Genomic DNA, 72089 nt, shown 5'->3' with positions numbered 1-72089 from the left:
GAAAATATAAAAATATATATTTTAAATATATTTACAGTTTTTACTTTAAGTTTTAGTAGTTTTGTAATGAGAGATGTAGCCTAATTTTGTAATTTTTATTTCGGATTTGGTTTTAGTAATTTTACTACTTAAAACATTTCAAATTCTTTGTTGTAAATAAAAAAAAATAGAACTTTTTCAGTTGGCAATGTAGCATTTCTGATTTTAGTTTAAGTTAACACTATCATGACTGGTGCGTTCACAGGCCTTCACTAGAGATGTGCTGATATCATGTAATGGTTTGCTGGTCACCAGTATCTTATCTGGTGGAAGTGGTTTGTACTGGTTGGTTCCAACACGATCCACACTGGTTATTGGAGGTTGGACAGTAAAGGAAGGGTGTGTGAGCTTTTGACCAATCACAGACGCTCCAGCTGTGTCACCTTATGGACTCTTGGCCTGATTTCGAGGCTCAGTCACACACTGGCACACGCTTTGAGTTTTGGGGAACGTGCTGAAATCATATTTTATGGATTCAATGATAATAAATAAAAATGCTAAATAAAAACAAGATGTTATGCTACATGAACAGGACGTTGGGAGCGACATCAAAGAGCTCTTGTTTATTTAAATATCCAACTGGCTTTTTTAAGGTTCCTGATTTCCAGGCGTACTGTGAGTTTTCAGTCGTGGGTCTTACCTGACAGGAGTTTATGTTTGAGAATGGCTTCTTTGATGAGATCGTAAGACACCAGCTCTGTGCAGTTGACCAGGGCGTTCCTCGTGATGTTCGGCAGAGTTCCTGTATTCACACAAATCACATATAAATAAGCATCAAATCATCAGTGCTGTTTCTTAAGCAAAGCCAGAGCCGGCATGAGAAAAACGCATTAGCCAATATATATGCTGCGCACATCTTGGAAATACATTTTTCAAAATATATTACGTAATGTACTTCAATATGTGAACAAATAGATGACTGATTACTAATGTGTTGAGAAGGAAATCGGATGCGTATCATTATACTGGATCTGTGCATCAGTTCTTAAAGTGACAGCAACCTATAAATACCTCCTACCTTAATGTTAATCAAACAACAAATCACAGCTTTAACAAACATTTATCTATTTTTAATTTATACAAGTATTGTGTTATTTTAGATTTAGGCCTGATTATTAGCCTACATGTCTGTACCTGAATACACTTATTTAGACAAATTTGTTTGTCTGTTTGTTTGTCATATCTGTTCTGTTACAGTTAGTAACTGACGTGTAGATTACATTTGTACAATTATATGAAAAAAGAAGATTGAAATAAATGATAAACTCTAAAAACTCAACTTTTATCTTTTTTTTAGGTTTGATTCTAATCAATCATAATGTAACATTATTGGAAAAATAATTCAGTACAAAAAATGCTAAACTTAGACAAAAAGTCATTTTTATTGTTAGAATTGTTTTTTTCATAATATTTAGATATGAATCCAACTAGAAAAACTTTATCTTTAAAAGATATCTTTTAGTTAGTCAAATACCAAATAGCATATAATGGGTCTCTATAGCCATCTAGTGGCTAAAATGATAATTTTTTACTTTAAAATACATTTTCCAAAATATGGGCAAAAATTTTACACTAAACCATGTCAAATTATTCATGCTATCCATATAAATGCAATTTAAAAAAATTGAGTCTTTTATAAAGTGCATTTTACATAAAACGCTGTTTTGTATAAAAACCTATTTAAAAAAAAACATTTATTAATTTATTTATATAAATTTAAAATATATCATAAATCCTCCAAAAACTGCACACATGTGGAGTAAAAACATTAATAAACAGAGTAAAATTACATTTGTAAAAAAAAAAAAAAAAAACTATTATACTGTTACAAAATTACATGTTATTGTCTGGGGTCTCTGGAGACCCCAAAAAACACGAGTGTGGACATAAATAAAGACCATCAGAGGGTTAAAAGTGTGTTTTAAGTATGGGAGTAACGAGACCCTCATTTCACGATTCGATATATGTCACGATACTGAACTCACGATACGATATTATTGCGATACTACAAGTCATATGGTAAAAGGTTAACAAAAAATGCACTTTTGATTAAAATACTAAATTTGCTGTTACATTGTGGGTGTAAATGAATATCTTGGACTTGGTGCTGGAAACCCAATGCACAGGACAATAGAGACACCAGAGTAAAAATATTCATGATTCTGAAGCTGAAAATATTATTTTAGACGAATACTGCACTCTGTCGTTGACTAGATATATTTAAAATAATGTTGGCCACTTTTACTGGTAACATCAGAGATTTGGCATTATCAGGACACACAAATATTCCCCCATTGCATTACTATACATTATATTCAACATTATATATGGTAGATTAATGTACTGACACTAAAAGTCTGAAAACTTGAAAAAAAATTCTCATACAGAAATGTTTTATTTTTGGGTGAATTATACACATTGACAGATTGTCACTATCCATGATACATATCGCTGCATTTTTTAATTGTGATATATTGTGACACGACATATTGTTACACCCCTAGTTTTGAGTAATAAATGAAAAGTAGCGTTACATAATTTTTTTGCTGATCCGCTCTGTGAATCAAAAACCGTAATATGATCCAAACCGTGAGTTTTGTGATCCATTGAACAACTATTACTATTACTATACACACATATAGTTAATACACACCTTTCCACAGGCCTTTGAGGCCCTCGAGCTGGAAGATCTGCCTGTAGGCCTGCATGGTCCCGTTGTAGCGGCGGCCCACACCCTGCAGGTTCATCTGGGCCTGGAAACGCACCTTCACCACATCTGTGGGCTGAGCCACGGACACGGCCATCGCTCCTGTGGTGCAGCCCGCCAAGATCCTCACGCCCACGTTAGGGTCTGCAAGGCCAAAACCAAACCTTCATCCCAATGCCCTCACTCTCGTCTAGCAGATCTTACTCTAGTCTTCTCTGTGCAGTGGTGTGTGTGGTGTATAGAGAGCTGAACTCACCGTCTTTGCCCCGCGTGTAGAAGCTCTTGACACTGTCGTAGAGGCCGATTCGTATGGATGCGAAGGCCATCTGCCTCTGAAGACCTGCGATTAAGCCGTTGTAGAGCGAGCGCGGGCCCTCGGTTCTCACCATGGTGCTGATGGTCCCGAACACACCTCGGTAACGGATGCCCTTAGCAGCGCCCGTCACCGCCTTCTCTCCCTGGATCTGGGACAATACAGGGACACGGACAGATTGAGTTGCAATTATGTAATAATAAAAGAAATTAAAACTGATGTATCAATGCAACTTTAAAAACAAAAATGTGTTTTTGTTTAATATATATATAGGACTGGTTTCACAGACGGGGTTTAGATTAAGCCAGAATTAGGTCTTAGTTCAATTAAGACGCAATAAAAAAAAATGCAATAAAATTGATCATGCAGGGGGAATATGTTTAACATATAATATTTAAATATTTTTTTTCTTTCAGAAATCCGTTTAAAAAAAGAGTGTATACATTTACAATTTTAAATGTTAATACCTAACAAAATTCCAAAACTACCCAGATTATTTATATCATATTCATAAAAATATTATTAGTGCAAAAACATAATAATATAATATATTGTAATATTTCAAAATATATTAAAATATATAGGCTATTTCAATATAATTTAAATCAATCATATTCAGGAAAATATTATATACAAATTTTAAAAAGATTTACAATTTTAAATTATTATGTATTATACAATAATAAAATTGTATGTATATATGTAGCAGATTATAATAATTTAAAATAGTTTTTTTATATTAATAATATATTCTTCAGAAATCTAAAAAGGAAGGTATATATTTACATTTTGATTTATTTATTCATACAAATATTATTAATACAAATTAGAAAAATTTATATAAATATTAAACAGAAATAAATGAATTAACAAAATTCCTAACTACCCAGCTTATTTATATATAATTTATATAGACGTCTTATTGGTGCAAACACAGTAATGCAACAGCTCAGAGTCCAGAGGCTGTGGTGGGACGTCCCGTCCGTACCTGCAGGCGCACTTTAGCCGTGTCCAGGGGGAAGGTGACCAGATCAGCGATGCAGGCGGCCGTTCCTGCACTGAGGACCTTCACCGCCAGAGGAGGAGGAACATCGGACGGCTTCAGACCCACCATACTGACCGCTGTCAACACACACACACACACACACACACTCATTCTTCATTATGACCATCCTGCACATTTCACATTACTATAGTAAAGTCACACCTTTGAGGTGTGAAAACTGAGATGCATCCTGGGATGCTTTTACATGTTGCACACAATACAGCATACTCTATTTTTCATTCATTAAACATATTTCTTAAAGAAATTCATATTTAGGCACACATTATAATTGTCTGCAACACTAATTCCAAGCATTTCAGCAGAAGCCTTGTGTTAAAAAACTTTGTAAAATCATGAGAAATATAAACTCAAGCGTTTGACCGGCGGTGTAAATATTTACAACACATGCAAATGATCTCCAAGTAAAGATCAAAGTGTGTCAGCTAGCGTGTGTACTCTCATAACACAATATTAATAATAATACAAGTAATACATTACACTACTTTAAAGAATATGATTATATATCAGAAATTTTTATACCGTATTTTATAAAATATTTGATTATTAACTCTTGTTCTGATTTACAGACCACACACACACACACACAGCTGTAAGATGACTGACCTGCGAGTGAATTCCTCTGTCTGATGGAGTGACAGGGCCGTGAGGATAAAAACCAGCGCTTCGGAGGGAAGAGGACAGGTTTGCTCCTTCTTTATATATCATTCTCCAAGACGGGCTTTTCCCTCCTCCGCTCGGGGAGGTGTTCCTCTGGGAACGATTACTGGCCAACACAAAGTCCAGCCTCCAGCACAGAGTCCAAAACATCCCACATCCAGATAAACAAGCCTTTCAGATAACTTGGTGGACACAAAGCTGGCCAAAACTTGAATCACTGCATCAATGAATGACTACAATTACAACGTGTTGGTGTGTAAAAACATTCCCTTCAGCTTTAAGCAGGATAGTGTGATTATATCTGTTCATTGCAACGCTGATTGGAGATGTTTGTCATATAGCTAATAATGAGAGTGCAGATGGCATTGAAGGAGTTCAACAACGCTCTCGGCCAATAGTAGAGCCGGGACCGTCCTGCGGGGTCTCAAAGATGATTGGCTTCATGGCAGGGTGGGAAACCAAACAACAAAACTTTAGGAATGTCTATAAATTTCTGTTTAACAGATGGAAGAAAACAGTTAATCACTGCACCAGTCTAATCAAACACAATAGTACAACCTGTACGTTCCTCAACAAATATGTTCTGCCCATTAAAACTAAACAAAGTGCTCCAATTATAGACTTTTATATCATTAAAAGTCAAAGACCTCTCTGGTTCTTTGAGTAAATATGGTTAAATTGATATTGAACTGATTTCAATATCTAAATTGAATTGAACCATCAATATCATAAAAGGACCGATAAAATGTGATTTCTCTGTCACTGCTTTACCAAAAAAATGTAAATGATAAATTTATATTTCAATTAAACAAAGTATTAATAATTATAATTAAAAATTATTAAAATTGAACTGTGATTTTTGTCACTGCATTACCAAATAAACTATAAATGCAATTTTTTTTATTAAAATTAACAATATAAATTTTATTAATAAATAAAATAATCATACAATAATTATTAATATTTTTAATAATAATCCTACATACAACCATTCAAATGAACAAAATTAAATGGTTAAAATCTAATTAAAATGTGTTTTCTCCTCCACTGCATTACCAAAAAACTATAAATGCTAAATGTTTATTTAAATGAAACATTTAAATATTACTAATACTACTAATAATAATAATAATTTAAATCATTGAAATAGAACTGTGATTTCTCCGCAACTGCATTAGCAAAAACTATAAAGGCTAAATTTATTTTAAATTAAATATATAGATATTATGAATAACTAAGACAATAATAATTATTAACGACATTATTAGTATTAATAATAATAATTCTAAATACAGATATCATCCAACAACTGTTGAAATTTAACTAAAATTTGATTTCTCCGCCACTGCATTCCAAATTTTTTTTTAAATAACCATATAAATATTACAAATATTAATCTCACACAGATCAACTTTTTTTTAAGTAGCTAACTGAATCAAAGCTATTTAAGAGAGAAATATATTTCAGATAATGTCAGATTATATAATAATAATAAAAACAAGTATTTTTATGGCACAAAGACAATTAGAGTGACAGCTTAAACTTTAACCTAGCCAAAATAAATAAATAAATAAATATATCAGACAAAAATGGTGTATAATGATTACCATCATTAAACCAAACATTTTCTACATAAAAGCAGGAGTAAATTCACGTTTGTCATGATTATTCCATTGAGAATGAGTCATACTCATGAACCAGCAAATCAATGCACTGAAATGAACCGATTTCCTAAAACTAATCGTCAGAACCAATTCACTGAAAGAGGGAGGGGGATATTCTAGCTGTGCATGTTTGCTTGAATGCAATGAAAAACATATGAGCTACTCAAAAATCAACATGCTCAACTCTTAACCAATCTAATCTGAGCTTCACTGTACAGTGTGATTCCCACTCGAGAGCGGCCCAGCAGTGGTGTAATGTTTATCTGGGTCTAATGTTTATGTGAAGGTGCGACTGAAGTTCATGAGGACTGATAACAGGCTTTCACCTTATGCAAGAGCCCAGACAAAAGCCACCAGATGCTGCTGGATCATTATCTCCAGCATCTGCTGACTCTCTTATGAACCACAGCTTATCACAGGTACATCAAGACTGAGACTTACTTTACATCCAGTTCTGATGGCTTTTAATCTGGTCCACACTGTCATAATAACAATAATAAATATAGCTGCTAGCAGCCATTATCGGGGCCAAGCACAAACAACACGATAAGCCATGCCAACATGGCTGGGAGTGTCAGACCAACTGCAACTATCAGCAATTAAATACATTTTAAGATGATTTTAGTCAAAATGGCTTAAAAAATGGCTGGATTAACACTTTCGACCGATAGGGGGCGCTGTGACCAAATTGATGTGGTGTGGTCAGAGTGCGGTGATGATAGGTTTCCAGCACCTTGTTTTTATGCGCATTTTTGAAGCATCGCATCAGAAACGAGAGACTGAATCAGCTAATTTCACAAAAAAAAAAAATCCCTTAATTCGCAAAAAAGCTTTTAAACTCACTTAAGGTGGTTTTGACTGAGTTAATGTGAATAATGGGAGATGGTAACACATTTGCAGAATAAATTCTGACGTAGCGCACATTAAACCCACGTGACTTATAGGCTGTTTCCTCATGATGGGAATTCCGGTTCTTTTTAGGGAACAGAACCAGATCATTTGGCTCAGCTCAGTAATAATAGTAAAAAGCATTTTACAATAAAATTCAAAATGGCCGACGTGGGAAAATTTGGGTATCGTTCAACTCGGCATGCTGGACCAAATCTAAAGAGACCAGTTGTGATTTTTGGGCAAACCGTTCATAAGTTATAAGCAAAAAGAGCCATTTTTCATATCTCCTGACCTGACCTGTGGCACTGCGCCAAAACTGTGACACCAAACACACACACCAAATTTGGTCAGAATTCGCTAAAGCGTTGCAGAGATCCTCACTTTCATTTTGGCATGCTCTACATCAAATTCATTCACACGTTATTCTAGAACGGTTTGACGAATCAACTAGAAATCCACAACTTTTTGTCAGCATGGTCTAAAGATGATCTGGTTAAATTTTCGTGAATATTGGAGCAGTGGCCTAAGAGTTCGAAAAAGTCTTTTTTCAGAAAATCGAAACCCAAGGAATCAGAGGAAAAAGGAAATTTGTTTCTAGCCCTTACCGTTCAAACTTTATTAGCACAAACATAAGTGAAATTTGGACAGCTGGTGGCGCTAGAGGGACTGAGTTAGAAAGTCCAAAATTGTTATGGTGACAGTTCAGACTTTCCTCTATCTGTGTGCCAAATTTAATAACTTTCCCAAAAGCAGTTCTATGGGCTGCCATAGACTTCCAGAGCGGATACAATAGGTTACTTTTGCGGATACTTTACGTTTTTAGTTGAAAATGGTGTTGTGTAAATGGACCCTCAATTTATATTTAAATTAAAAGTATAGATACTAATGCTAAAAATAATAATACAAAATAAAATAAAAGTAATAATAATTATTAAGTATTATTATTGTTATGAATAATAGTTATTATATTTGATTACTGTACTAATGATAATGATAATAATAATAATAATACGTTAAAAATAAAACAGCACATATAATATTGACCTCGAAGGCTGAAGGATGAAGGAATAACTGTTTTAAATGCAGTTTAACTTCATTCATCATATCAATTAATAAAATATCTTAAAACTTAAAATAATTTGAAAAAACTTTTTGTGTTTTAAACACACATCAGTGCATTAATGATGCTGACACTTACATTGCATCAGAGAGCTGCTACACAGATTGTCGAGTGTGCAGATAAAAGTAGACTTTGATTTTTTTGGTTAATTCATAAACGACAAAATGTACAGGGATGAATGACTGTTTGTATTGCTTTACAATCTATGGCACAATACTTGGATCGAGAGTACAAAAGATTGAGGTTAAAGATCAAACAATCCTTGATAGGTGAGCGGATAACCGGAGCAGATAAACAGCTGATTCTCAAGAGGTTCATGATGGGAAACTGCTTTAGCGTGTAAGTAAAGAGCTTTCTTTACAGGGGGTTTTGATTCAGAGAAAAGAAGAGGTGCTCATTAAAGCTTAGGGTTTCTGCCAGGTAATGACGCAAGGCCTGTTGACGGAGACAGCATGGTGTCTTTATTTGAGTGCCAAGTATCTCCTGTGCTGGGACAATCAGGGGACACTAGCGTCTGATTGGACGGCTCTGCTCACACCCTCTGAACGTCAGCGGTGGCCCGACAGAGAGAGCAGGGAGTGCATCGGCATTTCATTCAGGACACACCGCTTTGTTACAGCCCTGAACTCTCACAGACAGCAGAGAGTTGAAACACTCAGTCAAATGTGTGCAGATTAAAGCGTCTCTCTACTGGCCTCTAGAGGACAGGACCCTCAGCAGCGTCACACTCACACTCAGCATGACCAAGCAGAAAAACACAACCCTTCTGCTGGAGTCTGTGAGGTACACAAAATGTCCCCTGAGAAATTTTGCGTTCCCTGTCCCCCAAGACACAAAATGTCCCCTGAGAAACTTTGCGTTCCTTGTCGACTAAGACATAAAATGTCCCCCCAGAAACTTTGCGTTCCGTCCACAGAGACATAAAATATCCCCCCAGACATAAAATGTCCCCCCAGAAACTTTGCGTTCCCTGTCCCCCAAGACACAAAATGTCCCGAGAAACTTTGCGTTCCTTGTCGACCAAGACATAAAATGTCCCCCCGAGAAACTTTGCGTTCCCTGTCCCCTGAGACATAAAATGTCCCTCCCGAGAAACTTTGCGTTCCCTGTCCCCGAGACATAAAATGTCCCTCCCGAGAAACTTTGCGTTCCCTGTCCCCGAGACATAAAATGTCCCTCCCGAGAAACTTTGCGTTCCCTGTCCCCGACATAAAATGTCCCTCCCGAGAAACTTTGCGTTCCCTGTCCCCGAGACATAAAATGTCCCTCCCAAGAAAATTTGCATTCCCTGTCCCCGAGACATAAAATGTCCCTCCCGAGAAACTTTGCGTTCCCTGTCCCCGAGAGATAAAATGTCCCCCCAGAAACTTTGCGTTCCCTTTCCCCGAGACATAAAATGTCCCCCCGAGAAACTTTGCGTTCCCTGTCCCCGAGAGATAAAATGTCCCCCCAGAAACTTTGCGTTCCCTTTCCCCGAGACATAAAATGTCCCCCTGAGAAACTTTGCGTTCCGTCCACAGAGACATAAAATGTCCCCCCAGAAACTTTGCGTTCCCTTTCCCCGAGACATAAAATGTCCCTCCCAAGAAACTTTGCATTCCCTGTCCCCGAGACATAAAATGTCCCTCCCGAGAAACTTTGCGTTCCCTGTCCCCGAGAGATAAAATGTCTCCCCAGAAACTTTGCGTTCCCTTTCCCCGAGACATAAAATGTCCCCCCGAGAAACTTTGCGTTCCCTGTCCCCGAGAGATAAAATGTCCCCCCAGAAACTTTGCGTTCCCTTTCCCCGAGACATAAAATGTCCCCCTGAGAAACTTTGCGTTCCGTCCACAGAGACATAAAATGTCCCCCCAGAAACTTTGCGTTCCCTTTCCCCGAGACATAAAATGTCCCTCCCAAGAAACTTTGCATTCCCTGTCCCCGAGACATAAAATGTCCCTCCCAAGAAACTTTGCATTCCCTGTCCCCGAGACATAAAATGTCCCTCCCGAGAAACTTTGCGTTCCCTGTCCCCGAGAGATAAAATGTCCCCCCAGAAACTTTGCGTTCCCTTTCCCCAAGACATAAAATGTCCCCCCGAGAAACTTTGCGTTCCCTGTCCCCGAGAGATAAAATGTCCCCCCAGAAACTTTGCGTTCCCTTTCCCCGAGACATAAAATGTCCCCCTGAGAAACTTTGCGTTCCGTCCACAGAGACATAAAATGTCCCCCCAGAAACTTTGCGTTCCCTTTCCCCGAGACATAAAATGTCCCTCCCGAGAAACTTTGCGTTCCCTTTCCCCGAGAGATAAAATGTCCCCCCGAGAAACTTTGCGTTCCCTTTCCCCGAGACATAAAATGTCCCCCGAGAAACTTTGCGTTCCCTGTCCCCGAGAGATAAAATGTCCCCCCAGAAACTTTGCGTTCCCTTTCCCTGAGACATAAAATGTCCCCCCGAGAAACTTTGCGTTCCGTCCACAGAGAAATAAAATGTCCCTCCCGAGAAACTTTGCATTCCCTGTCCCCGAGACATAAAATGTCCCTCCCGAGAAACTTTGCGTTCCCTGTCCCCGAGACATAAAATGTCCCCCCGAGAAAATTTGCTTTCCTTGTCCCTGAGACATAAAATGTCCCCCCGAGAAACTTTGCGTTCCCTGTCCCCGAGACATAAAATGTCCCCCCAGAAACTTTGCGTTCCCTGTCCTTGAAACATAAAATGTCCCCCCAGAAACGTTGCGTTCCCTGTCCTTGAGACATAAAATGTCCCCCCAGAAACTTTGCGTTCCATGTCCACAGAGACATAAAATGTCCCCCCGAGAAACTTTGCGTTCCCTGTCCCCGAGACATAAAATGTCCCCCCAGAAACTTTGCGTTCCCTGTCCTTGAAACATAAAATGTCCCCCCAGAAACTTTGCGTTCCCTGTCCTTGAAACATAAAATGTCCCCTGAGAAACTTTGCGTTCCCTGTCCACAGAGACATAAAATGTCCCCCCGAGAAAATTTGCTTTCCCTGTCCCTGAGACATAAAATGTCCCCTCAGAAACTTTGCGTTCCCTGTCCCCGAGACATAAAATGTCCCTCCCGAGAAACTTTGCGTTCCCTGTCCCCGAGACATAAAATGTCCCCCCAGAAACTTTGCGTTCCCTGTCCTTGAAACATAAAATGTCCCCCCAGAAACGTTGCGTTCCCTGTCCTTGAGACATAAAATGTCCCCCCAGAAACTTTGCGTTCCCTGTCCACAGAGACATAAAATGTCCCCCCGAGAAACTTTGCGTTCCCTGTCCCCGAGACATAAAATGTCCCCCCAGAAACTTTGCGTTCCCTGTCCTTGAAACATAAAATGTCCCCCCAGAAACTTTGTGTTCCCTGTCCTTGAAACATAAAATGTCCCCTCAGAAACTTTGCGTTCCCTGTCCACAGAGACATAAAATGTCCCCCCGAGAAACTTTGCGTTCCCTGTCCTCGAGACATATAATGTCCCTCCCGAGAAACTTTGCGTTCCCTGTCCCCGAGACATAAAATGTCCCCCCGAGAAAATTTGCTTTCCCTGTCCCTGAGACATAAAATGTCCCTCCCGAGAAACTTTGCGTTCCCTGTCCCCGAGACATAAAGTGTCCCCCCAGAAACTTTGCGTTCCCTGTCTTTGAAACATAAAATGTCCCCCCAGAAACTTTGCGTTCCCTGTCCTTGAGACATAAAATGTCCCCCCAGAAACTTTGCGTTCCCTGTCCTTGAAACATAAAATGTCCCCCCAGAAACTTTGCGTTCCCTGTCCTTGAAACATAAATGTCCCCTCAGAAACTTTGCGTTCCCTGTCCCCGAGACATAAAATGTCCCCCCAGAAACTTTGCGTTCCCTGTCCTCGAGACATATGTCCCTCCCGAGAAACTTTGCGTTCCCTGTCCCCGAGACATAAAATGTCCCCCCGAGAAAATTTGCTTTCCTTGTCCCTGAGACATAAAATGTCCCCCCCAGAAACTTTGCGTTCCCTGTCCCTGAGACATAAAATGTCCCTCCCGAGAAACTTTGCGTTCCCTGTCCCCGAGAGATAAAATGTCCCCCCAGAAACTTTGCGATCCCTGTCCTTGAGACATAAAATGTCCCCCCAGAAACTTTGCGTTCCCTGTCCTTGAAACATAAAATGTCCCCCCAGAAACTTTGCGTTCCCTGTCCTTGAGACATAAAATGTCCCCCAGAAACTTTGCGTTCCCTGTCCTTGAAACATAAAATGTCCCCTGAGAAACTTTGCGTTCCCTGTCCACAGAGACATAAAATGTCCCCCCGAGAAAATTTGCTTTCCCTGTCCCTGAGACATAAAATGTCCCCTCAGAAACTTTGCGTTCCCAGTCCACAGAGACATAAAATGTCCCCCCGAGAAACTTTGCGTTCCCTGTCCTCGAGACATATAATGTCCCTCCCGAGAAACTTTGCGTTCCCTGTCCCCGAGACATAAAATGTCCCCCCGAGAAAATTTGCTTTCCCTGTCCCTGAGACATAAAATGTCCCTCCCGAGAAACTTTGCGTTCCCTTTCCCCGAGACATAAAATGTCCCCCCGAGAAACTTTGCGTTCCCTGTCCCCGAGAGATAAAATGTCCCCCCAGAAACTTTGCGTTCCCTTTCCCCGAGACATAAAATGTCCCCCTGAGAAACTTTGCGTTCCGTCCACAGAGACATAAAATGTCCCCCCAGAAACTTTGCGTTCCCTTTCCCCGAGACATAAAATGTCCCTCCCAAGAAACTTTGCATTCCCTGTCCCCGAGACATAAAATGTCCCTCCCGAGAAACTTTGCGTTCCCTGTCCCCGAGAGATAAAATGTCTCCCCAGAAACTTTGCGTTCCCTTTCCCCGAGACATAAAATGTCCCCCCGAGAAACTTTGCGTTCCCTGTCCCCGAGAGATAAAATGTCCCCCCAGAAACTTTGCGTTCCCTTTCCCCGAGACATAAAATGTCCCCCTGAGAAACTTTGCGTTCCGTCCACAGAGACATAAAATGTCCCCCCAGAAACTTTGCGTTCCCTTTCCCCGAGACATAAAATGTCCCTCCCAAGAAACTTTGCATTCCCTGTCCCCGAGACATAAAATGTCCCTCCCAAGAAACTTTGCATTCCCTGTCCCCGAGACATAAAATGTCCCTCCCGAGAAACTTTGCGTTCCCTGTCCCCGAGAGATAAAATGTCCCCCCAGAAACTTTGCGTTCCCTTTCCCCAAGACATAAAATGTCCCCCCGAGAAACTTTGCGTTCCCTGTCCCCGAGAGATAAAATGTCCCCCCAGAAACTTTGCGTTCCCTTTCCCCGAGACATAAAATGTCCCCCTGAGAAACTTTGCGTTCCGTCCACAGAGACATAAAATGTCCCCCCAGAAACTTTGCGTTCCCTTTCCCCGAGACATAAAATGTCCCTCCCGAGAAACTTTGCGTTCCCTTTCCCCGAGAGATAAAATGTCCCCCCGAGAAACTTTGCGTTCCCTTTCCCCGAGACATAAAATGTCCCCCGAGAAACTTTGCGTTCCCTGTCCCCGAGAGATAAAATGTCCCCCCAGAAACTTTGCGTTCCCTTTCCCTGAGACATAAAATGTCCCCCCGAGAAACTTTGCGTTCCGTCCACAGAGAAATAAAATGTCCCTCCCGAGAAACTTTGCATTCCCTGTCCCCGAGACATAAAATGTCCCTCCCGAGAAACTTTGCGTTCCCTGTCCCCGAGACATAAAATGTCCCTCCCGAGAAACTTTGCGTTCCCTGTCCCCAAGAGATAAAATGTCCCCCCAGAAACTTTGGGTTCCCTGTCCCCGAGACATAAAATGTCCCCCTGAGAAACTTTGCGTTCCCTGTCCCCGAGAGATAAAATGTCCCCCCAGAAACTTTGCGTTCCCTGTCCCAGAGACATAAAATGTCCCCCCAGAAACTTTGCGTTCCCTGTCCCAGAGACATAAAATGTCCCTCCCGAGAAACTTTGTGTTTCCTGTCCCCGAGACATAAAATGTCCCTCCCGAGAAACTTTGTGTTCCCTGTCCCCGAGAGATAAAATGTCCCCCCAGAAACTTTGCGTTCCCTGTCCCCGAGAGATAAAATGTCCCCCCAGAAACTTTGCGTTCCCAGTCCACAGAGACATAAAATGTCCCCCCAGAAACTTTGCGTTCCCTGTCCCAGAGACATAAAATGTCCCTCCCGAGAAACTTTGTGTTTCCTGTCCCCGAGACATAAAATGTCCCTCCCGAGAAACTTTGCGTTCCCTGTCCCCGAGAGATAAAATGTCCCCCCAGAAACTTTGCGTTCCCTGTCCTTGAAACATAAAATGTCCCCTCAGAAACTTTGCGTTCCCAGTCCACAGAGACATAAAATGTCCCCCCGAGAAACTTTGCGTTCCCTGTCCTCGAGACATATAATGTCCCTCCCGAGAAACTTTGCGTTCCCTGTCCCCGAGACATAAAATGTCCCCCCGAGAAAATTTGCTTTCCCTGTCCCTGAGACATAAAATGTCCCCTCAGAAACTTTGCGTTCCCTGTCCCCGAGACATAAAATGTCCCTCCCGAGAAACTTTGCGTTCCCTGTCCCCGAGAGATAAAATGTCCCCCCAGAAACTTTGCGTTCCCTGTCCTTGAAACATAAAATGTCCCCCCAGAAACTTTGCGTTCCCTGTCCTTGAGACATAAAATGTCCCCCCAGAAACTTTGCGTTCCCTGTCCTTGAAACATAAAATGTCCCCCCAGAAACTTTGTGTTCCCTGTCCTTGAAACATAAAATGTCCCCTCAGAAACTTTGCGTTCCCTGTCCCCGAGACAAAAAATGTCCCCTCAGAAACTTTGCGTTCCCTGTCCCTGAGACATAAAATGTCCCCTCAGAAACTTTGCGTTCCCTGTCCCCGAGACATAAAATGTCCCTCCCGAGAAACTTTGCGTTCCCTGTCCCCGAGAGATAAAATGTCCCCCCAGAAACTTTGCGTTCCCTGTCCTTGAAACATAAAATGTCCCCCCAGAAACTTTGCGTTCCCTGTCCTTGAGACATAAAATGTCCCCCCAGAAACTTTGCGTTCCCTGTCCTTGAAACATAAAATGTCCCCCCAGAAACTTTGTGTTCCCTGTCCTTGAAACATAAAATGTCCCCTCAGAAACTTTGCGTTCCCTGTCCCCGAGACAAAAAATGTCCCCTCAGAAACTTTGCGTTCCCTGTCCCCGAGACATAAAATGTCCCCTCAGAAACTTTGCGTTCCCTGCCCCGAGACATAAAATGTCCCCTCCCGAGAAACATTGCGTTCCCTGTCCCCGAGAGATAAAATGTCCCTCCCGAGAAACTTTGCGTTCCCTGTCCCCGAGATAAAATGTCCCCCCAGAAACTTTGCGTTCCCTGTCCCCGAGAGATAAAATGTCCCCCCAGAAACTTTGCGTTCCCTGTCCTTGAGACATAAAATGTCCCCCCAGAAACTTTGCGTTCCCTGTCCCTGAGACATAAAATGTCCCCCCAGAAACTTTGCGTTCCCTGTCCCTGAGACATAAAATGTCCCTCCCGAGAAACTTTGCGTTCCCTGTCCCCGAGAGATAAAATGTCCCCCCAGAAACTTTGCGTTCCCTGTCCTTGAAACATAAAATGTCCCCTCAGAAACTTTGCGTTCCCTGTCCCCGAGACATAAAATGTCCCCTCAGAAACTTTGCGTTCCCTGTCCCCGAGACATAAAATGTCCCCTCAGAAACTTTGCGTTCCCTGTCCCCGAGACATAAAATGTCCCTCCAAAAACTTTGCGTTCCCTGTCCTTGAAACATAAAATGTCCCTCCAGAAACTTTGCGTTCCCTGTCCTTGAAACATAAAATGTCCCTCCAGAAACTTTGCGTTCCCTGTCCTTGAAACATAAAATGTCCCCCCGAGAAACTTTGCGTTCCCTGTCCTTGAAACATAAAATGTCCCCCCAGAAACTTTGCGTTCCCTGTCCTTGAAACATAAAATGTCCCCTCAGAAACTTTGCGTTCCCTGTCCCCGAGACATAAAATGTCCCCTCAGAAACTTTGCGTTCCCTGTCCCCGAGACATAAAATGTCCCTCCAGAAACTTTGCGTTCCCTGTCCTTGAAACATAAAATGTCCCCCCAGAAACTTTGCGTTCCCTGTCCTTGAAACATAAAATGTCCCCCCAGAAACTTTGCGTTCCCTGTCCTTGAAACATAAAATGTCCCCCCAGAAACTTTGCGTTCCCTGTCCTTGAAACATAAAATGTCCCCTGAGAAACTTTGCGTTCCCTGTCCTCGAGACATATAATGTCCCCCCAGAAACTTTGCGTTCCCTGTCCCTGAGACATAAAATGTCCCTCCCGAGAAACTTTGCGTTCCCTGTCCCCGAGAGATAAAATGTCCCCCCAGAAACTTTGCGTTCCCTGTCCTTGAAACATAAAATGTCCCCTCAGAAACTTTGCGTTCCCTGTCCCCGAGACATAAAATGTCCCCTCAGAAACTTTGCGTTCCCTGTCCCCGAGACATAAAATGTCCCTCCCGAGAAACTTTGCGTTCCCTGTCCCCGAGAGATAAAATGTCCCCCCAGAAACTTTGCGTTCCCTGTCCTTGAAACATAAAATGTCCCCCCAGAAACTTTGCGTTCCCTGTCCTTGAGACATAAAATGTCCCTCCAGAAACTTTGCGTTCCCTGTCCTTGAAACATAAAATGTCCCCCCAGAAACTTTGCGTTCCCTGTCCTTGAAACATAAAATGTCCCCCCAGAAACTTTGCGTTCCCTGTCCTTGAAACATAAAATGTCCCCCCAGAAACTTTGCGTTCCCTGTCCTTGAAACATAAAATGTCCCCTGAGAAACTTTGCGTTCCCTGTCCTCGAGACATATAATGTCCCCCCAGAAACTTTGCGTTCCCTGTCCCTGAGACATAAAATGTCCCTCCCGAGAAACTTTGCGTTCCCTGTCCCCGAGAGATAAAATGTCCCCCCAGAAACTTTGCGTTCCCTGTCCTTGAAACATAAAATGTCCCCTCAGAAACTATGCGTTCCCTGTCCCCGAGACATAAAATGTCCCCTCAGAAACTTTGCGTTCCCTGTCCCCGAGACATAAAATGTCCCCCCAGAAACTTTGCGTTCCCTGTCCCCGAGAGATAAAATGTCCCCCCAGAAACTTTGCGTTCCCTGTCCTTGAAACATAAAATGTCCCCTCAGAAACTATGCGTTCCCTGTCCCCGAGACATAAAATGTCCCTCCCGAGAAACTATGCGTTCCCTGTCCCCGAGAGATAAAATGTCCCCCCAGAAACTTTGCGTTCCCTGTCCTTGAAACATAAAATGTCCCCCCAGAAACTTTGCGTTCCCTGTCCTTGAAACATAAAATGTCCCCCCAGAAACTTTGTGTTCCCTGTCCTTGAAACATAAAATGTCCCCTCAGAAACTTTGCGTTCCCTGTCCCCGAGACATAAAATGTCCCCTCAGAAACTTTGCGTTCCCTGCCCCGAGACATAAAATGTCCCTCCCGAGAAACTTTGCGTTCCCTGTCCCCGAGAGATAAAATGTCCCTCCCGAGAAACTTTGCGTTCCCTGTCCCCGAGAGATAAAATGTCCCCCCAGAAACTTTGCGTTCCCTGTCCTTGAGACATAAAATGTCCCCCCAGAAACTTTGCGTTCCCTGTCCCTGAGACATAAAATGTCCCTCCCGAGAAACTTTGCGTTCCCTGTCCCCGAGAGATAAAATGTCCCCCCAGAAACTTTGCGTTCCCTGTCCTTGAAACATAAAATGTCCCCTCAGAAACTTTGCGTTCCCTGTCCCCGAGACATAAAATGTCCCCTCAGAAACTTTGCGTTCCCTGTCCCCGAGACATAAAATGTCCCCTCAGAAACTTTGCGTTCCCTGTCCCCGAGACATAAAATGTCCCTCCAGAAACTTTGCGTTCCCTGTCCTTGAAACATAAAATGTCCCTCCAGAAACTTTGCGTTCCCTGTCCTTGAAACATAAAATGTCCCCCCGAGAAACTTTGCGTTCCCTGTCCTTGAAACATAAAATGTCCCCCCAGAAACTTTGCGTTCCCTGTCCTTGAAACATAAAATGTCCCCCCAGAAACTTTGCGTTCCCTGTCCTTGAAACATAAAATGTCCCCCCAGAAACTTTGCGTTCCCTGTCCTTGAAACATAAAATGTCCCCTGAGAAACTTTGCGTTCCCTGTCCACAGAGACATAAAATGTCCCCCCAGAAACTTTGCGTTCCCTGTCCTTGAAACATAAAATGTCCCCCCAGAAACTTTGCGTTCCCTGTCCTTGAAACATAAAATGTCCCCCCAGAAACTTTGCGTTCCCTGTCCTTGAAACATAAAATGCCCTCTGAGAAACTTTGCGTTCCCTGTCCACAGAGACATAAAATGTCCCCCCAGAAACTTTGCGTTCCCTGTCCCCGAGACATAAAATGTCCCCTCAGAAACTTTGCGTTCCCTGTCCCCGAGACATAAAATGTCCCTCCAGAAACTTTGCGTTCCCTGTCCTTGAAACATAAAATGTCCCCCCAGAAACTTTGCGTTCCCTGTCCTTGAAACATAAAATGTCCCCCCAGAAACTTTGCGTTCCCTGTCCTTGAGACATAAAATGTCCCCCCAGAAACTTTGCATTCCCTGTCCTTGAAACATAAAATGTCCCCCCAGAAACTTTGCGTTCCCTGTCCTTGAAACATAAAATGTCCCCCCAGAAACTTTGCGTTCCCTGTCCTTGAAACATAAAATGCCCTCTGAGAAACTTTGCGTTCCCTGTCCACAGAGACATAAAATGTCCCCCCAGAAACTTTGCGTTCCCTGTCCCCGAGACATAAAATGTCCCCTCAGAAACTTTGCGTTCCCTGTCCCCGAGACATAAAATGTCCCTCCAGAAACTTTGCGTTCCCTGTCCTTGAAACATAAAATGTCCCCCCAGAAACTTTGCGTTCCCTGTCCTTGAAACATAAAATGTCCCCCCAGAAACTTTGCGTTCCCTGTCCTTGAGACATAAAATGTCCCCCCAGAAACTTTGCATTCCCTGTCCTTGAAACATAAAATGTCCCCCCAGAAACTTTGCGTTCCCTTTCCTTGAAACATAAAATGTCCCCTGAGAAACTTTGCGTTCCCTGTCCACAGAGACATAAAATGTCCTCCAAGCAAAAGCAAAATCATTGACATTTTTCCCCCCCTCCCATTTGGAAATTTACGCAAATTATAGTGTTGACAATTAATCATGAAGATTTAAAAAAAATCCTGAAAAAAATATTTCTGAGATGTAAGTTCATCAATAACTACGAACTAAAATTTGAAAGCAAACTAGCTAGTCACTTCTGTGCCAGCTTTATTTAGCATTAATCTGTTCCCTTACCCATTTCACTATATATATATAGTGCGATATATATATATATATATATATATATTTTTTTTTTTTTGCGGTTTAAGATTTACTGATCAAAAACATGACTAAGCATGTCTCATGACTAAGCATGTCAACTTGGGTAAAACTTTTGTTTGACCTGAGATGGAGGAAAACATTTCCTAAAGGTTCTTTCACTGAGACAATTTACTTCATTCTTCATAGTTTCACACCTCTTTCTGTCCCTCATTCATGGAAATGCCAAGCAGCAAAAGAAGCAGAACTGAAGAGTGTCTGATGACAGGACAGGACGTTTCCTTTCATACGTTTAATTCCGGGAAGTGGTCTGAATCATTTACAGGTCAATTTGAACCATTCACAATAAAAACAGAAACTTAAAAACAGCAGCATGAAATAAAGTAGAAACTCGTCTATTTAAAAACAAAACAAAATAAGTTAGAAGACATCATGCCTGGTGAGAATACAGCAAATGAAAAACTGTACAGGATACACTATAATAAACGGTGAACGTCAGATATTATACACAGCTGGACCGCATCGTCTCAGCCCATTCATATCGGAGACTTCAGGTTACGAACATCCTCACTTTTTACAAAGAAGAACAACCCAAAGTGCAGGTGCAAAGGAAGTGAGAGAGGAAGAGAGAAACGAGAAATCTGGGAAATTACAGGTGATTTTGTGGCACATCGTTCCAACAATCCCAGTATTTCACATCCCAGTTTGTCGGGATAAACCTCACGTACGTATTTCCCCATTATTCCAGTGAACGCTCTCACATTAAAGATGCTTTACTATACCGTAAAAACAAAACCATTCTCTTAATCTGTATTTTTGTCTAATTTTTAAAGTCAAAATATCTAGATTGCACAAGGCTATTTCAGAGAATATGATATATATTAAAGTATGCAGTTTAATTGTTTTGTTCTCCCAAATAAACTTGTTTTAAAATGGCATTTTTTTATAGCATAAATCTAAACATTTCTATTGAGGTTCATCCTTTTCCAAAAAAATAAAATAAATAAATAAAAAATGAATAATTTCAATATATTTTCTAAAAAAAGCAATGTGATTGCACGTAGTTTTGTTTCCCAAGTAAGTTTTTTAAGGATGTTTAGATACATTTATTGGAACACAACCTAAAAATACGGATTAAGAAAATGTTTTCCTCAGACCAGTGAGCTATTCTAGTCACGATTACTGTGATAAACAGTCTAACTGTATTAGATACTATTAGTAAACATTTCTGTATATAAAGTACATCAAGCACATTGTAGTATCCAACAGTTCCTCACAGACTATGTACAGGTAAAAAGGTCATTCTGTTGGTCACATGATGAGCCTCTGGGGAAACTCGTTACTGTCGGTCCATAACGAGCTCACGCAGACATGAAGCCTCTGAAGTCTCCATTGGTTTAGAGGAGATGAACCAGGTGGCCAGTTAAAAATGAAAGCTCTCATCTTTTGCTGACCCTCATGTTGTTCCAGATTTGGACTTTTTAATGTAGAACACAAAAGGAGATATTTAGCTGAATGTCCATGCTGCTCATTTCCATACGATGCAAGTTAATGCGGACTGGAGATTTTGATCTTCTAATGACAATAAAAGTGGCCAAAATAATTTGTATTACAAACATCTGAGTCGTTCAATAGGTTTGTGCGAGGAACATACTAGAATTTAAGTCGCTATTTGCTATTGTATGGTTTAAAGGGATAGTTCGCCCCAAAAATGAAAATTATGTCATTAACTACTCACCCTCATGTCGTTCCAAACCCTTAAGACTTTCGTGTGTCTTTAGAACACAAATTTTTAATAATATTTGAATGATTTCTGTCCCTCCATTGACAGCAACGCAACTACCACTTTGACGCTTCAGAAAGTTCATAAAGAGATCGTAAAACTAATCCATATGATATGATCAGTTTAGTCTAAATTTTCTGAAGGGACTCGATCGCTTTATATGATGAACAGATTTAATTTAGAACAGATTTAATTTAGTTTTACGATCTCTTTACGAACTTTCTGATGTGTCAAAGTGGTAGTTGCGTTGCTGTCAATGGAGGGACAGAAATCTCTCAGATTTCATCAAAAATATCTTTATTTTTGTTCCGAAGATGAACGAAAGTCTTACGGGTTTGGAACAACATGAGGGTGAGTAAATAATGACACTAATAAATAAATAAGTAAATAATTCATTTTAAGGTGAACTATCCCTTTAAGAAAACTCAATTAAAAGTGCACAAGCTATTTTGACGGTGCTTTTTGTCCATTTTTAGCTTGACAGAGATGGTCACCATCTACTTTCATTGTGTGGGGAAAAACTAGCATTAACTTTCCACTAAATAACCGTGTTTCACAGAAGAAAAAACATCATGGAACGACATGACAGTGAGTAAACGATGCTGGAATTCTCATTTTTGGATGAACTACAGTCTGTGAATGGCGGGGTAATAGTTTTTTTGTAGCACGTTAGCCTGATAGCGAGATCTCATAGTCACTGACGGACATGTGTTGCTGTCCCACCTTGCGAACGTTCTTGGCGTTGGTAATTCTTGCGGCGATCTCGACGGGCTTCTCGAAGTACTGTACCAGGGCATGTTCGGTGAGCACAGAGGCCAGGAACTGCTCGAACGAGATGGCCCAGTCCTTATCCACGCTGGCGCTGTGAGGAAGACCACCTCTCCCATGATGCACTGCTCCTCTATGAGTCCCGCCGTTGCGTATGAGAACCGTGTCGTCCGTGATGTCCTCGCACTGAAGCTCGTGGGAGCCGGCGCTCAGGACGGAGTACGAGGACATGGACGTGTCGTCTTTGGTCTCGTCGTCTGAGATGAGCATGGCGGAGGACGTGCCCGTGTCTTTGGGTGATGAATCCTCTGGTTTGATGATGTCTAACGGGCCTGTGATGCAGGAGTTGATATCGGGATCACAAGGTTTGTGTCTCGCTCTTTCTCGCTTGCTCATGCGCACTGGGATGCGGTCGTCCTCTTCGTCTTCGTCCTCCTCCTCCTCCTCCTCGTTGTCCTTGTTGTTGGGACAGTTGAAGAGTTTTCCCACCTCTCCCATCTCCAGGAGCAGACTGGTGACCGTGGCGGTGGCGTGATACAGCTCCTGCTCGCTCGGGTCTTCGCTGAACATGTTGTAGAGAGTCTTGCACAGCTCGATGAACTGACTCTGAAGACAGAAGAGAAAAGAAACATATAAATCAGAACAGTCACATTTAACCTGTGAATAAACTAACCTGATGTCCTTGTCTCACTGTAGATTTATTTAAATATGCTTATTAGACATAAGTTGCTGTTAATAACAACTAATTAATTCCTGTGTGTGTCTATATACATACATATATATATATATATATATATATATATATATATATATATATATATATATATATACGTAAATATATACACACACAATATTTTATATTGTATCATGTCATAATATAATATATAAATGCTGAAAAAGTTACATTTAAGAAAAATATATATTTTTTTAAATATATATATATATATATATATATATATATATATATATATATATAATCAGTTTAGTTTCAGCTAAAAATTTCAATAACATTTATTATATATATATATATATATATATATATATATATATATAATATTTTTAGCTTTTATATTTTTAGCTTTTTATAACACGATGTTTTATCTTAAGAAATGTAAATTTATTATATAAACATTTTTATTGGCTTAAAAAAGGCAATTCCCGAAATAAATTCGGAAATATATATAAACAAAAATAATCAGTTTAGTTTGTTTTATTTATATTATCTAATACATAATACATTTAATTATATTTATTAAATTAAAAAACTACATATACATACATTATTTATAATTTTTATTTATTTATATGTTTAGTTTATTCATATGTTAGTAATTTGTGTTTTTGTGTTTGTACATTTAAGAAAAATATTTTTTTTAAATAAAAGATTTAAAATATATTAAATATATATATATATATATATATATATATATATATATATATATATATATATATAATCAGTTTAGTTTTAGTGAAAAATTTCAATAACATTTATATATATATATATATATATATATATATATATATATATAATATTTTTAGCTTTTATATTTTTAGCTTTTTATAACAAAAATAATCAGTTTAGTTTGTTTTATTTATATTATCTAATACATAATACATTTAATTATATTTATTAAATTAAAAAAACTACATATACATACATTATTTATAATTTTTATTTATGTATATGTTTAGTTTATTCATATGTTAGTAATTTGTGTTTTTAGTCTGAAATTACTTTTTTTTTATCAGAGAAATCATGATTTCAACAAACAATCATTGTTGTAAAATCGATCAAATTATTTAAATGTCAATATAAATAAAATTTATATTAAAATAAATAAATGTCAATGTTTTCCACTGACGGTTTATCACATTCAAGTCAGCATGAATTTAAAAGATCCCATGTTAACGTTCTTAATTCACATTCCTGTTTTATCTTCGTGCTCAGCCTCTGAAATGACTTTTCTTTACATCTGATGTGTTGGGAATGGAAAATCATGCATCTTTAAGAGGTCTTGAAGTAGCTTTGTTTGATGTACCTGGTTGAGTTTGGGCAGATCCTTCATGTTCTCCAGCTTAGCTTTGGTCTCCTGGTTCCACAGGCGCAGGTACGTGCGGTAATCTGGAGTGTGTGTTTTCTTAGCTACAGCACAGACAGAAAGAAAGAAGCCTTACTGCATGCTGCACATTTAAACCGGTCAACTCTGATCTGTATAAACGGAGAGGATGTTTCTCCCACCTTTATCGCTCTTAAATGTGACCCTGACGAATCCATCATCCTTCTCGCTTCTGTTCTTGGGGTCGAGGCCTATCCACGAGAGGTCAAAGCATCAGTACCAGTGATCACAGTTTGTGTGGTAGGCAAATCAACATGTTCATATGGTAAATGTGAGTGAGTGTGATATGGTCCGCACCGCTGGAGGTCTCGGGGGTGATGTCCTCGAAGAAATACTGCGTGGCTTCACAGGCCGAGTCCGGCTCCTCTTGCTCATGGTGCAGCTCTGACAACAACAAACAGCATACGGCTCAATACAAATCATTTCTATTTAGAAAACAATATAAAAATGACTAAATATTAGTGCTGGGCAATGATTAATCGCATCCAAAATAAAAGTTTGTGTTTACATAATATATGTGTGTGTACTGTGTATAATTAGTTTGTATATATATAAATACACACACATGAATGTATAATAATATATATATATATATATATATATATATAATATATATAATAAGAAAAATGTGTTATTTATATATAAAATATGTGTATATTATATAAATGATGTATAAATATATATACAGGCAAATATTTCTTAAATATATACATGCATATGTGTGTATTTAAATATACAAAATAATTATACACAGTACACACACATATATTATGTAAACACAAACTTTCATTTTGGATGCGATTAATCGTTGCCCAGCACTACAATATATATTAATATTCAACAATATTATGGATCTGACTACTGACGCTGTCTATGAGAATTGAGCTGGACGATGACAATTTTTTTGCAGAACTGCTTTATAGATGAAATTAACTAATTTAATAATTGATGACCTTTACAACAGAACTGAATCAACACTGAACTGACAGTAGAAATGCATCATTTTCCTGTTATCACTGTTTCACTAAAACAATCTGAACTGAATAAATTGCTATACAAATAAAGGTGAATTGTGTTACATTTAATATTTGTATATATTATATTATATTATTTCCTAAAAAAAAAAAAAAATCTCCTGAACATCTCCTGACTAGTAACTGGATATGATCATTAGGCTCACAGAAACACTTCAGTAACATTTCTATCAAGATGAAGTTTTTCTTTGACAAAAAAGTATTATTTTGTCAAGGATGACATGATAAAGTTAAAAACTTATTTCCATTGTTGTTCTTGATATTATACAAAACGACACTCCTGGCGAAGGATCTCTATTACATTTTCAGTATCTTGAATCCTCTTTAAGGAAAATTAAATTTCTTATTCTTTTGATTTGGGGGTTTAAATATGACACTGATATATTCGTGACAGATTTCATGAGATTCACCACTAACGCAGTGCATAACAACTCAAGCGTGAGACGTGAAGAAAGAGCAAAACATCCGACTTCCCTTTCATTTCTGCTTTTTCATGTTTCCTCTCGCAGTTACCACACATATTATATGCATGTGTGCAAAGGTAAACAAATGCTGAAAATAATTAATGAACCAGTTTGAACTTTAATAATTACCAGCATAATGTTTACACCCACATATTCTCACCTACAGTTCCTGGAATTACGTGAATCTTGTAGAGAAATTTGAGTTTTTCCGTCAGGTCACCGTGACACAGGACACCTGCAACACAAACCAAACCGTCAAGTTCAGCATTTTATATGTGCACAAAAACAACCCGATGCACTTTAGTTTGAATTTAAACGTATTTAAATTCTATCATATATTTTCATTTTTTATTTAACAACCACCACTAAAAATAACCAAAATCATAACATAAATAAAATAAAAAGTAAATAAAAATCATAACATTTATGATCATAATAATTGAAAATGATTTAGCAAGCATCATTAAATATAATCAAAATCATCTCAAAACAAAAAAGGAAAATAAAAAGAATAAAAATCAAAACATTTATGTTAATAATTATCAATTATTTAGCAAGATTAAGCATTATTAAGCATTATCTAGCATTAACAAACAAAAAAAGACAAATAAAATTGCATTTATATTAATAAGAAGAATTTTAATATTAAATGATTAAACAATTAATATTCATTTTCATTAATATTATTATTTTTTACACTGAGGTCCACTTATATATTTTCTGCACATTACATAACACAATTTTCTGACTTGGACGTTTTGACTTCTAAATGTAAGCTTTATAGTACATCAAACTTTTATGGAAAAGGATTTAAAGACACCATGAAATCAAAATATATATTGCAGTATTTATTATAAATGATTTATCCTTGCACATCATTATTTTTTTCATTATTTAAGTTCATGTGCCTCATTATCTTTCATCAAAATAACTTCCCCTTCACAGCATCATCTCTTCTCTTCTCTGATGATGCGTTTACTGGCGTGAGGGCGGGGCAACCTGTCACTCACATGAGATCAGCCAATAGCAAACCACAACCATCCAATCAATTCCCAATGGACAAAATCAAGCCCCGCCCTAGCTTTGTTCTTGTTCAAGAAGCGGTTTCATTCGAATATACGTCACAATAGGGAAGAAAAGACTATCGCAACCTCCGTTTCATGCTGACTTTAAGGAAAATATGAATCCCCTGATAAAAAAAAAACACTCACTCAAGCCGCTGATGAACTCTCTGAAGTTGATGAGCGCGTCTGCGTTGTGGTCTAGCAGACGGAAGAAGCGCAGGGCCAGGTCGTCGGTGTGTGAGCCGCAGGCCCAGGGGAACAGCAGAGCAAACAGGCCCTTGAACTGCTCCAGATCGATGCGGTACTGCTCCAGGTACGGCAGGCTCGGGTCGTGGCGGCTCATGGGGTTGCTGGTGCTGCCCCAGTAACAGCTGGTCAGATGCTCAGCCTAAAGGTGTTAAACACAAACACATGACTTTAAACATTAACACCTGAATGCACCAGCAAAGGTGTTAATGTGCTTCATCATTTGCATAATAAAATTGTCTCCTTAAACTGTAACTATGCACACTGTAACTAAGTTCAACATTTAGGGTTAGGGGTTTATTTAAATTATTTATCAAGCACCACTAAATATGACCATCATAATCCCAATACAACAATAAAAAATAAATAAAAATAAAATAGCATTTATATTAATAATATTAATTGTCATTTAAAATGATTTAGCAAGTACCATTACATTTAACCAAATAAGCACAAAACAAAAAAGTAAAAAATGTAATAAAAATCATAATATTTATGATAAAAAAGTAATTATTTGTCAAGAACCATCAAATGCCAATAAAAAGACAAAAATAAAATGTAGCATACATAGTAAGATTTTTTCAACTTTTATATTTAATTAATAAATAATTAATATAGATTTATTAATTATTATTATTATTATAATAAAGTACATAATGATGATGATCATAATCATTTAAAATGATTTAGCAAGAACCAATAATAATACAAATATAGCATGTTTAATAAAAAATTAATTATATACAATTATTAATTAATTAATATTGATTTAATAATAATTATTATAAAGTAAATAAATAATAATAATAATAATAATATATATATATTTTTTAACTCCAGCTAGGTTGCATCATTTGTTGAAAAATGCTGTTTTATGTGACTTTTCATTATTTCCATATGCAAAGCATCCTCTGATTAATAACCACAATTATTCCTTTAAATGAACAAGGCATTTGGGACATAAATGGCTTTGATCCAGATCTTGAAAACTCTCGGAGCGCCTACTATGCCATTGCGAGCTAATGAATGTCCTGAAGAACAGCTAAAGGGGAAGATACACGACTCTCTAATAAAAAAAGTCATCCATCTGCAACATATTCACACACTCACTCCATCCATCAGCCCAAATAAGGAGGAGTCATTATCTTAAATCACTAAGACAAGTCTTCCCAGCCTTGTTCGGGAAGCAGACACACTCTGTCAGTTTAAATCTCTTCAACCTGGCATACACAGAACACCATCACATTTCTATAATTCACATCAAGGGTTATAAATTAGGTCAACAACACCCTTGTGACATTATAAGAAGAGTGGCATCTACGCTAATATTAGTCTCAGTTTATCCCGAGGTTACCGTAGTCGGCCGGATCCGGTCCGTATCCAGATCCGATGGTGAATCTGCACCTAGACACGACCACAACTCAGACCACAAGAACCAGACAAGTCCACCACACAGACACTATGACCAGCTTGGGCTCCATACCGGCGTGATGAATCCCATCTTCAAGCAAAAGGAACCGGATGAATATTGGAATTCTACCGATCCTGATCTGAATTTTAACTGCCTGAATCATAATCCCACTGTGTTCGTTCGTTGGCCAGAGGAGAACTGGCTCCCCGACTGAGCCTGGTTTCTCCCAAGGTGATGGAGTTTGGGTTCCTTGGCACTCTCGCCTCTGCCTTGCTTAGTCTGGGACACTTCAATTCAACAACATAAAGGTCCTTGCAAACTGAGTCAGAAATTTTCATGCTTTTTTTCCGTATTCGTCATCCTAAAAATTCGTGACGCACAGAAACCTTGCACACTGAGTCCGATGCGTATTCATTTATACGTTGCACAAAAAATTCGCAAAACAATGCAAAATGGAGTCTTTCAAGTAGTGAGGATGATTTTATGGTCCTCTCACTTATTAAAAAGAGAAAAAAAAAATAATTGGGTCCATCCAATCCTGATATTGCGTAGAGAGGAAGGAGAGTTCCACCTCCTTATCATCAAGGAAGGAGCTGCGGGATTATCCTGAGCGATTCAAAGTTTACTTCAGGATGTCATTGGCTCAGTGTGATGCTTTGCCAGCGATACTGGAGCCACATATTAAAAATAAGACCAGCAATTTCTATGAACCGATTGATCCTGAACAGTTCAGGATTTAGGCGTTTGCTTGTACGGTGGCTCTGAACTGTCAAAACACCTCTCAAAACGCAGAAAATTTTACTTTAAATTCAAATGTAAAGTTTCGGAGGCAGTGTGTATACCTGATTGACACAACGTGAAGTCATATTTATTTTTTAACGTGAGAAGATTTCGGACTCAGTGTGCAAGGACCTTTACTGATTTGACTGCACTGACACTATTGGATGAGAACTGAACTGAGTTTTCTACAGAACCGCTTATAGTTGAAATAATTTAATAACTGATGATCTTACCAACGAATCAACACTGAACTGACCAGCTGAACAGAAGCCGCGTTTCCATTACCCTTCAAATTGCGCAAATTGAAATTGCGAATTGAAAATACGCGTAATTTTCGCAAAAACTCTCATTTATCGCAAAAAAGTTGTTCCGCTCACATGAGGTGGTTTTTCAGGCAATTCGAAAAAGAAATATTTCGCAAAACTGCAATGGAAACAGTTTTTGCGCATTTACAGGTCACCTGACGAAGATGACGCGGTGTGTTTGGACAGAATACGAGACAAGAGTTCTTTATTAAATTCATAAAAGACAAAATAATTACCGGAATAATGGATTCTAAACCTCAAATAAATGCCACAATCAAAGACCTCGATGCAGAAATGAGTGAGAAACACCCAGAAACACCTCATATGTGCCGCTACAAGTATAAGGGTCTTTCCTTATCATTAATGATTGGATAACACACATACGTCTCCTTTGATTAATAATAATGGCCAGTGCAGTGGCTGGGATTGTGGGATATAGTACATAAACCTACTAACGTCCGTTGCCATGATTTTTGGAATGACTTTACTTATCGCGAGAGGAAAAAAATGAAGTCGCATAACATCGGTTAATGGCCGTCATTTTGCAATAGTTTTTTGTCGACATAAAAAAAAAAAAAAAAAAAACGCAAACAATTTTGCGCAAATCTGTAATGGAAACGCGCCTAATGACACTTTTCTTATAGAGCTGCCGTACAGCTTAAATGAACTGTTTGCATCACTGAATCATTCTCCTGTTATCCCTGTAAAGCTGCTTTGAAACAATCTGTATTGTATAGAGCGCTATATAAAAAACGCTGACTTGACTTGACACACTCATGTTGCTGGAGTCGGCGCATGACCTCGTCATGTGACTGACCTTAAAGAGTGAGTAGAGCTCCTCCAACTCATCGATGCTGAAGGGCGTCTCCGTCACGATGGTCCGCACCTGGAAAACCAGCGGATTAGGCAAACATGAACATGTGTAGTGCTTCATCAAAACTAGAAGTCACAGATCCGCTGATTGAGTCAGTATGGAGAGTGTCAGATTACCACATTGCGTTTGGTGGTGTCTTCAATGGCCTGGATCACTCTCAGTCTCTGTTTGAAACGCATCTGCTCGATCACATCCGCACGAATGGAGCCGAACTTCTGTGAATATGACACAGACAGAACACATGAACACACTTTAAGCCGGTGAGCCCTGTAATATATACATCACCATGCTATCAGTAAACATTAAAGAAAGAACAAGGAGAAACTTCAGATGAACGAACCTCATACGAGCAGCGCACAAGTTTGAAGATGTCCACCTCAGGATGAGGCTCGCCGTTATCCGTCAGGAGCGAGTGAAGATGAGGGATCGGAGGAAGGGTGCTGTCCTTATTGGTCACGCTGTCTAGATACCTACAACACACACACTCGTTTGTGTCAGCATACTATATAAATGTAGTACAATATGTTTGTAGCACAGCACGCTACATTTAGTCAACTTGTAGCATACTGTACACTCACTATGCAGCATATAATCACTTTGCACCACTACATGCACTCATTATGCAGCATACTACATACAATACTCACTCTGCTGCACACAAACGCTGAATTTGTTTATAGACTATGTATACTGAGTACACAGTACACTATTTATCTGATCTTTCAGTATGTACTGTGTACTCTATGTGGCATGCAGCACATAATCACTTTGTATGAACATAATACAATACATTTGTTTATAGACTCACTACGTAGTACACACTACATACACCAAATGTGCAGTATAGTGAATAATCAGTGTAATATGCAGCATACTGTATAATCATTTGCAGCACAACATAAACTTAGTTTACAAGCAAAATGTACTACTCACTACTATTATAGTAAAATACGAACTATGTACTCTGTAATTTGCAGCATACAGTGTAACGACTCTGCATAAACACAAGCATAAACAAACTTTGCTTACAGTCTATATATACTAACTACATAGTATGCTGAATACAGTAAATCTGCAGTATACTGTATACTCTAGTATGCAGCATATGATCAAATTGCAGCATACAACATACACAAACTGTGCTAATAAACTACATTTTCACACACTCATTACATAGAATATACACTATACTATATTTCTTGTACAATGCAAATTGCGTACTATGTAGTATGCAGCATATCATATTTTTGCAGTATACAAACATAAACTTTGCTTATAGACTATATTTGTACTCCTTATGTACTACGCTACATACACTAAATTTGCATTAGTGTGTATATTCCATATAGTATGCAGCATATATTTTTGCAGTATAAAAATAGTGTATATGCAGCATTTAATAATATTGCAGTATACAAAAACTTTGCTTATAGACTATATTTTACTCACTACATAGCACGCTACTGTTGTATAGTCACATAAATCAAGAGATCACATTCAGGTAACTCACATGTCTCTTTACTAGCATTGCATGTACCAAAAAACAACTTTCTCTTCTCCTCTAACATGCATACCAGTTCCCCACACAATACATCAACTTCCTCTAGTGGGCATTTGCCAATCAACATTATTCAGTGAACACAACAGCTACACACACTAAATTTGCAGTATAGTGTACTATACTCTATGTAGTATGCAGCATATAATCACTTTGCAGTGCAGTACATATGCCGAACTGTACATATACTAACTAGGAAGCACACTAAACACACTCATTATGCTGTATACTACACAAACTCAGTAGTATGCGGTCGTCCTACCTGCCCAGGATGGTCATGGCTTCCCCGTCATCTTTACAGTCCAGCAGCTGATGGATGTTGGCGTCGAGCACGGACAGAGCCAGCTGGAAGATGACCTTGATGCCCTCGTAGAAGAAGCAGTCGACCACCACCACGGCGCTCTCGAAGGGCATGACGGACAGGAAGAGTGTGAGGAACCAGGAGAGGGAGATGGTGGAGATGACGCCCAGCGCCTGCATGCAGTCGTACAGCTGAGGAACGTAGACGTGAGCCAGCTCCTCAAACACACCCTGGTCCACCAAAGCACCTGAGATACACACACACACACTCAGTGCTGTCAGATCTTCTTGAATCCGAGCCGTTTGGTGGCTGATAGGGCTGCACAACTAACAATTTGGCTTATTGCGATTTTAAAATCGCAAAGGCTGTGATTATATTTTATGCGCAGCTTGTCATTGATGCACGGCTCTGTAAACGCTGCTCACTCTGAAAGCACTGAGTTTGAGTCACTTATAACGAGCATTTGAAAAAGCAACACTCGTCAAACATCTTTCCAAACATGAGAACCATTTATGAACCTCTTGTCCAACAACAGACAATATTTAATAACATGTTTTTATTCCAAACTCACTTCATAACGACAGCTGAGCGCCTCCTTCTGTGAGATGATGTGCTTCTTACACAGAATAAGGCAGTCGAGTGTTTATTAGTCATGTTTAATCAATCAAAGCGTTTCAGTCTTCTGTTTATTCTATTCGGGGATTTCCAGGAATGATGTGTGTTATCGCACTTCTGCGGGGCATATTTGGTGTGTGTGTGTGTGTGTGTGTGTGTGTGTGTGTGAGAGATCCCTCTGGTGGTCAGATGGAGCAGCATTTACTACTGATCAGCCGCTGCACTGACAAGCTGTGCATAAAATAATCGCAGCCTTTGTTTAATCGCAGATTAATCGTGCAGCCCTAGCGGCTGAGAAGCTGGATGATCCTGGAGCTCACCTACGACTCTGGTGTTGTAGTAATCGGGAAGCATCCGCTCACACAAGGCCACCAGGAGCCAGAAGGCCTCTTCTTCTTTAGCGTACAGCAGCAGGACCGAGGTCACGATGTTCATGGCCTGTGGAGGAAGACGAGCTTGCGTTATGACCGTGCTGTGTGTGTGTGTGTTGTGGAAGCTGTGGAGATGTGCATCATACCTGGCAGTAGCCGATGTTGGGGTTGCGAAAGGCGTACGCAGTGAGGACTCGACGCAAGGCTGCGATGCCCATCTCGTTCTGGAAGGCCGGATGCTCCGGGAGAGACCGGTGAAGGTCTCGCTCGATCTCCTCTGTGGCCAGATTATATTTCCCCATCGACTTCTCCACCAGATCCTCGTAATAACCAGGATGAGTGGCCATCTCATTAATCGCCCCTGCACGCAACAATACACACACTCAAAATTACACAAACGATTTAGCTAATCATCTTTTTAAATCCAAAACACTCTTGGAACAAAATTATTTTATTAGGTCAAGATGAGTCTAATTATACTGGTTATTTTATTTTCAATTTAATTCAATTCAATTCTACTTTAATTTATTTCAATTCTACTTTAATTTAATTCAACTCTACTTTAATTTAATTAAACTAATTTAATTCAACTCAACTCTGGGTTAATTCAATTCAACTATAATTTGATTTAATTCAATTCAACTAATTTATTTAATTAAATTAAATTCTATTTTAATTCAATTCAAGTCTAGTTTTGTATGCATGTTTTATGCATGCAATAATTTACAGGTACAATAAACAGTTAAACTCCAATATTACAATTTGATATTTGACAGATATTCAATAATCTTTCCTGGTTAGACTTTCTTTTTCTTTTTTTTTTACATGCATTAAAGACATTGCTGAATCTAACCTTTCTCTGATGATGAAACATTTTAAAATATTTTATTCATTCTTATTTTAAAATATCATAATATGTTTATTTAAATTGATTTCATAAAATATATTTTAACATATATTTTATATGTTGTAAAATATATAAATAAACTACATTTTCTGCCATTTTTATTGTTTGACCGTGCTAGTCAAAAGTGATTAAAAGTTCTTGATGCACTACACAGTTTGCATGAAATGCATCAATGAATTTAATAGTGGTGGCTGTTATACAGGAAGTGATACTGCATCTTTGCAATGCTCTGATGTACTGACATGAAGCTTGCTTCTGCATTTCCACATGAGCCGTCTGGTTAACTACAGTTCAAAATGTATAAATTACGCCAACGTTTGTTATAACTATAGTGCATTAGGCTAAAATTACGATTATCAATTGTATCCACCATTTTGAACAGCTTTTTTTAATGTTACCAACAAAATGTGTCAATGGTTTCAACTTCTAAATGTATTGAAGCTTCAATGTAGTGAGCAGCTTGTGTAGTGAACTACTTGTTCAAAAGGGTAATTTAACAGTAGCTGAGCTACTTGATTTAAAGAACTTGTTGTTTCCCCCTGCTATTACACAAAACTGTGAAACACAAGGCAGCTAGATTATTTGCTTGTGCGGTCGTGTGTTTCAGTGTGTGCACTGGCCTATAAAACTCGACTTATCAGAATAGGGTACTCAAATATACAAACAGGAAGCAGGGTCAAATATAAAAAGGTACATGCACTGCACCACAAGATAACCACAGCAAAACAGGTGTGTGTGTGTGTGTGTGTGTGTGTGTGTGTGTGTGTGTGTGTGCACGTAAAAGAGAGTAAACACCTTTAAACATGTCCAGGTTGTTATTGAATATTCCAATGAACACAAATGTCTAGTGCAGTGGCTGGTTTTGCTTCACGACCCAGATTTCAAATGGGTCATGAAGTGGTGTCCTGATTATTGTTTATTGCATAATACAAAAATGTTTGTTAAAATGTTACATTTCAAAGTCAAAGTCAAATTTATTTAAATAGCACTGTTAAAAATACACATTGTTTTAAAGCATAGTTTAATGTTTTGAATATTTTTATGCCTTATGGTCGCATTTAGTAGATTAGAGCTGTGTGATAATATAGTTTACATTTTCCGATACGTAATTAAGTAGTTGAGATTTGCTATTTAGTATAAATCGTCGATAAAGTTGGACAGGCTTATGTGTCAAACTTTAAAAAGAGCTGCTTATCTGGGGTGCGTTTCCCAAAAGCATCGTTACGATCTAAAATTCCATTGAACTCTATTGGTAACGACAGAACTTGCGACCATGTTGGCTTTGGGAAACGCACCCCTGGTTAGTTGCATTTTATTGCTTGCATTCAGCTCTGTTTTTCTCCCTGTTGTCCGTGTGGGACGCGAGACGTCTGTCGGATGTTTGACTCACCAGAAAACAGGAGCCACAGCTCTCCTCTCATGTTCTCCGGGATGCCCTGCAGCACGAGGTCTTTGGTCTTCTCCGTGCGGTACATGCACACTCCCTGGCCGTATTCGGTGAAGTGATTCTTCCAGGCCTGCTCCTTCAGAAACTCTTTAGCCTGAAAACAAGAGATTAAATAGAGCATCTCATCACTGCTGCAGACTTCAACTTCAGAAGTGCTGATGACGGAGACTCTGACTTGAACGAATAAGCGAAGCCAGTGAGCCGTGAACAACATTAGCTTTCAATTCTGAAATTTGAAATGTGGTGCATTTAATGTATATGAAAGCTTTAGATTAGACAATCTTACGAGCAGAATCCCTCCCATAAAAATCACTAAACTACCCCTCTGAATGCAAAACATACATTTTTGCTCTAGCGCACAGATATTGTGGCTAAATGAACACAGCATAACTAGCTTGAAAGTAAATGAGTTGAATCAGCAGGTTTTTCAGGTCATTTGTTGCAGGTCAGCAAACAGAACATGAGATGCACTTCCTGTTTGTTTCCTACTAAAGCATCTGCTTTAACCGCAACAAACACAATAACATGTATCTGAATTCTGACTGGATGATGTGCATTCGAATGCCGATAAACACACACCTGTAACCGCACATTATATGCTAAAGCACCAAACACCCCATAATTAAGCTAAAGAACTACGTAACTTCAAATAAGAATAGTTTACTCAAACAATTAATGTTAATCATAAATGTACAATTATAAACCTAAGTATTAAACAGGGCCTGAATTGTAAACATGAAGGCTTTCTTTTTCCATGAGGGGGTTTGGCATCACGACGGCTTTATTTCCAGCAGACCATTAAAGAACGAGACACACAAGTCCTGTAGAATTCCTGTAGTTTCCTATTTTTAGGAAGCGTTTCCGAAACTACACTTGCCCCTGCTATAGATTCCTGAGCTTCTTCATGAGTCCTATCAGTAAAAAGTGACAAAATTAAGAAGAAGAAAAAAAAGAGCGTTACTGAGGGTGTTGTACCAGTTTGGGGTTGAACTCCTCCGGGGAGCGCCGGCGGTACATGGTCATCAGGGCTTGTGTTGCGGTGGGAACCCTGCTATCATTGAGATTGAACTGCCTCTCACTCTCTCCCTCAGAGCCGAGAGCGCTGCACTGAGGACTACATGACAGGACACTGCCCTGCTGCGAGTACACCTGCACACAGGGGACAGTATTAGACACAGCATCTATAGATATACATATATATGTATACATGTGTATATGTGTGACCCGTGCTGGCAAAAGGAGTCAGAATGTGCACTGGCTGATTTCGAGCTACAGGCAAAACAATTGAACATTTTTTTTAATTTTAGTCGATTTTGAGATTCTCACAAAAACAATTTCACTAAGCCCTCGTCTAGCGATCCCAATGTTCCAAATAGCAATTAAACATCTAAAAGTATCTTTATTTGTGTGTTTTCTGAGAGGAGTACCTTTCCTTTGTCTATGAAATATCCAGTTTTTCTCTGCTCACTTCTCGCAGTTCCCCTCAGCACAGGTTTGGTATCGTTGTAAAGCGCAGTATTCCAACTTTGTGAATATTCTAGCGAATTCTCAATGGCATGAGTCTCTGAACCAATGAAATGTGATTTTCAAACTCATGCTGATGTTAACAAAACGATCTTACTTGCGCTGACTGACAGATCCGAAGCGTGCGCACAAAGACTCTCAGACAGCGCGCGATCCCGATATACACATACACACAGTATTTCAAAATATCTGTCTTTGCGAGTATTCACGCAAACATTATCTGTTATGTCTTAGATAAACGTTTGGTTAACTGTTGGGGGAAATCATCTGATGTGTAACATTATATTACATCCGTGTGGTACAGTAGGTCTGAATTTAGGCTGTCTGTTAAATAAAATGTAAAAAAAATATATATATAGATCCAATAGATATTTGGTTTTGACTTGGTGTGTGCCAAATTTGGTGTTATTACCAGGGATTTTAAATGGTTGCTAGGTGATTTTGTTTTGTAACCTTCAGAAAACTTTTAACACGATATTTTTTCAAAATTTACTTAATCGACTTCAAACAGGTGTAACTCAGAAAATGTGCTCATTGCGACTCATTCTGCCAGCAGGGGTCACATACACGCATACAAACCAACAGTGTTGTTCCCACCTCGTCGTCTGAGCTGCTGAGGCTGCCTGTGATTTCCCGCTCAAAGTAGATTTTGGAGGAGGTCTGCTGAAGGAAGTCCGAGATCCTCTGCACCAGGAAGTCCCGGTCTTTGAGGTTGGCAAAGAGGAAGGTCATTTTGTTTTTGGTGCTGATTGACAAGGGGCTGGGAAGGACGTTGGAGCTATCGGCTTTCTCAACGATGGTCACCTAGTGACGAGAGAGAGAAGGACAGGCTCATGCAACATGCAACTCACAACCCATTTTATTTTTTGAGAGAAACACTGAAAATGTTTTCATACTTTTGGAACTGACTGGTTTGTGAAAGATGGAGGATAATGTGGGATAAATGCTTATAAACACTCAGGCCTGGTTTCACAGACAGGGTTTAGATTAAGCCAGGATTAGGCCTTATTTAATTAGGACATTTAAGTAGCTTTTATAAACGTCCCTTAGCAAAAAAAAACATTACTGGTGTGCATCTAAACAATGGCACTTACATATTTTAAGATATATCAGTGCAAGTTGCTTTCAGTTAACAGCTCAAACATCCATTTTAGTCTGGGACTAGACTCAAGCTTTGTCTGTGAAACCGGGGGTCAATTATGTAAAGTTTTGAGGAAAAAAAAAGAAAAAAAAAAGAAAAGAGTATCATGTCATTAGCTGAGCAAACCAGTGACGGACCTCTCTGAGTGGGATAATCAGGCTGCAGGCGGTCTCCTCTTTACTGGTGAAGCAGATGTAGTTAGTGGAGACAAACATCTGTCCGAGGATGTGCATCTTGTTGAAGGGGGTCCATAGCGTGCAGTCTGTGTGGCCGTCCAATTTCTCGTCCTTCGGCAAGCGGAAAAGCGCCCGGTATCGCTCGCTTTTAGCCCTGGCGTCCAAATCTCTGAAGGTGCAGAAACAAATATAATACTGCTATAAAGTTTCCCAAACTTCTTCTAAATCCATATTGCTAACAAAATTGGTGGAGCGGAGCCGTTCCGCACGTCAAAGCGTTCTCAGATAATCCTCTTAGTTTGCACAGACGGCTTTCGAAGCGCTCTGAAGGAAAACCAGATTTGCTACTTCCAATTTCACACAGTTGCCAGACGGCCATTTACTCCAAAATTTAATCCTTCACTATTTTGCATTTACACTGACATCTTTAAGACAATTGCAATACAAATCTGACTTTTTACTGTTCATAATATTAACTTAAAAAGTTCCATAAGCAGTTGTGACAAAACAAAAATTTACAGTATATCAGTAAATAGTAAAAGTACTTCATCAGGTACTCATTTCATGAGTTTTTCTCTTTTCAAAAAAAAAAAAAATATTTTTTTAAACTTTATAGACAATTTCGGAAGAAATTTAAAAATAGTTATCCTTATAATCTAGTGAAATTAATACTTTTAACTAAATTATTACATATTAAAAAAGTACTTCATCGGGTACTCAATTCATCGTTTATCTCTTTTAAAAAAAAAAGCCTATTTTTAAACTTTACAGTAAAAATTTCAGAAGACTAATCATAACAAATTAAGATTTAAAATTAGTCACTTTTATAATCTATTGAAATTAATTCTTTCACTAAATTACTACATATACATATTAAAAGTTCTCTTTTTTTTTACTCTTTTAAATAAAAAATGTCTTATTTTTAAACTTTATAGTCACATTTTCAGAAGAATGATTACAAATTTAACAGCAGTGCAAAAACAGCTTATTAAAAAAAATGAATCAGTTCAGTCAATACCACTATTTCTCCATAAAAAGTATAAATGTCACCCAGTTTACTTTGCTCAGATTTATATAGTTGTATCTTTTCACTGGCTTCATGAGCGACACTGGCACAGACCTTTTGAGGGCCGAGACTTTCTTGGGCGACTTCTTCTTGAGTTTGGGCAGAGAGCGGTCCTGCTCGAAGCCCTTGTTGTCCAGGAGCTGTCTCATGGCGATGTTGGCAAGCTGCTCCATGAGTTTGAAGGTCTCGTTGATGTTCAGGAAGACGGAGAAGACGTGCTCGCTGAGGCGTGTGCTGACGCGCACCATGTCCGGCAGCAGCAGCGTGGCGTTCTTCTCCAGCTGAGTGATGTCAGCCCAGCGGATCACCAGCTTAGCTGAAACAAACAAGAAGAGCAAACGTTAAGATTGGTTGAGACAGAGCATATTAGCAGAAAATATAGTGGCTTTGAAAGTAAAAACCACACTGTTAGTCTATCCCTCAGAGAGTTAAAGGCGATGTCTAATGCCATTTCATGCATTCTGACTTAATTACTGATTGTTGGTTCTTAATAAAACTTTAGATTATGTTAACAATGGCTGATGCATAATTTTGCTGGTTTTAACATTGGGTTGTCTAATGCTGACAAATGTTTTATAAGCAAGGCCCAGATCGACGCTGGATTTGCAGATCGTTTGAATCTGAAAGATGGAGCGTTTCCAGCGCTAAAATATCCACATCATGAGTCCGAATTGCAGGTGGTAAGTAACAACAAATGTCTGTGTTTTGTTGGCAATAGGCACGTAAGTGCATATAATGAACACAACACGAACTTGTAGTGAATTAAAGTTATCCAGTGAACTGAATAATGTCTCTTGATCTCCTCATGCCGTACTCACCCTCTTTCCCGAGCAGGTATGAGTAAAAGCAGAGGTGGTTGATGCTGAGGTACAGCCAGCCCTGTCGTGGCACCTTCCCCTTCCAGTAGCTGCAGGAGTAGTAGTTCACCAGCTTCTCCTCCTCCGGCATGCCGAAGAGCTTACGAAACTTAGCGATGGCCTCCTTGAACTTGTCCGTGTCGTCATCCTCTTTGATGTCGTGGCTCTTGTTGTATTCTGCTATAATGCCCTGGACACAAACACACAGACAGACACATGTGAACACCGACACGCGAACTGGTGTGACATCACATTTCAGACAAAATCAGGCCAAAATGAAGTTTGACGGCTGGTAAACACCTTTGTACTACCATTGGTCAGTGGTGATTATGTAATAGGTAGGCGTGGCTCTGAGGCTCCGCCTTCTTTGACGTGAAAGTTGATTCATTCTGTTCAGTCTGTCGAGGTCAGACGTGAGTAAAAACATGGTGAGCTGCATTATAAGAGACACTGATAATGCTTTTTCATGTTTAATACTGAACAGCTGCTTGCTTTTAAATAATCTAGTGTATAAAGTGCTATATGAATAAACGTGAAGTGACTTGACTGGAGTGCCGAATTACAGAGCTGGTGCAAACACTTCCACGTCACTATGGTTTCTTAAAGTCCCCCTGTGGTAAAATCAAGTTTTTATATGTCTATGTGGTGTTTCTAATATGCTTTAAGACAAACCATGTGCAAATTCATAAGTCGACACCATTGCTGAGTATTTCTCCTTAAAACGGCAGTGAACCAAAGACAGTCTCAAAAACACGGTTTGAAATCGCTGGTGTTTCTGACGTCACAAACTACCTTGTAACCAATCAGATCAACGTGTGATCGCCAACGAGTGGATCTCTGAGCTGGAGTGAGTGAGTGGAGGCGGGGCTCATTTGCATATTCATATAGCCACATATATACTAAATGAGGCAAGGGTATAGAGTTACATTAAAGCTATTTTAAGGCACGAAGGATTTTTTTCACAGGAAAAAACTCTTAAATATGTCATTTTGGTGATCAAAGATGAACGAGTTTTAAAGAATAAAATGATTGACTACAGGGGGACTCTTCTCTTCTCACCCCTGGCATTTTTTTTGTGTTTATTTTGTTACTGAGAGTAAAGCGCGCAGCACACATTTACATATTCATCTAAACGATGTTGGGATGTTCGTTAACAGTATATCACTGCAAATGTATTTCCAACTTCTTTTTACCCCTAAGCGAAGAACGAAAAATAACTTTGCATTCAAGCATGAAAATCTATTCTAGCAGAACCCAAAAACAAAAGCAAGACCTTCACAGGTTCATATAAACCAGGGTACTGGAATACAGTTTCAAATGTTTGTCGGACCTGTATTTTGCCCTTGACGAACGTGGTGATGTCATTCTCGTTCTCGAAGATGGAGAGCGTCTGCAGCAGATTCTGCTCCAGCCATTCCCAGTTCTCCGTGATCTCCTTACGAGAGCTCCCTGCGAGAAACAAAAACATTTTGGCACCTCTTAGTTGTCAAATAATACTAATCCACCCGTTTAGGATATTGAATCTCATTTGAAGTCTTTATCCTCAGTTACTTCATTCGCTTCCAGTACTGAACAGATGGGTCCGGATTCATCATTTAATTAGCTCTGAATTAGCACAGCTCTCCTCAGGCAATGAATCAAACACATTACTGGCAAGCGAAATTATTCTTTAAGATTGCTCTGTGACTAGTGCCCTGCAAATAGGTAAAGATGGAAATACACAATGATTTTAAAAACACACTACCCCATGTTGTTTGACATTTAACCAGAACTCAGAAAACAAATACAGTTGTAGAACATAAACATCAATAAATGTAATATAAGATTGTATCATTTTACATTAATATAATATTTATTAATATGATATATATTATATATATTAAATGTTGTATTAAATATTTAAAATATTAAGTTTAAATAATAATCTTTAGGCAAATCTAAGGCATTTTCACTGTCTACTAGATGCATATTCTAGAAATGATCCTAGGCTGCATTTACAGTACATTGGTATTTTGAGACTTTTGGTCAAATAAACAATTAAATAAATTAAATATATAAAAGAGAGAGACAGATGGGTAGATAGATGGGTATATATATATAATATGGGTATATACTATATATATATTGTGTATATATATATATATATATATATAATATGGGTATATACTATATATATATTGTATATATATATATATATATATATATATATATATATATATATATATATATATATATATATATATATATATATCATTTTATCATCTTACATGTATAATATATTTAAATGTATTAATATTACATATAATATATATAGTAAATAACAGAATACATGTATTATAATTATTATTATTAATATTTAATATATATATACATATATTACATTTATATATTTTATATTAATATTAATGTATATATATACACATTTATTATATATACCCATCTATCTCTCTCTTTGTATATTATATTTACATTTATTTAATTGTTTATTTTACCAAAAGTCTCGAATTGCCAATGTACTGTAAATGCAGCCTAGGATTATTTCTAGAATATGCATCTAGTAGAAATAAAGTGAAAATGCCAAGTCATGCTAAAGCCTTTCGCAGAACACATGCCCCATCTCAGAGCAGGCAAACGGTTCTCTCGCCTTAAATTAAGACATTTACCAAATGGCTTGCAGCAGCCAGAGTAACAGCTCGTGAAATATGAACCAGCATTCGCAGTTGCCCCTAAACCAGATTAGCTCAGAAACAGAGCACTCTCCGCTCCTCTGGGAAGCCAGCGCTTTCTTTCGGCTTCAGACATTATGCTCTCGGCTAGGGTCGGATAATATGATGGTGAATACTATACAACGGTGATACAAATGTTCTTGAAATATCTTGTATTCCACTCCATGTTGTCTCTTCTCTTAAGAGCATGCTCTTCGATGTCTGACCATTTTCATATTGTTGCTGTAGGATCATTTTGGATAGCTTTATTATCCCTCCACAAATTAAATACTAATAAACTTAAGGCATTCTTTTATATATTTCTTTGTTTTTCATTTTATTACTGAATATTGACTGACTTAGTTTTTTAAAGAAATATTTACTTAACTGAAAAATTATCGAAGGCTACATGATTGTGTTAATGTACCATTTATTTAAAATTATTAATTTAAATATGTTTATTTTTATTTATGTTTAAAGATACATAAAATAGTGAAATCTGGGTATTTTGACAAAGCTCTCGGTTTAAATTACATAAATCGCTCCTACGCAAATATATCTACTGTGGCAAGAATCTGTACTTGTTTAATTTAATAATTTAATGCTTATTTGCCTTTTCAACCAATATTTACTTGAATGAAAAAATGACGATGTTTTAATACAGAATTTATAAAGAATTAATATTGTTTTGAATAACTTCATTTGCATTTACATTTATAAGTATAAAATAGAGAAATTAAGTTTAGAAAAAAAAAACAGCAAAATAGTAAGCTAAAAATGAAAGTGTTGCAATTGCAATAGTTGTGCAATAAATAAACTTTTATAGTGAAACTGGTATTGAGAAATTCAGAAAAATCTGCTTGCTGAAACGTTGGTATTGGGACACATAACTAATTCCATGTCTCTTGATATGCAAATAACAAAGTAGACCTGCAAAAAAAAAATAGATCTACGAATCTATACTGTTTGACACATTTGTATCTGCCCAGGCCTAACGATTGGTTCCTGACATGGCGCTTTAGTTTCAGTGCGTATCGCTGCTGCCTAACATGACCAGAGGCGCTCTCAACATAAGTGCTCTTAATTGCACATTAACCGCGCTCGCTGTCCTGCATCAGCAGACTCTTTGCATCCCTGCACAAATTCCAATTCCTAACAAACCGTGGCTTTGCTGAAGCATTGATTCCTGCATTGAAGTTTTGAACCTAAACTGAACTTTAAAAAGCCGAGGCAGTGAGCGAACGTCATGAGCAGCGTTTGAAAGAAAAGTGGATTGATTTCCACTAGGGCTCATGAGATAATGCTCCGACAGCGAGAGGCCATCAGGGAGCAGGCGGGATGTGAGGGAATATTCCAGAATGGGAAGCAGTGTATTACCGTGGGCGATGGTCCAGTAAACCAGGGAATCGGGGGTCTGGTAGAGGATCCTGTACGGGGCCACACGGGCACTGGAGTCCAACACCACGTCAAGGGTGCCAACCAGCAGACCTGAGGGAAAACAGACAACACACGCTCAGGATGATGATGATGCTAGGATAAACAGGAGAAATAAACAGTCCCTGCAAAATGAGTTCATTTTAGACAAATGTGAGTGGAGGCGGGGCTAATTAGATACAATCAAGCTATTTTAAAACATAAAAACATGACATTTTGGTGATCAAAGATGAATTAAGGAATTACAATTACTACAGGGGGACTTTAAATATATTTTAGTTTAATTTATTCATTAGTTTTAGCTCATTTTACATATAGTTTTAATTTAAGTTAAGGGATCAACTGAAGACTCAAAGGAACATTTCCTGAATTATTTGTAAAATATTAAGTTTCCTAAAGACCATGTTAAGCTCACAAGCATGAGAGCGTTAAGAAAGAGGTGTTATTGTATATAGAATACTGTAACTGCTTTAGGAACAAAAATGGTACTATGGTGGGCAAATTTGACTTCTTTCCATGAATTAGTTCAAACCGTATATTTCTAAGAAGCGATTCATTTGAGCATTTCGCAGTAAAGATCTTCAATCTGCTTGGTTATGGTGGCTGTTTGGTCAAGCTGATGGTTCCTTTGACTGAATATACAAGTGTCACACAGTTGTGCTGCTTCAAATTTATGTAGAAACTGTGATGCATTTTTTTCAGTATTCTTTAATGAACAGAAAGTTCAAAAGAACAGCATTTCAATCATGACTGCTGCTGCACGAATAGGCATCCATAAATCCCGCAGCAGATCTAGGCAGGTGGAGCTGGGGAGGTGGAGGGTCTCAGAGGAACTCTGATAGCGCACAGCACGACTAGCTTACAGCAAACACTGAACAAGACTGTTTAAATCTCATTGGCTGAAGGATCAACAGGAGCCAATCAGCTTGTGCCTTGCGGTCACATCATCATCATCATCTTTTTTATTTAATGCCATGTCAGCAATCAGAGATATCTTCATGGCGCCTTGCGGTAACAATGTGATTGATTGCAGATAAAGGACAGATCAGACTGTGCCATCTAGAGTTTCATGACTTAATTAGATATTTTTTAAATATAAATCTTTTGTAACATTACAAATGTCTTTACTGTCACATAAAAAAATATATATAAAAAAAAAATCCAAGGCACTCGAGTAATTTGTTTTTATAAAAATATAAAAAGCATTTATTCTTTCATGGCTTAGGTATTTTAAAAACAGGTGATGAGCACAGGTGACTAAATCTGTCACTCTTGATCAATTTAATGCATCCTTAATGAATAAAAGTATTAATTTCTTTTAGAAAGAAAAAACTGACCCCAAAATTTTGAATGAAAGCCGGCTGCTTGTAAGGCCCCTAGGCGAGCCTGCAACCACTGTTAACTGCTTTGACGACTCCACCTGAGGAGCATTAGCATTGCCGCAGGACGAGACGGTGCTAATTTCAGTGTCAGAGCATCAGACACCACACACAGAAACTCCTGCAAAACCTGCAGATCAGAGCAGGAGCTTCTGCCTCAGGCATCATCATGCTCTCTTTATCTCCAGCTCGCATTCTCGCTCTTCGCTCAGAAGGTGGAAATACAAAACCTACAGCATTTCACAATCCAACGTGGATTGGACAGGGTCAAAAATGGGATTTTAGAGGTGGGAAAGAAGGCAGGATTTTCATGAATAACAGGTTAAAAAATGTGAAGGTGTAAAGAGAAAACCATACTTAAAGGTGCTCTAAGCGATGTCACACGTTTTTTAGGCCAAAACATTTTTTGTCACATACAGCAAACATCTCCTCACTATCCGCTAGCTGCCTGTCCCCTGAACACACTGTAAAAAAATGCAGTCTCTGTAGACAGCCCAGGCTCCACAAACGGCAACAAAAACAAACTGGCCCAGCCTGGACCACGAAACATAACAAACAGTGTTCCAGCCAATAACGGACAAGAATGATTTGGGGGTGGGGGGTTTGGGGGGTTAGTGCGCGTGCACATGAAGGGGGGTGTGGGGAGTGGAGGAGAGAGAAGCATGAAGAGGGAAGTTAGCTAGAGGAGAGATGTCCTAGACAACAACGACTAACGTTAAAATTGTATATTCTCTTGAATTTTGATATGGCCGACACACGACCAAAGAGACGACATTCCGATGAACAAATGACAAACAATAGGGAAAAGGAGAAGGTGTCGGGAACTCCGCTGGCAGAAGGGCTTCCAATCCGACATTCAGGTGGCTCTGTTTTTGCTTGACAGATGGGTAAATAATCCAGTTTGGTTTTTCTAAATGGTTTATGACTGTTTCAGGAAGCACGGAAGGGAGGGGGAGGGGATGGGATGAGGAGGAGGGAGGGTCGAGCTAGCCTCCGTTTTTGTTTATGCAAGCTTTATGCATGCGCTTGAGCGCGAGGTATATTCCGCCCCCCAGTGGCCTATATGAGTCTTTGAGTCTGTTAAAAAAAGTCAACAAACTAAAAAAAATAAAATCAACTTTTTTATATAATTTGTTTATTTCATAAAATTGGTATCGAAAAAGGTATTGTCAGAGCCCGTCTACGGAGAGCCTGCCCACTCCCTATTAAGTCCTATTGTACCGAATTTTGGTTGTAGTACCACCAGAGTTCCACTGGGGGCGATCGCCATGATGAATGGGAGTCTAAATGAATGGGAGTCTATGGGGCTAGACAGCTAAATGTGTCTCTTTCACCCGATTGCCGTTGATAAATCTCAAATCTGATTGTAGATTTTGCAAGTTCAACATGGGTTTTAGGTCGAAAGTTGAATGAACGAGTACTTATGTCCTTTCGATTTCTTACAGGTTGAGTTGTTGTTGCCCATAACACGCTAGCATTCTGCTAATGGACGCTGATTGGTCAGTGAAGGACTGATTACGACCAGAGATACCGCTTGATGGCATCGTGTCATCCGCAGCGGGACCAGAAACAAACAAAACAAAAACTCTTCTAGCAAGTCTGTTTACCTGTGTCAGCTGTGTTGTCGATGCCTCGAGTGAAAAGAAAGTGCAGAGCGCGAACGCACCAAAGTGACTAAAGGATTGCCGTGAAGCAGTATCTCTGGTCGTACATGTATATGACGTCATTGACACTTTAAAAGACTTTTTAAAGCAAATAAGTGACTCAAAAAAATCTAACACCCAGCAATGTGTAATTTATTTGCATCTCCTTTCGAATACAACATTCAAATTACTAGACAAAAAATTATATCCTGAGAAAAGTGGATTTTTATTGGTATAGCGCCATAGACCTCCATTCATTCTGCACTCGTCCTGTGAGCGCCCTCATATGGAATCAGAGTGGAACTGCAACCAGTTCAGAAGCCGGAAGTTTACTGAGAGTGAAACTTCTCGCCATATTAGACATTCTCTGGTATTGTTCAGGAACCGGTATTGAAGTCAAAGTATCGGTATCAATATCGAACATTTTTGAACAATACCCAGCCCTAACAGTAACTAAATACAAATTACTCAAATACTGGGAATAACATAGAATGATGAACCATGCACAATAAAACCAGGAATGTGTATTAAGAGATAACATAAATGTAGTCGTTTTTGACGTCAAGTCTCTGTGACTCTGTGATTTTTCCCAAATTTGAATGCGTGAACAGGGATCCACCAAAACAAATCTGGCTTCCCGTTTTTGCTCGAGCTCATGTGTGCAATAACACCCCCCTCCTCCAGAACACATGACTTTCTGTTCCTGCTTTCATATGCTCGGATGAGCCACGGTTTCCTTGGTTGCGAAACAAGAGAGCAGAGATTTGAGAATACTGTAAGGATCACATGATCTATTCAGTCGCAGAGATATATTCGGTTGTTTATCAGCCTTCGTGCCCACAGGAAACATTCAACACATTCTTTAATGAACATTCTTCAGTTCAAGTATTTCAGGTTTCCCTGACAGGCAGAATCAGACAACAGCCTTCATATGTCAAGTGTCACAGTATATTGACATAATAACATTTAAAAAGCTAATTAATTTACAAATGCATTCAACATTCAACGTTAATGATTCAATTTCTTCTAGAAGCATGAAATATTCTACTCTTGGATCATGAATATTAATTAAGCTGCATGATTGGACAGTCCCAGAACTCCTGGCATAATTAATATTCATGCACTATGGCTTAAATTCATACCGTTACACAGTAGCAAAGCCATTTAACGTTTTATATAAAGGTGCAATACCATAGATTTCATGCAAAATCACTTTTAACTCCATAATGAATATGGGCAACAGGATATGAGGTCATACTCTAGGGTTTTTGTATTTAAATGACAAATTAAAAAAACAGGTGATAATAAACAACACTATTTTACACTGCCCATTTTGACAAATGTAGTAGGGCTTCACTACACAGCTTGTTACGGTTATGCTTGTGTTCCCCTGTTCACATGTACATAAATCCTGGGAACACAATTCAATCAGTCCAGATAGGGATGGAAATTAACTTTTTTGTCCACCGGCCACTGTGGCTGGTATGGAAGCTTGTTTCCGCCACAAAATAAAAAAAATAAAAGATAATTGCGACTTTTTATCTCACAATTGCGAGTTTACATCTCGCAATTCTGACTTTATTTCTCAGAATTGCGAGATATAAAGTCAGAATTGCGTGAAATAAAGTCAGAATTCTGAGATATAAAGTCAGAATTGCGTGATATAAAGTCAGAATTCTGAGATATAAAGTCAGAATTGCGAGATATAAAGTCGCAATTGCGTCTTATAAAGTCAGAATTCTGACTTTTTTTCTCGCAATTGCGACTTTATATCACGCAATTCTGACTTTATATCTCAGAATTCTGACTTTATATCACGCAATTCTGACTTTATAACACATAATTGCGAGTTTATATCTCGCAATTTTGACATCTTTTCTCAGAATTGTGAGATATAAAGTCCAATTCTAAGGGGGAAAAAAAGACGGACTTTTTTTTTTTTTTACCTCAGAATAGTTTATATCTCACAATTCTGACTTTATAACACGCAATTGCGACTTTATAACACGCAATTGTGACTTTATATCATGCAATTCTGACTTTATATCTCCCAATTGCGTGATATAAAGTCAGAATTCTGAGATATAAAGTCAGAATTCTGAGATATAAAGTCAGAATTGCGTGAAATAAAGTCAGAATTCTGAGATATAAAGTCAGAATTGCGTTATATAAAGTCGCAATTGCGAGAAAAAAAGTCAGAATTCTGACTTTATAACACGCAATTCTGACTTTATATCTCGCAATTCTGAGAAATAAAGTCAGAATTGCGAGATGTAAACTCGCAATTGTGAGATAAAAAGTCGCAATTATCTTTTATTTTTTTTATTTTGTGGCGGAAAAAAGCTTCCATAGGCTGGTGGATTTCAAAATCTACCAGCCACTCAATGTTTTTACCAGCCACTTTCTTATTTTTAACCGACAATGTGTAACTGCATGTGAAAATTAATACCACTTAAAAATGAAAATTCTGTCATCATATACTCACCTCGCCTCATGTTGTTTTAAACCTGTATGAATTTCTTTCTTCTGCTGAACAGAAAGGAAGATATTTAGAAGAATGTCAGTAACCAGACAGTTTCTGGTCTCATTGACTTCAATAGTAGGAAAAAAATATACCATGGAAGTCAATGAGACCAGAAACTGTCTGGTTACTGACATTCTTCTAAATGTTCAGCAGAAGAAAGAAATTCATACAGGTTTGAAACAACATGAGGGTGAATATATGATGACAGAATTTTCATTTTAAAGTGGAGTATCCCTTTAAGCAGTTTATTTAATCTCAAGTCTCAATGAAATACTGACATTTTCTATTTCTCTCTTATACACTTTTTCTCTCTTATATATATATATTTCTCTTTTTTACCTGGATGTGGCATTTGGATGATTCGTGGTATTTTATGGCTTCCAGTTTTACGTTTTTAGTCCCAACAATGAAACTATTAGGCCCTGTTTACACGAGAACGCTCGCGGGTGAAAACGTAAAAAATATTTTATCAGATGTGCCTTTCGTTTAGACGGCGACGGCGTTTTTGGGGCTTAAAAACGCAAAAAAGTGAAACCACCCTTCAGAGTGGAAATCTTAAAAACGCTCCACCGTCGCGTTCCCGAATAGCGTTCGCGAATAGCGCGTCAGGCGCGAGTGATTTCAATGTTAAGTTAATGCAAAGATGTTTTCTCTGCAGACCTCTTAACCAGCTCTTAACGCCTGCGATGTAACGCCACATTTTTTTTTTTTGAAAGTGTGCCTCCTCTAAAAGTGTCCGCCGTCTGTGTGAAACAGTATGCTATTTTTATTTACCCGCCATGGTGGCCGGTAGGTGAAGCGAGTTTACCCGCCACAACACAAAATCACCCGCATTTGGCTGGTGGCGGGTGCTAATTTCCATCCCTGAGTCCAGAGTTTCTGATGTCTTGTTAGGACGTTTGGATGAGATGTTGTGGGAGGAACATTTCATTGTTGTCTTTTCTCTTTCTAAATATAGGATGTTCTGCTCTCAATTGAATTCATTCCTGCTGAGAGACAAACAGCCTTTTCAGCGCAGGGACAAAATCCATATCCAGCATCAACCTGATACATTCAACTGTATTGGATTGTATAAAAAACAAAAAACAAAGGAGCTGTAGTTTGGCCTCCTACTGATGCCTGAAGCCTTTGCATAATGGCCTGGACTAAAAGGCAACTGTGCTGGATACCCCTATTATGCTATTTTAAAGGTTCCTATTTTTTTATAGAAAGAGTCTCCTACAACTACAACAGATTTACATGCATAAAAGATGGCAAAAGAAAATCTCATAATAAACATTGCAACATCACCTCTTTTATCATAGTGTCTGAAACGGTTCGATAAAGGAGTAAGTCTAAGCCTCCTCTGCTCTGATTGGTCAGATGACACAGTCTGTTGTGATTGGTCTACTCTGCTCTGATTGGTCAGATGACCCAGTCTGTTGTGATTGGTCTACTCTGCTCTGATTGGTCAGATGACCCAGTCTGTTGTGATTGGTCTACTCTGCTCTGATTGGTCAGATGACCCAGTCTGTTGTGATTGGTCTACTCTGCTCTGATTGGTCAGATGACCCAGTCTGTTGTGATTGGTCTACTCTGCTCTGATTGGTCAGATGACCCAGTCTGTTGTGATTGGTCTACTCTGCTCTGATTGGTCAGATGACACAGTCTGTTGTGATTGGTCTACTCTGCTCTGATTGGTCAGTCAGATGACCCAGTCTGTTGTGATTGGTCTACTCTGCTCTGATTGGTCAGATGACCCAGTCTGATGTGATTGGTCTACTCTGCTCTGATTGGTCAGATGACCCAGTCTGTTGTGATTGGTCTACTCTGCTCTGATTGGTCAGATGACCCAGTCTGTTGTGATTGGTCTACTCTGCTCTGATTGGTCAGATGACCCAGTCTGTTGTGATTGGTCTACTCTGCTCTGATTGGTCAGATGACCCAGTCTGTTGTGATTGGTCTACTCTGCTCTGATTGGTCAGATGACCCAGTCTGTTGTGATTGGTCTACTCTGCTCTGATTGGTCAGATGACCCAGTCTGTTGTGATTGGTCTACTCTGCTCTGATTGGTCAGATGACCCAGTCTGTTGTTATTGGTCTACTCTGCTCTGATTGGTCAGATGACCCAGTCTGTTGTGATTGGTCTACTCTGCTCTGATTGGTCAGATGACCCAGTCTGTTGTGATTGGTCTACTCTGCTCTGATTGGTCAGATGACTCAGTCTGTTGTGATTGGTCTACTCTGCTCTGATTGGTCAGATGACTCAGTCTGTTGTGATTGGTCTACTCTGCTCTGATTGGTCAGATGACCCAGTCTGTTGTGATTGGTCTACTCTGCTCTGATTGGTCAGATGACCCAGTCTGTTGTGATTGGTCTACTTTGCTCTGATTGGTCAGATGTATTATATTGGTCAAATACAATCTTTAAACGTGAAAAAGGTTGAGAATCACTGCTTTAGAGGAGACACATGTGGGAGAATTTCTACTGAGATTTAGATAAGACCGAAGCAAACGTCTCCATGTGTTCTACATGTAATCTTACTGCTGTCAAGGAGAAAGAAGCGAGTTCTCAGTTTAAATTTTTTGCTCTTAAATAGACGACGTAGAAGAACCTATGATCTAAATTAAAATAAACAAAGCAATAACACAATTTTTTTTAAATCATCTAAATAACTACATATAGTCTTTGTTCATTTGTAAAAAAAAAAAAAAAAAGTCACGTTTAAATAAAATTCAGAAGATATTTCGGTTTGATGTATGCAAACATACTGAACACATACATGTGCTTGTTTTTCCTAATGCTTTTTTTTTGGCCAATTGCCGGCTACCCAAGACTCTCCGGGTCAGTCTTCTGGGCCGTGCCAGGCTCACTGACTCTCACTGGCAACTGGCACACAGCTCGCACATTTATGTAACAATGACATCATCTTTCCTCGCTAGAGTACGCTTTGTGTCTGTCTTTTCTCACTGACAGAGACAAAGAGGTAGGCGCACAAATCCCAGCAAAATTTTGGCTTACAATATTTGATCTCTGCTATCAACCACTCCAAGTTTTATCCGTAAACACCTTGTTTTTCAAGAACTCCCCTCAAGGATCCAGCATGATATCTGTCGATCAGAGATAAAGATGCTGACAGAGAACGCCACACATACCTGTCCACCTATAAACACTGGCCAGGTCAGCAGGTGAGATCAATAAAACACATTTCACAAGCCCAAACCAGATCAGCTTTCTGTCCAGGGACAGTGATAATAAACTGAACCATACGGAGCCTGTTTGGCCACTAATATCTTACTAGAAGGACTTTTAGTGGCTTATTAGATGGATGTCTATACCACCATACCAATTAATAAACCAATATTTGGTCATTCTGATATGATCAAAGCAATTGAGTTTGTGGAACAGTACTAAAATCTACTGAAATTGAATTCTAAATTAAGCATATTTTTTTCACTCAGCCAAACTGATATCTAGATATAAGACTCAGCCATTGAAAAAAACGGGTCAACCACTGGTTATTACAGCCACATTAAGAAGCATCCAACAAAAACAATACTAAGATGCATTTATATGGTGCTTGAATCCATCTATACATCTCTGCATGGCCTGTTTACAGGGATATAATATGATTATGAGGCTTTTTAGATCCACATGGGTCTATACTGGCTAATATGCACAACCATACATCCATAGCACACACTAAATAGCCTATATGTAAAACTTGATTCTGATTGCTCAGCCAAGAGCCAACAGTATCAGCAGTCTGAATAATAACTGTTGTCAAGAGGAACACTGTAACTGGCTGGAAACATACTTTCTTGTCCTGAATGAATATTCAAATCAATCAATATTTCATGTTAATTCAAAATCTAACTTAAACATTTTCAAAGCATTAGGAGTTTGAAAAATTAAAGACGCAGGATGATAACAAGGATAAGCAAGTTTTGCACAAACTCGTCCATGTCATTACAGCAAAAAGTAGACATACTAATAAATATGAAACATTAATATTTTATAGTTTTATCATTTTTATATATTTAATTATATTTCATATAATTGGTAATAAAAAATAACGCACTACATTGGGAAAATGCCATATACATTTAACAAATAATTAAATATATTATAACCACATCTGACCACACAGGTAAACGAGCACGCGCACGCGCCTCACCATTCACGCGGCGCGACCAAAACCAGCACGCGTCCACGTGACTGTACAGGAGGCATGAATGAAACACACCTGTGCATAAGCTGTCATCATAAATAACACAAGCATAGAAGCAGTTGATTCAGTAATCATGGCTTTACCCGCGAGTCCTCCACCGCCGTCTCCATGGCCCTTTCTCTTCTGCAGGATGAAATACGGGTTCGCTCTCTCTGTCATCCATAACGCGCTGGCCAACAGCACCTCATCAGGGTTCACCCACATCTTCAGCTCGAGTTCCTCACGAGGACATTAACAAATCGTATATACGTGGTCCAGTATAGAGTCGCTGCCCAAAAGCTTATCCAAGCGTCAAATCGCGCACCCGATACAGCCAAGCGACGCGCTTCGAAGATCCGACGGCGATGTATAGCAAAATACTAAGCTGTCAGTTGGCAACAAAACTTAGTGTGTCGAGCAGATCGATAAATATTAAAATATGTGCATTTAAAAATGTATATAATCCTCCTGGAGCGCCACAAGACGCACGCGCGCGCGCACCTCACACTACACAAATAATAACACCATGAACACCTTTTCCTTAAGGACGACAACGACTTTAACGCCTAGCAGAGCCCTTGAAAAGCAGAACTAGTGTGTTCCGCTGATTCATAGTGAGAGACAAAGATATTTTCAGCGTTTACACGAGCTAATGAAGCACGCAAAATAAACAATGCCTAACATCTCAGCCGTGTTTTATTGATGCTCAACTCACTAGCGCCACTGCAGCACGGACGGCGGCGCGCGCTCAGCCTGCGTCATGGGCAGGCCATTGTGACGTAGTCATTGTGGGCGGAAAGTACGTTTGCTCATAAAAAAATAACAATAATGAAAAAAGACTGACAGTTTATCTTGACTGAAACAAAACAAAAATATAACTTAAGGATTCTTATGAGGTCAAATGGGTCCAACTAAGGTATCGCTATCAATACTGTAATACAAATAAATAAATAATAGCCAAATGAATACATGAAGAAAAAAAAGAATAGAATTTCATACATAGAATATAGAACTCATTATTAGACTTTTATTTTGCATGTATTCATTTAGCTATTATTTATTTATTTTATTCCATTAGGCCTATGTTATACACTTAATTTCATATTTGGTTGGTTCAGTTAATCAAACATAGTATAAACACAGTGTTGGGTTGATCATTAATCATTGATCGTGTGTGTGTGTGTGTGTGTGTGTGTGTGTGTGTGTGTGTGTATGTGAGTATGTATGTGTATGTGAGTATGTATGTATGTATGTATGTATGTATATATATATATATATATATATATATATTACGTATATGCATATTACGTACACACACATTTATATACGCACACATTTAGTAGATTATATATATTTATCAGTCCTGTCAAATTAATTAATCGTGATTAATTGTATATATTATTTATATACTATATATATATATATATATATATATATAGTGTTGTCAGATGGAGTAATCACATCTAACATAAAGTGTAGCCTATATATATATATATATATATATATATATATATATATAGGCCTATTCTAAATGTGTTTGTTATATAGGCCTAGCATTTTCTTGGTTCAATTAATAAACCATCATAAAAAAAATATGAATGTGTCTCTGCTTATTGTCTGAGAGTCTGGGCCAGGGTTCCCTCAGTCAACTCCTCTGATTGATTATCAAAATATTGTCAAAAACATAATGATGTCATGAATTTCCAATTGATATTTTACAACAAAAAGACACACATTCTATTTTTGCAATTGACATTTAACCGGTTGGGTGAAATGAAAACCCTCATTCTACACAAATAGGTCAAGTAAATAAAATATAAGCTGATGTTTGCATGAGGTGTTTCCCCGTCAGGTGGGTTTACATGTAGCCTACGTGATACGATCTGAAGTGTATTTTTCCATGTGGCTAACCTCTGTGTCATTTAGGTTTAACACCCCTGCTCGACATGACAGGTGGTACAGGGTGAAGTTCAAAAGGACGAAGCAAAACAACCGCATAAGCAACCACAACGACAGGAAAACAGAGGTGCAAGCAGCATCATGCATCTATTACTGAGCTCCTGCTGCTGTGGTGGTTCATCAGCCGCTGGCGGGTGAGAGAGATCAAGCTCTTTCCTAACTAAACCACAGCAAGAAAACAAACAACAAACTAGCTTGTGTTGGCGGCGCAGAGAAGGAAAGTGGTGTGAACTTGGAATAAGTGATAATGTACAGTCAGCAAAATAAACCTTCACGGGGCATTGTGCTATCTTGCTTAGTTTAGCTTATTAGCTTAAAGCTAAGAAAACAAAGTTTTGAATGAATCATGTGACAGCAGAATGCTGAGGTTGGCCAATCAGAGTGAAGTATTCCAGAGAGCTCATGTGTAATAAATTAAAAACAGAAGTTGCTATAGTCTTTTCTTCCCTATAGTGACGTATATCCGAGTGAAACGGCTTCTCGAACAAGAACAAATGAAGGGCGGGGCTTGATTTTGTCTGTGGGGAATTGATTGGATGGTTGTGGTTTGCTATTGGTGGATTTCATGTGAGTGACAGGTTGCCCCGCCCACACGCCAGTTAACACATCGACATGATGCTGTGAGGGGAAGGGGAAGTTATTTTACATGGATTTAAACAAAAAAAATGATGTTGTAAGGCCGGCACAATTGGCCCAACGACAGTTTCCAATAGTGCGGGTGAAGGTTTCCCGCGCATTCAGACTTTTCAGTGTGGAAAAGTAATTTATTCCAATTAAATTTTTATCTGAGTATATACAGATCTCATAATAACAAACTCGCCAGTCTTGCTCATAAGCGATTGACTAATCCCTTTAGATGCCGCACCATGCTTGCTTATTTCTAAAAGTATGCTAATTAGTCCCCGTAGAACACTTAATTAAGGTAAGACTATATCTGACCAGAGGTCATTACCAAGCTGACCAACTTAACTTCCTCTAATGGTAACTTTATATAATCATGCCATGGTTTCCCATGTACAATAAGATATTACAATAATCAGAGGTTGAGGCTCACACTATTTAGATTAGTCTAACAACACTTCGTTGCTCTAAGCGGAAATTCTATTTTTAGCCTCTTCAGTCTAAGTAAACATGATGACTAATGCACATAAAACGTCAGTCGGTGTGTTCCTCTGCTCCACCTAATTTGAATTTTAGTCCGTTACTGAGTGTAGAATTGTGGTGTTATGGACTTAATCTAGAGTTAATAATTTCAGAGTCAATCAGAATAAACTCAATTGTAACAATTTATTACTGTCAGGTTTATGTATCACGCCGATTACATAACCAATTCAAAATGACCAATACAAAACATCAAATGCTGAGAAATAAAGAGTAAAAGATGCATATCGGCTACCTGACTTTAGAAAAATACATAATGCCGAGTGTCTGAAAGATCTGATCTGGCTATCGCCCCTGATCAGCAGCATTTCTTTAAATACCAAGACCATGACAAAACATCCTCCATGGAGACATGAGCTAACAGTGGGAATCTGCATTGATCAAGGTCCCAGATCTGGGTAGTTTGCACCTTACTGAGGACAGAAGGTAATTTAGATTAAAGACTCTGTCCCTGGGAAAGGTCACCCACCCACCACAGTAGCAAAGTATCTCTAAACTCCTAAAACCTTTATTACCTTCTGGTTTACTTCTGTGGAGACGAGACCGTTGTACCGGAGGCATTTTCAATGAAACACGTTTAGTGTCGTATGGTAATTGTTCACATGAACCATTTTGGGTGAATTGCAGATGATCTCAATATGTGGAGAGAAGAGAGGAAAGAAATGCAGATGAGAAAATACTGAGGTGTAATTGCGTCTCGGGTGGGGATGCTAATTTTTGCAAGAGAGTGTTCAGATGTTAATTTCCAGAAGGAGTGTTTTGTTTTCTCAGAGAGTGGCCCTCTCTTGGTCCAGACAGCTCGGCACTAGCCTTACAATGTGCACGGATAAATCATTTATAATAAATACTGCAACATTCCATAAAAAAACAAGATTTCAAGCAGGATGTAAAAGTGAAATGGCGTGAAGTGTTCTCACGTCAACTTGGACTTTTTTTGTGTGGGGGGGAGGGATAATTCCAAAAAATAGTAAAAATTATTCTTACAAAATTCCCTTCAAAAGTAAAGTTTGTGGTAGTCAGTTTGAGATTCTGTCAGCTCTGAATGACTAATTTGTGTTTCATTTCCTAGTCATCCATTTTATCGTGGGACTTTTCTATGTTACAGAACTAACTTCTTTTTCAGAAACATAAAATAATCCCGAATGGAAGGTTGCGAGCATTACATCAGAATGTGTCAAATAAACTCAAGTCATCATGACAGCATTAAGAAAGGCTTGATTTGGACGTTATCAACCTAAATTAAATTAGTTTATTTCCCAGGAGGAATATTAATACTGTATACTGTGGTCAATCTGTTCCATTATATATTTTGTATGTATATTTTCAAGGTAAAGCATGGTGTGAAAAGCTTTGATTGTTCCATTAAATATTTTGTGTGCATATTTTCAAGGTAAAGCATGGTGTGAAAAGCTTTGATTGAACATGTACACGTTAGGGGTTGTTTTGAGGGATTTCTTTATTACTAATGACTTTCCCCTCTAATGTCTTTTCACCACACACAGAAACATTACTAAGAATGAAACTGTATTTGTTCTAATTTTGCTTGTATGACTCTATAAGAATATATGACTCATATATGAACCTCAATCTGAATGTAGAACAGTTATATGATACAATGAAACCAGAGCGTATCTGTTATGGCCTAATACTGCACCTATTAAACAACACAACAACTCTGTTGTTTATGTTTCAGTTGTGGAGAACCCATTAGATGCAGAAGTGATGTCACATGCCTCATGACAGCAGACACTTCACATTACAGTCAGTCAGTCACACTGTAATGACAAAAGTACTGATGTTACAGACAGGAGATCGACAGGGGAAATGTCCTACTGTAAAACACCGGGAAAATCACTCATGTGTTCGTGTTAATCGTAAACCTTTTTCAGGCAAGGGATCCCTTAAAGGGTTAGTTCACCCAAAAATGAAAATTATGTCATTAATGACTCACCCTCATGTCGTTCCAAGCCCGCAAGACCTCCGTTCATCTTCGGGAACACAGTTTAAGATATTTTAGATTTAGTCAGAGATCTTTCTGTTCCTCTGTTGAAAGTCAATGGACGGCATACTGTCCATGTCCAGAAAGGCAATAAAGACATCATCAAAGTAGTCCATGTGACATCAGTGGCTCAATCTTAAGTTTATAAAGCGACGAGAATACTTTTTGTACGCAAAAAGTAAACAAAAATAACGACTTTATTCCACTATTCATTTCCTTCTCTCTACGCCTCTAGTGAGTTCACATGTGTTTTTGCGCAGCGCGTCTATGTTGTACGTCACACGTAGGCTCACTATTGGCCGACGCTGGTCATGTGTGATGCGTGTGACGTACAACACAGACGCGCTACGCGAAAACACTACGTGAACTCACTCGAGGCCCAGAGAGAAGGAAATGAATAGTGGAATAAAGTCGTTATTTTTGTTTACTTTTTGCGCACAAAAAGTATTCTCACACACACACACACACACACACACACACACACACACACACACACACACACACACACACACACACACACACACACACACACACACACAGTAAACCAGACACACACATGTCTGGTTTACTATCTTTGTGGGGACTCTCCATAGACGTAATGGTTTTATATTCTGTCCCCTTACACTAACCCTACCCCTAAACCTACCCATCACAGAAAACTTTCTGCATTTTTACATTTCCAAAAAAACTAATTCTGCATGATTTATAAGCTTGTTTACCCATGGGGACCTCAATTTAGGTCCCCACTGTAACACGAGTCCCCATGAGTCTGTGTGCATTCAGGTTGAAGTCCCCACCGGGATAGAAAAACAGGTACACACACACACACACACACACACACACACACACACACACACACACACACACACACACACACACACACACACACACACACACAAATAGTTTAAAGGCATAGTTCCCCAAAAATAAAAATCCTGTCATCATTTACTCACCCTCAAGTTGTTCCAAACTGTATGGGTTGTTTTTTTCCCCTGCTGAACAACAAATATATTTTGAATAATGTTGGTAACCAGACAGTTAACGGCAGCCTTTGACTCCAATGTAGGAATGGAAATCAATGGCAAGCGTCATTATCTGGTTAGGTAGACCGTTGCTATGGCTTACAATGCATAAAACAAAAACATGCGAAGATGTAAATACATAATATACAGAGGTTAACGATGATAAAATACTGTATGAATAAAGTAGGCTAAGTCAGTTGTCTGGTGCAGCTAAGTAATGATAAAAAAGACATACAACTGAAGATATTTGAAAGTTCAGTGCTTATGTGAGAGACAAAAGTGGCCTCCACAAGAGGGCAGTGTGTCTTTAGGCAAGAATCAAAGTAATATTCTGGACAGCAGCCATAACAGAGGCATCTGTAAAGAACATAGCCTCCTCATTTTAAGGAATCGGTTCTTCCTAACGGCTCTCCCTCTTATACGCAGCGTTGGAGAGTCCAATTCATTCTAGTGAATCGATTCGTTCTAAATGGTTCGCTCTCTCTGCAACGTTGGAAGGTCCGATCAATATAAGGTAAAATAATACTAAAATAGTTCACAGTTTCAAGTCCTTATATATTTTTTCTCACTTGGTTATATAAATTTATACTATACAATTTACTATAGCCTACATTAACTTCGAGTATTTCAGAGTATTTAGGCTACCTGTTCTGATACCGTCACCCTAATTGTGATTGTTCATTGTTCAAAACCCCGCCTTGTTTTTGTGCCAGCAAAATACAGCCGTTTCAATTATAAAATATTGGATAGTTATACTTTTTATTATAACTATTCAATATTATTGTTATAGTTTTACATTTTATAAAGTATATTGCTCCTTAAGTTTTCAGTGTAGTTTTGTAGCTTGCATGCATAGCCTAACTAGCTTTTTGAATGATTATCATGTAGCTTTGCAAGCTACAGTTTCAAAGTAGCTTCTCCAACACACTTTATATATAGATTCATTAGATTTTAGGTGACATATTTTATTAAAAGACATATTTTGCTGAAAGAGGAAATATTTTCATTGCTGTAGGCCTACATAGGTCATGAAAGGACAACAGCCACATATTTGGCGACTGCACCAGCCAGCAGATATTTTGTTGTTGTTGGACAGGTGACCTTGTCAGGGTAACAGAATCGCTTTGAATCGGTAATATCAGCATGCCTGATGGGAGTTACAGAGGAAGAGACAGAACATCATCAAAATTACACCATAAGCATTCCTGTTAATAATGAAGTGGATTGCAGCCAAACAGCTCAGCGACCTGCATTGAATAATACAATGCTGGTTAACCTGATAACAGAGAACCAGCAGGGGCACGTTGAGACGAGTTATTGACATCCCAACCCAAAACGCTGAAAAGTTCAAGATCAGAAATTGGCAGGACGTCTGGTTTTCTAGCTAACTTTTAATTAAACAAGAGAAATCTGGTTTGCACAGTGCAGGGAACATCCAAAACCAGCGCATAACCATCCACTTGAAGTGAGAGCGTAAGCAGGGTGGCTGTAGGTCTAAAATAAGGAACAGGTTGGAAATCGAGGCCACGCTTTTGGGTTACAACGGCCAGTGCAAAGCTGAGATCCTCATGACATAACAAAAGGATAAACCTATAAAGCAGAGGTTGTGTTTGAAGAGCGGAAAAGACTATTTTAAAAGGATCAGCCTAAGGACATCAAGATATCAGGCATGAGTTTGAGTTTGATACTGATGTTTGAGATTAGGAAACGTTCTGGTATCCACCCCAAAAACACTCATCCTATTCCACAGAATAGGGTGAGGCACATCCTGGACTACATTACATTTGATGTCTCAAAGATCACAGCAAGATACAGCACTAACTAGATTTCCTGAAGAAAATGTGCATCCATAAACTTTTTGCACAATGGTGTTCAGAATGACTTTTTGCACTTTTTTAATGCAAAGCATGCAATTCCAGGTTAATGTTTGGACAAATACTGCAGGACATATATTTATTCTGGTTGAAACTCTACACATCTTGACAGCAGAAGTGGTCTAAATATTAAAAATATATCTTCTGTGGAAGTCTCAGGTCCAAAAAAATTCAGTTTCCGACCATTACAGTTCCTCCTGAACCAAAACAGCAAGCTTTTGCTGTGTTCATGCCATGTCATAACCGTAATTTAGAGATGGCAACACGTGACGTTCTCAGACTCGGATTATGCGTTTTTATGTCAACACTATCAGCACCTAAATGAATCTGCAGCAGTCAGGTGGTACAACTAGAGCTCTGTAAGTTGTTTACGTTCATTATTATTGTAATTGTTAGAAATGAAGAATTCCAACACGAAAAGTGCCTTTAGCCTTCGTCTTTATTTGGGCATATGAATGAACAATTAACCAGCTGGGGAGACAATGCTCAAACTCACGAAACTCTATGTCTGGAATATATAGTGTAAGACTAAGGGGAGTTTGACCATCCTAACCAATGATACCATACATGACATCATATACATTGTATAACAAATCTATAAATGGTCAATATCCGGTAAAGTTTCCTTCTGAGCCTTGTGGTCCGAAGGCTTCCACACAATGCATAGAATAGAATAGCATAGAGAGCTCTCTCTACAGCCAAACACTCGAGTCCACTTAATAGATAACAGATGTGCATTACATACTTACAAAGGAATCTTGAACATACAGAACTGTTCTCTGGACATGACTGAGAGGGAGAAAACTATGACTTCTAACAGTAATGTTATGTGCTTTGAGACATGAGGTATTTTAACGCCGTCTCAGACTGTTGTGCGCGTTCATGACGTGTTTTGATGAAGCCGTGGCTTTGGAGATGCTCTTAAGAGAGGGTGGGATATTGATATAATGCTTTCAAAGCTAGCTTGCTATTGCTAGCTGCTCCGAAATTGCCTACAGTGTCCCGGTAGCAGAACACATGGCACTTTGCCTTTTTATTTTAATTATCATCCTAAATTAGATATGCTTGATAAACACTCAAAAATCATCCTAAAAACTGGACATCACGTCAACATGGAAACCGTTCTTTAAATCCTTTTTGGCGGGCTCCTCCCCCTAGTGTCATGTTGCAAATTTGACAAAATCTACATTTAAAAAAGAAATCTTTTTCTAAACATATCGTTGGAAACGTCAGAGACTCAAGGTTTCATATTTGGCCACTGTTTTGTGATAGAAGAGATATTGTGACAGATATGAATACATTTGTGACAGGAGAACTAAGATTGTGGATTCTGGGTGTCACCCGGTGGCTATTTTTGGTAGAGCGCCCAAATCTCACAGGAATCAAGCTTTCAAGCTTCAAGTTTGGAACACAAATTGGTTAGACACATGGCTTTGATCTTCTAGCAAGTTTAGAGTCCAAATTATTTTGTAAAATATATATTTTGTATAAAACAATGTTTAGTACAGAACCTTTGCTTTACAGAACTTTAAAGTACTGTAACTTTATACTTATTAATATATACTTTTTAAGTGCTTTCACTTCAGCAATAATGTTGAGTGTCTTCTTTAAACAGAGACCAACCTTGGGTCTGTATTACTAAGCATTCATGATTTACAACTACTGTATTTAAGTTTGGATTCATACCCGGGTATGAATTTATTATTAATATTTAATATTCTCACCTTTCATCCGTCGATATGATGGAAACATCTTCAAGCGGCGGTTGCTCTGTTGACACAGCTTTGTCATTGTGTTTACTGGTTCCCACAGCAGATGTCAGCCGGCTGACACAAATGAAGACCCATACAGTCCAGACTGTCATCTTTATGTTAACTGTTGCTTGGAAACAACGCTGTTTTCTGCGCGGATGAACAGCATTAGAGGAAGACAAATGGCAGTTATGCAACCGTTTAGTCATTAAATGTGAGACGTGCCATTTCTGTGTCACTGTCGACACCAGACAAAACGGCAAGATTAACTAGATTTACACACTTCACCTTTAAATAATGAAGCAGGCTGTTATACCAGGCTTATCATGTGTTGTCGTAAAGCAAATTAAATGTCAGGGAATAATTGCTTGTTGGACCCTTCTTCTAACCGTTCTTGGATGCTTCATAACTTCATGATTTATAATATAGAAAAAATATTATACAATATCATACAGGCAATTAAGGAATATTTCTAAGACAATGACCCGCAACGCAAAATCGAATTATTATAAAGAATGTCTCTCTAATAATTTTAAAAATCCTAAACAATTCTGGAACAGTTTAAAAGCCATAATAAACACTTCAGTCAAAAGTCCCATTAAGCAATTAAGAGATGGCAATATAATAATCTCTGACTCTTTATCTATTACCCAAGTGTTCTGTCAGCATTTTTCTTCTGTCTGCTCTGACCCAATAATGAATGTTTCTTATACTGAAAGTTTTTTTTTTGAAAGTTCCTTTTCCTTTATGAAAATAACACCTACTAATGTCTTAAATGCTATCAAACAACTAAGCTCAAGCAGCGGGACAGGACTTGATGCGATTGAATCTAGATATATTAAATTAGCTTCTCATATTCTTATGTTTCCACTAGCTGACCTGTTTAATATGTCCTTGTTTACTTCTGAGTTAAATATTCACGCATTACTCCACTCTACAAAGGTGGTGACAGTCTTGATCCTAATAATTACAGACCTATTTCAATAATCTGCTCTATTGCGAAAGTATTTGAGAATCAGTTATCACAGTATCTCGAGACCAATAAGATCCTTTCACCATTTCAGTCCGGTTTTAGGCCTAATCATTCGACAACTACCGCTCTTTCAAAACTTACTAATGATGTGTTCTCAGCATCTGATACTGGTAATCTTACAGGGGCTATTTTTATTGATCTCAAAAAAGCTTTTGATTTGGTGGATCACTATCTACTTTTAGATAAGCTGTATGCAATTGGTTTATCTCAAAGAGCATTATTATTATCATCATCATCACTCCTATGGTCAAAAAAGCAATAGGAAAGAGAGCCTTTATATTTAAGGCTCCTTCAGACTGGAATAACTTACCTTCAAACATACGATCTTTAACATCATTTTACATATTTAAAAATAGTTTGTCTTCTTAATTTGAGCTAAATTGTTCTTGTTTCATATGATGATATATATAATTTACAAGATTTTTTATCTATGTTATGTTTTCGTTGGCAAGTATTTGTTCACAGCCTCTGTGTGGCTATAAAGTGGTTGTATTCACCTAAATACTTATCTTTTTGATGTTTTTTTGTTGTTTTTGTTGTAAAGTCATATTCAGCTTATTTTAATATATACTGTACATCTACAGCACCTTAACTTTAGATATTTGATCAAATGTTGCATTTTGGACACAGTAGTTTAAAAGGTTTGAACTCGTCAATGTTTTTAAAGAAGTCTCTTCTGCTCACCAGGGCATTTATTTGATAGAAACCACAGTAAAAACAGTAATATTGTGAAATATTATTACAATTCAAAATAAAAGTTTTCTTTTTCAGTCTATTTCAATCTTCAGTGTCACATGATCCTTCAGAAATCACTCTAATATGATGATTTGATGCTCAAGAAACATTTCTGATTATTATCAATGCTGAAAACAGTTGTGCTGCTTCATATTTTTGTGGAAACATACGTTTTTTTTCTTTCTGGTGTAACAACAATGACTTATTTTGGGGAAATAATTAGCTCAAATTAGCATTAATGAGAATATGCATATGTTGCTTACATGAATTAAATAATTCCCAACTAGGGAGTAGGTCAACTTCAACGTATATCAACAATTACACGATTTCTCGTTGTAATTAATGATATAGGCAGATAGAACTATGTTTCAATTTGGGGAAATTTTAGGTATAAGTTGAAGAATGTTCATTTATTGTACAAAATGTGCGTCCAGCACACGAATTGTACAATTTCTGAACGGAAATCTAGCGTCTTTAACACCAAAAGATAACACTTTTCCTGTGGCCACAAAGAAAATAATTATCCTCGTGTTTAGACAATTTGAGATTTCTTTCAATAGTAAAATTGACCGTAGAGCTTAAGGTAAGATCTGCACTACCCAGGGACTCAGATTTGAAACAAACAAAGCAAACTTGATTCAAATGATTTAACAAGTTTATTTAAATGAACTAACTACTTTAAAATCACACAGGAGTAAATATGCATAAACAAAACAATATACGATCGCAATAAGGAAAACAACAAAATAAACGTAGGAATCAAAGGTTAATATAGGGGAAGAAAGGAGAATATAAGAGAGAGAGAGGGAGAGAGAGAGATGAGCAAAAGAGAGTAAGAGTGATTTTAAGAATGACTTCGTGTGTGTGGGTGTGTTGGAGCACGTGGTCTGGTGTTTTGTCCAGAACCACGTGGGCATGTATTTATGTGTATGCGAAGAAGTGTGAGTCAGTGTGAGTGAGAGAATTGTGAGATAGGAAGAAACAGTTCAATCGTTCACAACAAAAACCCAATAGGCACAGTAATATTAGACATTTGAAACAGCACTTCAGATTACAAATTTAAAGTCTACGTTACTCTTTGTCGGCCTTCCTGGTGCGTGTGTGTCGCGTAGGTGCAGACCAAAGCGCCTGGGTCACGTGTTCACCGGAGCAGTGGGTCACGGCGTTGTCGTTGCTATGGCAACTTGAAACGAGCGAAACTTAGCAAGTTGATCTTAGCTTTAAGTTGGTTTCGTTGTTGGTTGAAACAGACTATTTACTGGAGTAAAATAGTTAGGAAAATAAAACTTGGAAGAAAATGAAAATAAAAGCGAGCGAAGGTTTCCTTGAAGGAAGGAAGGAAGTGTGGTATTCTTCTCTCTCTGGCAGACTGCAATGTTTTCAGAGTTACGCGGCATTTTGAAGGAGCTGAGCTCACGCCTCTTGAGGTGTATGACCCAATCGCCTGGGAGGGCGATGGCGACTACCTCCTGACGTTTTTGCGGAGGCTCACGCCCCCCTTCTAACAGTTATGGAGAAGTTAAATTTGGTCCCAATATTAATAACACCGGAATTAATAAAAGAATGCGTCTTCGGAGATTTTGAGTTAAAGATTCACTACCGTTGAGATTTTTGGAAGAGAACAATACCGTGGACGACTATGTCATGATTTAAAGTCGTAAAGATATAAGATTTTTCACTATAACAAGCATTTCATTCTTTGAGTATATCATAAAACTAGGTTATAGCGGTCCGATTTATAAGGACCATCACATAAAACAAATACATTTCAAGAATACATTTGGAAAAGGGTGATTTTTGATCATAATGTCCGCACATCCGAGCTTCTCTGTGTGTGTAAAGGGGTACTGAAAGTTCACAGCTTGTGCGTCCGGTGCGTGAACTGCGTCTGCTCCCCCCCCCTCCTTTCTTTCCTGAGGGGGAAGACCAGTATGTATGTATGTATGTATGTGTGTTTGCACTCAATGGACAAAGGATCATGCCTACATCACGAGAATACAATTTAAACATTTCACAAGATGATTTCGATCCATACAATGGTAGGATCTGTGTGTGTTTCCTTGTGTGTGTGTGCGGGAAGAGTCACTGAAGGTTCATCCTGCTGCGTTGAACTTTTGTCCCCGAGCACGGGGTGAGAGAGTCTAGGTGTGTGCGTGTTACTCGGTCTGATTAGATTAGCGGTCGAACAGAGTCTGGTTGTTTTCTTACGTGTTGCCTGAGGGTCTACATGTAAATGAATGTCTGACAGAGAGTCCCTAGGGTCCTCTTGAGATTGCTTTTATTGGTCAGGGGGGATTGCTCTTGGTGATCAGCGGATGTTCGCGGAGCCATAAACTAGAAGTCAGCAGTAAGGGATCTCTGTTTTCAGATAGGTAGTTAATGATTTAGGTCATTCGTAGGCGCCGTTGGGTCTGGGGTCCAGGAAGGAAGGATCTTAAGACAATAGAGGTGTTTGTGGATTAGGACACCAATGATTTAATTAGGTCTCAGAGCAAAAGGGGATTTGAAGACAGGCTAATTTCAGTAAATTAACATATAGAGAGATAGAGCTGGTGATCTGACCATCTGATGTGCGTTACATTCCCCCCTTGATGAGTGAACAGGGCATGGATGGACCTGGTCGACTCATCACAGTAACAGTGGTCAGATGGCAGGTCAGGGAGATGAGGTGGCTATAAAGGGGTTGTTAAGATTGGGGCTTAGTTCGATGAGGTCTTCCGCATTCTCTGGTGAGGCGTCGTCCTTCCGAGGGTTTCTCCTGAAGCCGACGGAGACTGCCTCTGTGAGCTTGGTTGTGGAAGCTCGGATTGCGTTGACTCTTCTGTACAGGATATAGGCCAAGCCCAAAGCTAGGGTATGTCCGAGGATGCTGGTAAGACAGAGGGCGGTGTCAGCCGCTGTCCAGGTTTGGACCACAGGTGAAGTGTTCAGGATGGGTTGTCGAGACAAGGCCTGAAGGGCTGAGTCCAGTGGGGCTATATCGATGATTTGTGACCCCTCTTTCGCGATCCAACTTTCCAGTTCTGGATCTAGTGTGAAGTTGCGGTCCCTAAAGAAAGATGGAATCTCTAGTTCGGCTTGGTACTCTTCACTTGGGAGATGGTACAAGGCGAGGTCATCCAGGTGGAGGATGGCTCCTCGTGGGACTTGAATCCACATGCTTTGGTTCAGCAGGTTGACACGTGTAGCAGTGTCGTGTTGATCGTAGGTCAGTGTCGCTGAGCGTACTGGAGTGTTCACGAGCCATCGGTTCCCTACAATTTCAGCTTGCGTCTCGGTGACTTGGTTGCGAGATTTCGCGTCAGCCGGACAACGGGCGTCGCTAGCCAGCTGTTGGAGACCGCAGATCCCATCGGTGTTATCCCGGAGGAAAGGTTTGCTAGGGCAGAGGTAGTGTATGTCTTTTGTGAGGGTGCACATGTGCAAGTTAGGGGCTAGGTACAGCTGTGGGTCGCTGTCGTGGTACGCTACCACCTCTGGGGTCCGTACCTTAAATTGGGTATTTCCCTGCCAAAATCCAATGTTCACCACGTCTTTAAGTCGGTAGATTCGGCTTGACTCGATAATGGGTAAGTTTAGGAGGAAACCCACTTCTCGCTGCGCCGGGTCCACGTACAGGGGGATGGCACTTCCTAAGGAGTAGGCAAGATGGGTTTGTATAGGATCGGCAGGTGTGGTGATGGCGGAAGCCAGCACGGTCTGGACCAGGCTCAGGGGTACCAGGTATGGTGGAATCCTGCCCATGGCTAAATTGTCTATGGAAGAGCTCACTTCTCTGAGCATATCGCCCATTAATGTGGTGACCAATTGGGTCTGGGCAAAATCGTTCTGGAAGACTGTGAACATCTGTTTCATGGAGCTCACAGTCCTGTTCAGCATGACGCTATGTGTGTTGAGGACGGTGACCGTGCCTCTCAGTGTCTTGCCTATGGTGGTCAAAGATGCGCTCTGTGTGGTGAGTTGATCTTTCAGTTGTGGAAGTTCCGTCTGGATTTCTGCTACCTGTCGTCGTACCGTGGCGATGTTCACCGCGTTGACACTGGACATACCAATGTTGAACAGGGTGCCTACGGCAGCAGCGGCTCCAAGCAGGGCTCCTAGGAAACGTTTGGAGCGCCTGTTGTGCCCGCTCAATTCAGCCTGGGTGAGGGTCATCTTCTCGAGTTGGTTCAGCATGTGTTCGATGTCGGCTTCAGCGTGTTTGAGGGCGGCCTCCGTCCATTTGGCACCTGCCCAGCTGTACAGGACGGTTGTCTTTGGGTAGTGTGCACGGTAGACGTTTCGAGGGTCGAGTCGCACGTACACCTTCTGGGTGTGTGTCCGACAGTTCGTTATGAGCAGTCCGGGCTGCTCTCTCAACACAATTCCCGAGGCCGGAGCTGAGGAGACGAGGTCAGGTGGCGGCTGGCTTTCGGTCGTCGGGAAGCACATGATGACGATCCACAGCAGCATCCTATTATAGGCAAGAGAGAGAGAGGTGTGGAAGAGCAAAGGGGAAAGAGAAAAGGCACAGGTCAGCGAGGGTTGTCCCGTCGGAGGGTCCAGTCTTCTTTTCCTGTAACGACGGCGGTTGAGGTTAGCTTGCATTAGGCCCTTCCTGTCTGTTCCTGCTAGTTGTCACATATCTCTTAATCTGGTTGCGGTGGACCCATTTGAGGACTGGCTCTTTTGGTCCCCTTTTCAGTTGGATTTGATACGCTACGGGGGAGAGTTTGTTCACAATTTCATGAGGGCCAGTCCAGTGAGGCAGAAACTTTTTTGACAGTTGTTTGGGAGGCAAGGCGAAACTGTAGTACAGGATTTTGTCGCCCACGCTGAGTTCTTGGTGCGATGCCTTTCGGTCGTAATGCGCTTTCTGGCCCTCAGCGCTGGTTTTCAGGTGTTGCTGGGCGAAAGCGAAAGTTGTTTTCAAATGTCTATGGAGCTCGTCCAGATATTGGGACGTGGTATAGGCAGTGACGAGGTTGTGGTCTCCCGGTTGGTACAAAAGGTGTAATGGCAGGGTCATCTGCCTCCCGGTCATGAGTTCAAATGGGGATACTCGTGTTGATTCCTGCGGGGTGGCTCTGAGGGCCATCAGCACCAGGGGAAGTTTCACATCCCAGTCTTTCTGGTTAGTTGCCACATATTTCCTCAACATGGCGACCACCGTTCGGTTAGACCTTTCTACCTGTCCGGATGAGATCGGATGGTGGCTGATGTGAAGTTTGGCTTGTATCCCTAGGATTCTCCAGATCTTTTGCATGATCTCTGCGGTGAAATGAGTTCCTCGATCTGAGTTGACTCTGAGCGGTAGGCCGAATCGGGAGAAGATGTGGTTCATCAGGAGATATGCCGTTGTTTGGGCAGTGTCGTTGGGTGCTGGCAGACACTCTACCCATTTGGTAAACTGGCACACTACCGTGAGAAAGTATTTATTGCCTCTTGATGACCGGGGGAGGGGTCCTACCCAGTCGATTTGAAGGTCTGACCAGGGGAACGTGATTCCTCTGCGTTGCAACGGGGCTCTGTGAGTCAGGTTTGTTGGGTGAAACTGACAGCAGACCAGGCATTCTCTCACATATTCTGCCACATCCTGTTGCATACATGGCCAGTATGCCACCTGTCTAAGTGTCTCATATGTGGCTCTGGTACCGTGGTGCCCAGCATATGGTGCGTTGTGGGCGTGATTTATCATTTCCCCCCTTTGACAGCGAGGTACCACGAGTTTTAGCGAAGTGGTGTCATCGTTGACAAACCAAAGAATGTCGTCCCGCACACGTAACATGTGTCTGGAGTTGTATAGATGTCTGAGATCGGAGTCATCAGTGAGATTTGAAGGTGTGAGAGGGGAGGTGGAGGGGTCGAGGAGGTGCGTTTTAATTGCCTGTATGGCAGTGTCTGATGCTTGCATATCTGCAAGGTCGTTGTTGGAAATTTGTGGTGTAAGTGACAGAAGTTCTGACGCAGGTGCTGTTGCAGGTGCGGTTTGCTTTCTGCGGGTTATCACTGCTACTTCTGGGGTGGGTGGGGCTTTTGGGGAAACCCACGGTTCTCCGTGTAGGGCGCCCGCTTTTGCGAGGGCGTCAGTGTGGTCGTTGAGGTCTTTGTCTTGGCCTGGGAGTTTAGAATGT

General features: G+C 39.4%; 2 protein-coding genes across 2 annotated transcripts in view; both read right to left on the bottom strand.

Moving 5' to 3' along the window:
- The window catches only part of ucp1 (uncoupling protein 1), a 7903-nt gene extending 3063 nt beyond the window's left edge, over positions 1-4840 (bottom strand). The window contains exons 1-5 of the mRNA XM_081359988.1: positions 4729-4840; positions 4048-4181; positions 3003-3210; positions 2693-2890; positions 680-781 (exon numbers count right to left, since the gene is read on the bottom strand). Coding sequence (XP_081216114.1) covers positions 680-781; positions 2693-2890; positions 3003-3210; positions 4048-4173 — 634 coding nt within the window. The 5' untranslated portion in view covers positions 4174-4181; positions 4729-4840. The remainder of the gene's footprint in view (positions 1-679; positions 782-2692; positions 2891-3002; positions 3211-4047; positions 4182-4728) is intronic.
- A 15197-nt stretch (positions 4841-20037) lies between these two features.
- Positions 20038-55085, bottom strand: tbc1d9 (TBC1 domain family, member 9 (with GRAM domain)). Its single transcript, XM_081360580.1, is given in 23 exon segments — positions 20038-22671; positions 22673-22782; positions 22788-22916; positions 24350-24453; positions 24550-24618; positions 24725-24811; positions 26086-26160; positions 27137-27377; positions 30549-30617; positions 30722-30820; positions 30946-31075; positions 32426-32711; positions 33400-33517; positions 33597-33811; positions 35748-35898; positions 36780-36953; positions 37926-38132; positions 38607-38814; positions 39766-40027; positions 40530-40758; positions 41899-42017; positions 44651-44761; positions 54547-55085. Coding segments are annotated over 23 exon segments (3774 nt in total). The 5' UTR covers positions 54668-55085; the 3' UTR covers positions 20038-22211.
- Between the last annotated feature and the right edge of the window lie 17004 nt (positions 55086-72089).

This window comes from Scardinius erythrophthalmus (assembly GCF_964197995.2).
Source record: "Scardinius erythrophthalmus genome assembly, chromosome: 3".
NCBI lineage: Eukaryota > Metazoa > Chordata > Actinopteri > Cypriniformes > Leuciscidae > Scardinius > Scardinius erythrophthalmus.
Note: the sequence above shows the minus strand (reverse complement) of the source record. Positions and strands in the feature narration are given on the sequence as shown.